Raw genomic sequence first — 72,089 nt, 5'->3', positions numbered from 1 at the left:
CTTTGGTATGATTCTACAAGCTTGGCACACTTGTATTTGGGGAGTATCTCCCATTCTTCTCTGCAGATCCTCTTAAGCTCTGTCAGGTTGTATGGGGAGTGTTGCTGCCCAGCTATTTTCAGGTCTCTCCAGTGATGTTCGATCAGGTTCAAATCCGGGCTCTGGCGGGGCCACTCTAGGACACTCCTGCATTGTCTTGGCTGTGTGCATAGAGTCGTCGTCCTGTTGGAAGGTGAACCTTCGCCCAAGCTGAGGTCCTGAACGCTCTGGAGGAGGTTTTCATCAAAGTCTCTCTGTACTTTGCTCTGTTCATCTTTCTCTAGATCTTGACTAGTCTCCCAGTCCCTGTCGGTGAAAAACGTCAAACCTGGGGCCAGGTTTCCTCCAGATGGGACTCCTGGCATTCAGGCCAAAGAGTGCAATGTTGGTTTCATCAGACCAGAGAATCTTGTTTCTCATGTTCTGAGAGTCCTTTAGGTGCCTTTTGGCAAACTCCAATAGGTCTGTCATGGGCCTTTAACTGAGGAGTGGCCACTCTACCATGAAGGCCTGATTGGTGGAGTGCTGCAGAGATGGTTGTCCTTCTGTAAGGTTCTTCCATCTCCACAGAGTAACTCTGGAGCACTGTCAGACAAATTGAAACAGTGTACCGAAACATTTCTGCAGCAATGAAGGTCCCCAAGAACACAGTGTCCTCCATCATTCCTAAGTTTGGAACCTCCAAATCAAATCAAATGTGTTTATATAGACCTTCGTACATCAGCTGATATCTCAAAGTGCTGTACAGAAACCCAGCCTAAAACCCCAAACAGCAAGCAATGCAGGTGTTGAAGCACGTTGGCCAGGAAAACCTCCCTAGAAAGGCCAAAACCTAGGAATAAACCTAGAGAGGAACCAGGCTATGAGGGGTGGCCAGTCCTCTTCTGGCTGTGCCGGGTGGAGATTATAACAGAACATGGCCAAGATGTTCAAATGTTCATAAATGATCAGCATGGTCAAATAATAGGTCTGGGACAGGTAGCACGTCCGGTGAACAGGTCAGGATTCCATAGCCGCAGGCAGAACAGTTGAAACTGGTGCAGCAGCACGGCCAGGTGGACAGGGGACAGCAGGGAGTCATCATGCCAGGTAGTCCTGAGGCATGGTCCTACGGCTCAGGTCCTCCGAGAGAGAGAAAGAAAGAGAGAAAGAAAGAATTAGAGAGAGCATACTTAAATTCACACAGGACACCGGATAAGACAGGAGAAGTACTCCAGATATAACAAATTGACCCTAGCCCCCCGACACATAAACTACTGCAGCATAAATACTGGAGGCTGAGACAGGAGGGGTCAGGAGACACAGCCCACAAAGATCTCTGCCACGGCACAACCCAAGGGGGGAGCCAACCCAGACAGGAAATTCACATCAGTGACTCAACCCACTCAAGTGACGCACCCCTCCTAGGGATGGCATGAAAGAGCACCAGTAAGCCAGTGACAGCCCCTGTAATAGGGTTAGAGGCAGAGAAGTGGAAAGAGGGGAACCGGCCAGGCAGAGACAACATGGGCGGTTCGTTGCTCCAGAGCCTTTCCGTTGTCCTTCAGACTCCTGGGCCAGACTACACTCAATCATATGACCCACTGAAGAAAATACTTAAAGGTTGAGACCGAGTTTGCGTCTCTCACATGGGTAGGCAGACCATTCCATAAAAATGGAGCTCTATAGGAGAAAGCCCTCTAGACCCTTCGTAGAGCTGGCCAAACTGAGAAAGTGCCTTGGCACATCTCCGATTGCTCCGTTTGGCCAGTTTGCTGCAAAAAAAATTGATACCCTTCCCTAGATCTGTACCTCAACACAATCCTGTCTGTGAGCTCTATGGACATTTCCTTCTACTTCATTGCTTGGTTTTTGCTCTGACATGCACTGTCAACTGTGTGACCTTATATAGACAGGTGTGTCTTTCCAAATCATGTCCAATCAATTTAATTTGCCACAGGTGGTCTCCAATCAAGTTGTAGAAATATCTCAAGCATGATCAATGGAAAGAGGATGGACTTGAGCTCAATTTCGAGACTCATAGCAAAGGATCTGAACACTTATGTAAATACGTTTATTTTAACTTTTTAATTGCCAACATTTCTAAAAACCTGTTTTCCCTTTGTCGTTATGGGGTATTGATTGTGTGGATATTGATGAGGAACATTTTTTATTTAATCCATTTTAGAATATGTCTTTAACGTAACAAAATGTGGAAAAGGTCAAGGGGTCTGAATACTTTCTGAATGCACATTAGTTCATGTCATAGAAAAACGTATAAAAATACTTTGCAGTAGAAATGAAAGCAGGTGTTTCTTATTGAACAAATTGACATGGTACCTCCCCCAATTTATATCCAATGAAACGATCTGCTGCTGCTAAGGGATACTGATATTCCTGAAAAAATTGTCTGACAGTTTGTTGGTCCAGTAGTGTTGGCAAATTCTTTAATGTCCACTGCCTGTGATTATTCCCAAATGTTTGTGTTAGAAAACCTACTAATTCATTAATAGAGGAGCAATAGCAAACCCCATCTATTGAGATGTGCCTTTTGTTCAGAAAAGCAGCTGTAAAACGAGGGGGAAAAGAGACTGGACTTAAAATAATGAATAAATACAGGAGAACACTAATCAGATACTGAAGAAATTGGTTTTATGACACATAAAAACAATTTTTCTTACAAAGTCTGCTGTGTATAGTGTTCAATGTAAAGCTGCCTAACATAAAACTTACAGAATGAATAATTACAAAAGAGCTCTGTAAACAGATGAACAAATATGTTTTATGACAAAACATTTTAATACTTTAATATATTGTAACCTGTCAGTCTTTGAAACATTTTCAAAGTCCACTACTTGTGTATAGAATTAAATTAAATTTAAAGATTGTAACCATTCTTTGCATAACGTTCAGCCCAACCCAATGTTGTCCATTGAAGTTGTTGTCTCTGGCTCTTTTCATATCAGATTCAGAATAACTAATAACAAGGTGTGTGGTAGTTTGAAAGGGTTCTATCCATCATAGGCCAGGAGTGTTTCCAATTCAAATGACCTGACAAGACAACCCCCAGCCGTATAGTCATAGCACAGATGAAAAAGGAAGCCATCTATATTAATAATATTTTGTCATCGCTTACGCTTAGGACCCAGAGTTTTACCTGACCAGGTCATGAAATCAGGAAAAAATCCAGACCCCAGAAAAAGCACATACAAATGTTGCCACACCACTTTGAACCTGTGGTGCCACCTCTGCAAAGGAAATACATTAGAGAGAGAGAGGCAGGGGATAAAAGGAGTTTATTGTTCACAGCCTTTGGAGGATCTGCCAAGAATCGATGTCCTCCATCATCAGTCTGGAAGGGCGACACAGATGGCAAGGCCATGGTACCATATGCCCCGCCAGGCCACGCACCTGGCAGGGAGGGATAGACGGAGGTAGGGAAGGAGGGCACGGCGAGAGAAAGAGAGGATGCTGAGGGAACAGACAGCACAAACTTGGACTGGAGAGGGCAGACATCAGACATTCAGCATTTTACTATACACCAATGACAATCAATGACTTTGTGTGCAATGAATCAATGTCCTATACGAGGACACACGTCTGTGTCTCTGCGTCCTCCCCTCTGACCTGGCCAAAGCTAAGCAAGACACTTAATGCTTTAGAATGAAATCTATCAACTCATGGAGAAATATGGTGCTGATTAAATGTTGAGAATATAGTAAATGCTTTAAGATGGGGGGCCAATGTACTCCGAAAACTCTCTTTCAGAAAGATCCCATCTTATAATATCATTAGGCAGCATGACTCAGTATAATCTGCATCTACAGTCTGTTGCATGACGGATAATGGGGATATGTCATTGTGCATCTGTCATAGATATGTATCCCAGTGCAAGTACAGGATATGACATAAAAATAACTTGTGGTCAGCTTCTGTTAGAGCAGTCGATCGGCGCCGCTAAAACATCCATGAGATTGACGCTCATGGTCAATGTGCGGACCTGGGCTACGTTCCAAATGACACCCTATTCCATAGGTAGTGCACTACGTAGGGAATAGGGTGACATTTGTGATTCACACTGTCATTTAAAGCATTAATAATGCATTAATAATACATCAACATGTTAGGTTCTAAATGAACCTAGTAAAAGTCAGACCAAGCTCAAACCAAGTTTATTCACCCATTAGGTCATACAGCTGCATAAGACAAAGACGTGGTTCCACAAGTGGTAGTATATATACCCCAATTTGGGGTGGAATCTCCTCCATCTCTCTAACCATTACCTCTTTGTTGCTAGGCAGGAAATTGAGTCATGCGGGCAGTAAACTGTTCCTTCTCCCTTAACGTGACCTGACCTGACCTCGGCCCCCTTCCTCACTAAACCACATCTCTCCACCCTTATCAGTTCCTGCCAACATGTGATCGTCTTTCCTTCACTTAGTACATTCCAAGCTTAATTGCCTCCACCATATACATTCCTCCTACAGATATTAATTAACTTCTGGTGTATAAACCAGACTCTGGCGCTCCTCATGTCTCTAGTATAACTGATCATTAACCATATTTAAAGTTTAGAAATCCAAACCCATCAAACATTACATAATAGATGCTAGAGGATTTGAGTCTGACCAAGCCATTGATATAATTATCAACTTAACCCAGCAGTTGAATATCTGTAAATGTTAGTTGGACAATGTCTGAATCAGTCAGCAGGTCTATGGTGTGCTGAGGACATGATGTCATGGAGAAACAAGATGGCGAGTAACAATTCAGTGACAGTCTATGGCAGAGACATCATTGCATTCAGCTCCATAACGACTTGAACAAAGGAGCTGGAAAATTGCCTTCCATTTACAGTCAGGTCCAAAATGATTGTCAGCTTTGATAAAGAAGAGCAAAAAATGTCATATAAAATAAAAAATGTAACAACTTATTTATATTGTATGCTCAACATATATTAATCTATACTAATTGCTCAGAAAAATAGATTTTGTTCAACAAGTAATACTTTTAGTGTGAAAATTATTGGCAACCCTAAAGATTCTAAATCCGCATTGTTTCACTGTGGTATAGAAATGAGGTAACACACATGTAAAATCCCTTTGTTATCCATCACCATGGGAAAGGAAAAGAGCTCATAAACGAAATGAGACAAATTAATGTTGACCTAATCAGGCAATAGGTACAAAAAAATGGCTAAACTTGCCTGGTATTGGACGCAAGTGAATCTTGTTCCCATGCACAGTGAGGGAGATGGTTTGGGAGGCTAAGAAACATTCAAGGGCCAAAGTTGGAGAATGACAGCATTTTGTCGCATCTTCGGGTCACAAAGTCTCCAAATCTACGATTAGACGCCACCTCCATGCCAATGGGCTCTTTGAATTTATTGAGAGCAAACAACACATGCAAATGCCTGGGGTTTGCTAAACGGCATTGGCACTTGAAACGGGTGGTCAGATGACACGAAAATAGAGCTCTTTTGCCACACACACTAGTAGTGGATTTGATGTCATAAAATTATCCATATGTAGAAAAGCTAACTATAAAATACGGTGGCGGATCTTTGATGTTGTGTGGCTGCTTTGCTTCCACTGGTTTTGGGGCCCTTGTTAGGATCACGACGACATCATGAACTCTACCATGTACCAGGACATTTTTGACGAAAACCTGGTTGCCTCTGCCAGGAAGCTGAATCTTGACGTTTGTGGATATGTGAAATGAATGTTGGAGAATATAACACATTATAGCTGGTAAAAGATAATACGAACAAAAAAACATGTTTTCAATTTTCGTTGTTGCATCATCTTTGAAATGCAAGAGAAATGCCAGACAGTGATGTATCATTTTAGGTGTAATTCAGATCTTGTCCACAAGCTTGCAGCAGTATTTTATCAAACATGACGATGCTACATTTTATCTCTGGGACCCTCAGGGTGACAAATCAGAGCAAGATTACTGAATGTAAGTACATTATTTACCTTCATGAGATGAATGAATCAAACCAGTTGCCATAATAAATGTGTTTTGTTGTTGTGCATTATCCTCAAAAACAGCATGTTTTTTTTCTGTCATAGCTACTGTGAATTGGACACCGCAGTTAGATTAACAAGAATTGAAGCTTTCTGCCATTGTAAGACATGTCTATGTCCTGGAAAGTTGCTTGTTGTTTATAACATCATTCTATTCACATTATCGCACATTGAACAACAACTGTCCCGGTTTAGGGACACTGATACCGTAGAGGTTAACTAGTTAAGAGTTACCAGTAGGTGTCTTGATTATAGAAAAATGCAGCTAGTCAGTCGTTTCTACGTCACATGCAATTTATTTTGTGTTGTCAATAAAATGTTTTGATATTTCATCAATCCATAACTAATCTAGACCTACAAGTAACAGTATCTCGTGCACTTTTGACAATTTCACATGGCCTACTTCATATGATATGCCTAAATACCTGTAACCACTAGGCTAATAAACAAACACGTTTTTCTTTAGATTTTTAAATGACCTAGAGCATGTTATTTTAAGTTATCCATTTGGGAAGCAACATCATGTTGTTAAGAAATATCTCAGAATTGGCCTATAAACTGTTGTTGTCTGAGGCGAGCTGTAGAGTTCACAGCTGGCGATGCCTCATCCTCATCAATGAGTGCCATCACTGCCTTTCCTTTGCAGTACCTCAAACTGTCATGATTACCAGCTGAGATAAACTTTTATGAGTTGATTCTACTCCTGGCTCAGAGCTTGTCTGAGCAGTGTCTTAACATCATCCTAAAACCTACTCTGGGAGTGTTTAGGTCTTAAAACAGTTTTTTACAGAATTCCTAGGACCTTTTCTGAGACACATTGTGAATAACAGCCTAGTGTATCTGCTCTTTTCTATAAACAGCAAGGAATACAATATACTGTCTATACTTGGCATGTAGGTTTCTCACTCATTGATGGCACAAATTGCGAAATGGGGGAGGGGAATGGGTTTATTAATGTAGTATTTACCATAGATACACACAGCGAGGCTGGGCTTAACGTGACCACGCCCTCAAGTAAGTCACAGCAGAAGGGTACTCCCATTACTTCTATGTTACATTGCCTACCTTACTTTTTTATCATTATATAAACTTTTTGTATATGCTTGGTAGGTCATTTTAACATACTTCCATGTCGTCTGAATCAACAAACTACATCATACCAACAACAAAAAACATTCTAAATGTAAACATCTTAGCATGAACAGATAGACTGTCAGATGGAATGTACATCACAATTATCAGAGACTATTCCAATGCACCTGCTTAACTAACCCTGCTTTTAAGATTTCCGAAAAGCTGTTGCATACCGTTTTCTCTGAACAATTGTACGAGGAAAAAATACACTAAATTCAGTTTCATCAACTGCCCAAGGACCAGGTTAGAAGAACCCCATGGTTTCAGGCTATTTTGCTGCGATGACGGTGAAAATCTGTGGGCTCCGGTTTCTTGATACATTTATCTGTGTTCGAAGCACTTCATCACCAGTATGTCGCTAACTCTTGTTTGTATCTAACTAGCTTTCATAAAGCTTGCTAGTTAGCTTGTAGTTAGGACTAGTGAGATGTATTCGTCCAAATAACAGCTATAATCTTCTTTTGCATTTGGATATTTATGAAAACCTAAAAGATTCCACCTGTCACACCCTTATCTCTTTCACCTGTCTTTGTGATAGTCTCCACCTCCCTCCAGGTGTCAGCCATCTTCCCCATTATCCCCTGTGTATTGATACCTGTGTTCGATGTTTGTCTGTTGCCGGTTTGTTTTGTTTCGTCAAGCCTACCAGCTTTTGTCCCTCTGTTCCTGTCTCTCTCGATTGTTCCCGTTTTCACATTTTCTGCCTGGCCTGACCAGGAGCCTGCTTGCCGACCTTTACCTTTGACCCACCTATCTGGATTACTGACCTCTGCATACCCTGACCCTGAGCCTGCCTGCCGTCCTGTACCTTTGCCCCACCTATCTGGAATACTGACGCCTCACTTCCCTTGACCTGTCTTTTGTCTACCTACCACTGTTGGATTAATAAACTGTTGTTAATTCGACGTTGTCTGCACCTGGGTCTTACCTGAAACATGATACCACCAAGTAGATGTAGATATTGCCATAGGCTACTTGGGCCACTTGTTAGGGTTGTCTCCCCAGGTGGTCTCTGGCAAGTTGAAAGGACATATAGGCAAGCCAAGAACATTACAGTAGTATTTACCACAGCTTTCTAGTGTGGATAATACTATACTATTTACAATAGTATTCTACAGCAATGTTCCCTGCGGTTCCCCTCGTACTGCCGCGCAGAATAAACATAATACCGCGCAGAGCAGCACGAGATTGAACTTCAATCAACTTTCTATAGTTTTACCCTTTAGTCAAAACTATCAACATGTTGCTCTATGTCACGCTCATCATAATGAGTGGACCAAGATGCAGCGTGGTATGTTTCCATCCTTTTATTTAGAAGAGAAACTTAAAGCACAAAACAATAAAGTGAATAAACAAAACGTGACGCTACATGCAGTGCAGAAAGCAACTACACACAAACATAGTCAAGATCCCACAAATCACAATGGGGAAATGGCTACCTAAATATCAGAGACAACAATAAACAGCTATCTCTGATTGGGAACCATACCAGGCCAACATAAATCACTAATCACCTAGATGACCCACCCTAATCACTATCAACCAACATAGAGAATAAACAGCTCTCTATGGTGAGGGAGTGACACTCCACTGTGGGAATTGTGCTCAAATCAACGCAATATTAGCCACTTTCAATTTAACATGCCAAAATAAAACCAACTATGCAAGACAAAGTATGCTAAATTAACTGCACAATAGATTTAGCCATCTTTGAAAAGCTAGTCAGGTAAAAAGGGCAATGTTGTATTTTGAGACTGTCTTGAATAAGCTAAGTAACCAGTAGGCAGAGAGTAGCATAATGTGTCTGATTCTCTGTAATAATGGTATGGGAAGAATAACAATTGTTATTTTGTTTTTTATTTAAACAGTTTCTTTGTTGCATCAAACAACACATTTTCAGTCACCTCCTTGTTTAAACGACAAGTGGATTTACAGGTTAAAACCTGTTGAGGATATGGCAGACATACGCCCCCTTTGGAGAGATTGGGTACCCCTAGTAAACTGGAAAAAAAATCTGTCAAAAATTGTTAATATATGCAAATAAAAATTATTATTGGATAGAAAACACTCTAAAGATTCTAAAACCGTTGGAATTATGTCTGTAAGTATAGCAGAACTCACAGGGCAGGCATTCTTCCAAACTAGTTTTTGTGGCCATGAAAGTTGGAGCAACTTTGACGTCATGGCCCCCACCCTTCCCAACCAGCTATGATTCTGCGGACACTTTCTATCTCTTCCGCTAGATGTCCTCTTTCATTAGGGCTTCAAACCGTTCAAATCGCGCGAGAATTGACCCTATGGGAGTGAAATTAGTGCGTGCCACGAGAGAATAGGCTGTGCGTATGGGCGCGAATTGGTCACAGCCATTCCTTTGTTTCCAGCACTGAAGAGAAGGGCAGACGATGGCCGATTGAATTGAAGTTTGTTTTGCACGTCTAAAACATCATAAAGCTTGCTTCTGCACTTAGTTTGACCTGTTTAGTCGACATATAATGTGTAATTTTGAAGTTTTGATGCGCAACTTATCCGGACCAGAGGACGTTTTGGGTGCATTTCAGCTGATGTTATTAGCAGTAGCTAATACAAAGACGCAAGACTTGAAACCAAACGATGTATTGGGTAAGTATGAAGCCTTCCAGAACATTCTGAACGAAGACCATCGAAGGTAAGGGAATATTTATGCTTAAATCTGTGTTTCTGTTGACTCCAACATTACGTGGAAATGTAGCTTGGAACTGAGCGCTGTCTCACAATATGGAATAGTGTGCGATTTCTGTAACGTTAAAAATAAATCTAACACAGCGGTTGCATAAAGAAGCAGTGTATCTTTCTAACTATATGTAGAACATGTATATTTAGTCAAAGTTTATGATGTCTATTTACGTTATCTTGCCGCGCTACATAGATTTCCTGCGGGCATTTTTGAGTAATTTCTGAAGGTGAACTCACTGTAAATGGACATTTATGGATATAAATGGCATATTATTGAAAAAAAAAAATATGTACTGTGTAATATGTCATATTACTGTCATCTGATGAAGATTTTCAAAAGGTTAGTGAGCGATTTATTTTTTAATCCTGCGTTTGTTGATTGCATGTTTTGGCTATTGAAATGAGCTGTGTCTGGTGGTGGTTTTACATATATATGTGCTATGTTTTCGCCGTAAAACATTTTAGAAATCTGACTTGCTGGCTAAATGAACAAGATGTTTATCTTTCATTTGAGCTATTGGACTTGTTAATGTGTGGAGGTTAAATATTTTTAAGAATATTTTTGCGTTCCATGCGCCACCGTTTCAGCTGCACGTGGGAGGGTTGATTCCCAATTGGGAACCAGTATCGTAGACAGGTTAATATTTAGCCCTGCATGTTTTCTTTCTTCAACAGTCTCATGGAATGTAACCCTAAATTGAACACCACACATTTGCTGCTACTGTAGGCTGAATGATAGAATAGCTATTTCCATGTTATGGGAAGCATTTTTCTCCATTGTTTTTCATGGTAGGCCACTCTGGTAGGCCTACATTATGATAAAATAGCCACAGTAGACTACTTAGTCACTGTTAAATCTGTAATTTAAAGCGGGTACAGTGTCACTGTCCACAGTAAATGCATGCTGGAAGTTGCACAGAATTTTCACATTCAAGTTTAGTCTCAGCAGATCTGCAATTTGCTCAGTGCTGTATATACTACAACATTCTATAGTAAGTACTACACATTTTTTCAGAGTGTAGGGATAGACCACTTCTTCTTAAAAACCAACATATACTGCAGATTTTATTAATGGATTCAGAGGGTAGAGAGAGAGAGAGCGACAGAGGGACTGAGAAAGAGAGAGTATGTGTGAGAAAGAGAGAGAGAAATCGGGGAAAGAGAGAGAGAGAGAGAGAGAGAGAGAGAGAGAGAGAGAGAGAGAGAGAGAGAGAGAGAGAGAGAAACCCTCTCAGGAGGCCTGGCCACTATTGCAGAGGAGAAATAGAGATGGCAGGAGAGTAGAGGAGAGAGAAGAGTGATGAGAGAGTATGTTTGCTGTGGGGCTAGCCTCTATCTACTGTATGTCTAATTAACACTAGGATGTGGTGTGTAGAGATGGCAGGAAAGTAGAGGAGGAGGAGGAAGAACAAGAGAAGTGTCACGCCCTGACCTTAGTTCCTTTTTTAAATATCTATTTTGGTTTGGTCGGGGCATGAGTTGGGGTGGGCATTCTATGTTGTTTTGCTATGTTTTCTTTTCTGTGTGTTTGGCCTGGTATGGTTCCCAATCAGAGGCAGCTGTCTGTTGTTGTCTCTGATTGAGAACCATACTTAGGTAGCCTTTTCCCACCTGGTGTTTGTGGGTAGTTGTTTCCTGTTTTGTGTTTTCACCTTTCAGGACCGATTTTAATTTCTTACATTCACTTTGTAATTTTGTATTTTTGTGTTCTGGTATAATAAATAATCATGGACACTTACCACGCTGCATTTTGATCCAATCCTTCCTACTCCTCATCCGATGAAGACGAAGATCGTTGCAAGAAGAGGATAGGAGGATGAGGGATCAGAAGAGAAGAGAAGAGAAAAAAGAAGAGGATTGGATATGAGGAGGAGGGAGGAGAAGAGAGGAGAGGAGGTAAAAGAAGAGAAGAGATTAGAGGAGGGGAGAGGAGAGGAGAGTGTAGGAGGAGAAGAGATGTGAGTGGATGGGAGAGGAGAGGAGGAGGAGAAGAAGGAGCAGAGTAGAGGAGAGGAGGCAGGAGAGTAGAGGGGAGCGACGGACGAGTGGGCATAGAACAGGAAGGCAAGCGGATTGTTAACAGTTCTCCACACATGCACAGGCAGCCACTGAGTGGACAGACATCAGAGTAAATCAAATCAAACTTTCTTTATCACATGCGCCAAATACAACAGGTGTAGACTTTACAGTGAAATGCTTACTTTAGAGCCCTTCCCAACGATGCAGAGTTTAGACAATTCTTACAATAAATAACACAAGGAGAATGAAAAACACAAGAATGAAGCTATGAACAGGGAGAACCAGTACCAGATAAGGTGCAGGGGTTCAATGCATTTGAGGTAGATATGTACAGACAGTGCATTTGAGGTAGATATGTACAGACAGTGCATTTGAGGTAGATATGTACAGACAGTGCATTTGAGGTAGATCTGTACAGACAGTGCATTTGGAAAGTTTCGAGACCCCTCCCCTTTTTCCACATTTTGATAAATTACAGCCTTTTTCTAAAATTGATTAAATACATTCTTCCCTCATCAATCTACACACAACACCCCATAATGACAAAGCGAAAACAGTTTTTTTGAAATTCTTGCAAAATGTATTCAAATAAAAAAACAGAAATACTTTATTAAGAAGGGCCTTGGTCAGGGAGGTGACCAAGAACCCATTGGTCACTCTAACAGAGCTCCAGAATTCCTCTGTGGAGATGGGAGAACCTTCCAGAAGGACTACCATCTCTGCAGTACTACACCAATCAGGCCTTTATGATAATGGCCAGACGGAAGCCACTCCTCAGTAAAAGGCAAATGACAGCTTGCTCCAGAGCGCTCAGAATCTGAGACTGGGGCGAAGGTTCACCCTCCAACAGGACAAATACCCTTAGCACACAGCCAAGACAATGCAGGAGCGGCTTTGGGACAAGTCTCTGTATGTCCTTCAGTCGCCCAACCAGAGCCCGGACTTGAACCTCTATCTAACATCACATGAGAGACCTGAATATAGCTGTCCAGCGACGCTCCCCATCCAACCTGACTGAGCTTGAGAGGACCTGCAGAGAAGAACTGAAGAAACTCCCCAAATACAGTTGTACCAAGCTTGTAACGTCATACACCAGATGATTTGAGGCTGTAATCTCTAGCAAAGGTGCGTCAACCAAGTACTGAGTAAAGGGTCTGAACTTACTTATGTAACTGTAATATTTCAGTTTTACATTTTTTATATATTTAATTGTAGGGCCTTCCTCTGACACCACCTGCTATAGAGGTCCTGGATGGTAGGGAGCTCCGCCCCATTGATGTACTGGGCCATTGGCACTACCGTCTGTAGCGCCTTGCGGTCAGATGCCAAGTATTTGCCCTGCCAAGCGGTGATGCAGCCAGTCAAGATGCTCTCAATGGTATTACTGTATAACTTTTTGAAGGCCCATGACACATATTTTCAACCTCCTGATGGGGAAGAAGTGTTGTCGTAGCTTCTTCTCGACTGTGTTAGTGTGTGGACCATGTTAATTTCTTAGTGAAAACCCGCTCATCTACAGCCCCGTCGATGTGGAGGGGGGTGTGCTCAGCCCTCAATATTTTGTAGTCCAAAATCATCTTATTTGTCTTACTGAAATTGAGGGAGAGGTTGCACCACACTGCCAGGGCACTGATCTCCTCCCTATAGGCTGAGGTCAAAACCAAGTTTAGTAACTGTTGATCTGATGTCCAGAAGTGCTAGGCGGTCATATGCGATGATATAATTAACTTTTTGTACAAAAAAAGGAAAGATAACATGAAAAAAGTCACTAAATAGCAATGTAGGTTTGGAGCTGGTAAGATGTCGACTTCCGTCGTATTGTCCAGTGGGCTCAGGTAGCCCAGGCTCGCTGCTCAGGGTCACCAACCTGCTTGTTCTCCCATCAAAAATGCACTATCTACCAAGGGCTAGTACTTGCAAGAAAAAGAGAGAGAGAGAGAGAGAGAGAGTTTGTGCGTGTGCGTATGTGTGTGTCTGTGTGTGTTTTCGTTCAGCATCCCTTGTTCCTGTTATCGCTGACTGTCCTTCTGTGGTTCTGTATAAAATGCAATTTAACTGCTGCAAGCCGGACGGGCCTCTAGTGCTGAAACACAGGGAGGAATGGTCCTTCTGCACAGATACGGCCCAGGAGAGTTGATGCACTGCAGAGGAGATGGAGAGGACAAAATAAGAGTGAGGAAAAAAAGAACTGAGAAAAAAGTAAAGGAATGCTGTTTGCCAAGGCTTCCTACCCACAGTTTGTCAGTAATCTCCAGGGATGGAGATAGGATAGTACCAGGAAAGAGGAGCTGTGTAGTGTGAGAATCGCTGACAGCCTCTCCTCTTCTGCCCCCTACTGCACAGGGGAGGAAGTGTTCGATGGATGACAGGAGAGATGGTACTGGACAGGGTTGGGAAGTAACGGATTACATGTAAAATTAAATAAAATCTGTAACTATAATCCGTTATGTTACCAGCAAAAATACTGTAGTCAGATTTCAGATACTTAAAAAAAACTAGATGATTTGTTATTAAATTCAGAAAGGATGTTTACAATGACCTTCAAATCAGCATTGAAAAAAGGAGCAAGTTTAAGTTATTTTCTTTGCCTGACCAAGTCTGATCACAAGTCAGAGACCCCTATGATGACACACCAAATGCATTTGATGGATCGTGGGAAAAAGAGCAGGAATAGGCTTTTGTAGACTACAGTCCAAGCTATGTCTTCCAATGGAGCCACTGCTGCCGGCATCATGTTTATCCAACTTTAATAAATGCTTGGAGGTAAGAAAATGTGTGGTGTAGCCTACGGGTAATACGGATATCCCTTATTATTAATATCTACCGTAAATAGAAGAAGATTGGAACCACCAAGACTTCCTAGAGCTGGCTGCCCAGGCAAACTGCGCTATTGGGGGAGAAGGGCCTTGGTTAGTGAATGACCAAGAACCTGGTGGTCACTCTGACAGAGCTCTAGAGTTCCTCTGTTGAGATAGGAGAACCTTCCAGAAGGACAACCATCTCAGCAGCACTCCACAAATCAGGCCTTAATGGTAGAGTGGCCAGATGGAAGCATCTGACAGCCCTCTTGAAGTTCGCCAAAAGGCACCTAAAGGACTATCAGACCATGAGAAACAAGATTTTCTGGTCTGATTAAACCAAGATTGAACTCTCTGGCCTAAATGCCGAGCACCATGTCTGGAGGAAACCTGGCACCATCCCTATGATGAAGCATGGTGGTGGCAGCATCATGCTGTGGGGATGTTTTTCAGTGACAGAGACCGGGAGACTAGTCAGGATCGAGGGAAAGATGAATGGAGAAAAGTACTGAGAGATCCTTGAAGAAACCCTGCTCCAGAGCACTCAGGACCTCAGCCTGGGGGAAAGGGGGATACCTAGTCAGCTGTACAACAACTGAATGCCTTCAGCTGAAATGTGTCTTCCACATTTAACCCAACCCCTCTGAAAATTGATGTGCAGCAACGCTCGGCATCCAACCTGACAGAGCTTGAGAAGATCTGCAACGAATGGGAGAAACTCCTCAAATACAGGTGTGCAAAGCTTGTAGCATCATACCCAAGAAGATTCGAGGTTGTAATTGCTGCCAAAGGTGCTTCAACAAAGTATTGAGAAAAGGGTCTGAATACTTATGTAAATGTAATATAAAACTTTTATATTTATTTAATTTGCTTCATCATTATGGGATATTATGTGTAGATTGCAGATATTTTGTTAAATACATTTTAGAATAAGGCTGTAATGTAACAAAATGTGGAAAAAGCCAACGGTCTCGTTACTTTCTGAATGCACTGTATATAGCACAATGATGTCAATAACACTGCTGCATTCTCATTTAGCTATATTCACCTTACAGATTGTGGATGTTGTAGAAGGCTGTTCAGAAATGTACACTATCATGAAAGGCAAATTGATCATTAGAAAACACTTTTGCAATTATGTTGGCACAGTTGAAAAGTGTTGTCCTTATTAAAAAAATCAATTAAACTGGCCTTCTTTAGACTAGTTGAGTATCTGGAGCATCAGCATTTGTGGGTTCGATTACAGGCTCAAAATGGCCACAAACAAATTACTTTCTTCTGAAACTCTTCAGTCTATTCTTGTTCTGAGAAATTAAGGCTATTTCACAAGAGAAATTCCCAAGAAACTGAAGATCTGGTGCAACTCTGTGTAATACTACCTTCACAGAACAGCTCAAACTGGCCCTAACCAGAATAGAAAGAGGAGTGGGAGGCCCCGGTGCACAATTGAGCAAGAGGACAAGTACATCAGAGTGTCTAGTTTGAGAAACAGATGCCTCACAAGTCACAAGACAACTGGCAGCTTCAATAAATAGTACCCACAAAACACCAGTCTCAACGTCAACAGTGAAGAGGCGACTCCGGGATGCTGGCCTTCTGTCCAGTGTCTGTGTTCTTTTGCCCATCTTATTCTTTTCTTTGGCCAGTCAAGATTTGGCTTTTTCTTTGCACTCTACCTAGAAGGCCAGCATCCCAGAGTCGCCTCTTCACGGTTGACGTTGAGACTGGTGTTATGTGTGTACTATTTAATGAAGCTGCCAGTTGAGGACTTTCTATTCTGGTTAGAGCCAGTTCGCTCTGTTCTGTGAAGGGAGTAGTACACAGCATAGTAAAATATCTTCAGTTTTTTAGCAATTTCTCGCATAGAAAAGCCTTCATTTCTCAGAAAAAGAATAGACTGAAGAGTTTCAGAAAAAGTACTTTGTATGATGCCATTTGAGCCTGTAATCAAACCCACAAATGCTGATGCTCCAGACACTCAACCAGTCTAAAGAAGGCCAGTTTTATTGCTTCTTTAATCAGAACAGTTTAAGCTGTGCTAGCATACGTGCAAAAGGTTTTTCTAATGATTAATTAGCCTTTTAAAATTATCAACTTTGATTAGCTAACACAACGTGCCATTGGAACACTGGAGTGAGGGTTGCTGATAATGGGCCTCTGTACGCATATGTAGATATTCCATAAAAAAATCATCCATTTCCCGCTACAGTAGTCATTTACAACATCAACAATGTCTACACTGTATTTCTGGTCAATTTCATGTTCTTTTAATGGACAAAAAATGACCTTTTCTTTCAAAAACAAGGACATTTCTAAGTGATCCCAAACTTTTGAACGGTAGTGTATATCTGTATTTTATTTTGAATAAACTTCATTTGTTTAAGCTGCTTATCACTCGTTGTTTTTGAGACCAGTGGACAGCCTGTGAAAATGTGCTCTTGCAACAGCTGGACTGTGGATCCCAGGCCTGGGAATAAAAGCTTGAGGGAATTCCTCCCTACTAAACTCCTCTGTCGTAGAAGACCACGAGTGTGGTTTTTATTGCTCTATCTAATTTGTGTTGGTTCCATACAAACGTCCATCTACCTGTCAGACACATGCTCCAACTCTCAAACTTTTGATAGACTTTAACAGCTGCAAACTTGCAGCTTAAACAAATTATTAAACAAATGATTGAGATATCAAAGTGTCACCCCATAAATATTAAGCAAAAGGCCTATAGCAAATGCAGCATATTGCATACATTTTTTCAAATGAAAATAGCACTTTTCAGTACAGCTCAAAGTATGCCACTCCATGAGAGCAGCATTTATTTTTCAACTTCAGCAATAAGTGTAAGGGTTTTCCTGTGGTGAAGGAGAAGCGGACCAAAATGCAGCGTGGTGGTTGTTCTTTAATAAAGGAACTAGACATGAAATAACTAACAAAACAATAAATGTGCGAAAACCTAAACAGTCCTATCTGGTGCAAAACACAGAGACATGAACAATCACCCACAAACACACAGTGAAACCCAGGCTACCTAAGTATGATTCTCAATCAGAGACAACTAATGACACCTGCCTCTGATTGAGAACCATACTAGGCCGAAACATAGAAATAACCCAAAACATAGAAAAACAAACATAGACTGCCCACCCAACTCACGCCCTGACCATACTAAATAAATACAAAACAAAGGAAATAAAGGTCAGAACGTGACAATAAGCCTAATCAATCCGCCATGACAACAAAATCATAGACAACAGATTAGGCAAATAAGTACTTTGTTTTTAGCTTATGGTCAGGTAAAACAATTTTTTTTGTCAATATTACCATATTTCCAAGTCCTATTCTTGAAAACCTAACATACTTTGATTTGTAATGTAAAGATATAGACTAATCACATTATTATCTGTAGTAGAAAATGGGTAAGAAGAAGCTTACATAACCAACCCATAAAGTAAAATGTAACATCCGTTTAGGGCTAGCTACAGTATGTAAAATCCTACAATAGATGTTGTTAAATTAGCTATATAAATTGTCTTTCTGATTACTTTCAGACTTTCTAACTGAAAGTAATCAGATTATGTTACAGAGTTTGGGTAATCCAAAACGTTGCTGATTACAATTTTGATTACAATTTTGGACAGGTACAGTGCCTTGAAAAAGTATTCATCCCCTCTGCGTTTTTCCTATTTTGTAGCATTACAAGCTGTAATTTAAATAGATTTTTATTTGGATTTCATGTAATGGACATACACAAAATAGTCCAAATTGGTGAAGTGAAGTGAAAAAAATGACTTGTTTAAAAAAATGACAAAAAAATAAAAAAGGAAAAGTGGCGTGTGCGTATTTATTCACCCCCTTTGCTATGAAGCCCCTAAATGAGATCTAGTGCAACCAATTACCTTCAGAAGTCACATAATTAGTTAAATGAAGTCCACCTGTGTGCAATCATGTCACATGATCTGTCACATGATCTCAGTATATTTACACTTCTTCTGAAATGCCCCAGAGTCTGCAACTCCACTGAGCAAGTGGCACAACCAAGTAAGCGGCACCATGAAGATAAAGGAACTCTCCAAACAAGTCAGGGACAAAGTTGTGGAGAAGTACAGATCAGGGATGGGTTATATGGCACCACAACAAACCTGCCAAGCGAGGTTCAGTCCACCAAAACTCACGGACCAGGCAAGGAGGGCATTAATTAGAGAGGCAACAAAGAGACCAAAGATAACCCTGAAGGAGCTGCAAAGCTACACAGCAGAGATTGGAGAAACTGTAAATTAGACCACTTTAAGCCGTACACTCCAGAGAGCTGGGCTTTATGGAAGAGTGGCCAGAAAAAAAGCCATTGCTTAAAGTAAAAAAAAGCAAACATGTTTGATGTTCACTAAAAGGCATATGGGAGACTCCCCAAACATATGGAAGATGGTACTCTGGTCAGATGAGACGAAAATTTATATTTTTGGCCATCAAGGACAAAGCTATGTCTGGAGCAAACTCAACACTTCTCATCACCCCGGGAACCACATCCCCACAGTGAAGCATGGTGGTGACAGCATCATGCAATGGGGATGTTTTTCATCTGCAGGGACTGGGAAACTAGTCAGAAATGAAGGAATGATGGATGGCACTAAATAAAAGGAAACTATTGAGGGAAACCTGTTTCAGTTTTCCAGAGATTTGAGACTGGGACAGAGGTTCACCTTCCAGCAGGACAATGACCCTAAGCATACTGCTAAAGCAACACTCGAGTGGTATAAGGGGTAACATTTAAATGGAATCGCCTAGTCAAAGCCCAGACCTCAATCCAATTAAGAATATGTTGTGTGACTTAAAGATTGCTGTACATCCAACTTGAAGGAGCTGGAGCAGTTTTGTCTTGAAGAATGGGCAAACATCCCAGTGGCTAGATGTGCCAAGCTTATAGAGACATACCTCAAGAGACTTGCAGCTGTAATTGCTGCAAAAGGTGATTCTACAAAGTATTGACTTTGGGAGGGCGAATAGTTATGCACGCTCAAATTTGAAGTCTTTTTGTCTTATTTCTTGTTTGTCTCACAATAAAAAAATATTTTGCATCTTCAAAGTGGTAGGCATCTTGTGTAAATCATATGATACAACCCCCCCAAAAATACATTTTAATTCCAAGTTGTGAGGCAACAAAATAGGAAAAATGCCAAGGGGGGTGAATACCTTCGCAAGCCACTGTAACTAGGAACAGTAACGGATTACATTTAGAAAGTAACCTACCCAACCCTGTTACTGGTAGACATGGTCATCCGAACACAATGTACATGTTTTGTAGAAGTTATGTTTTTTGTCGCACTTTCTGTGAATTTGCCATCAAAATGCTTACATAACCTTGGTAGAGCATGGATGGAGTAGGCATTGTCATGCTTGTGAATTTCCTTTATTTTTGGGCTTCATACCAGTGCCTACATTTAACTTCAAATATGTTTTTAATTTCCATGGTTTTTACACCCGAAGGGGAGTTTCTGTTAATAAAGATGCATTTTGCAACATTTCCACATGCAAAGACAGATTTTTTTTGCAACCAAAATTACTGTCATTGGCAGTAACATTGTAAAGAGGCTTCTGACAAAAGGTCTGGGCCCAGTTTCACAAAAGCATCTTAAGGCTAAGTTCATCATTAGAACCTTTGTAGGCGCATCATTAAATCGCCGAGCTGTTTCCCAAAACCATCGTTATTCACGTTGCACTTGAAAACTCTTGTAATCGAATGGCAGCCTCAGAGGACGTGTAGAACAGCTAAGTGCGTTGTTATATGCATTTTTTCTCCTTCCTTTATACACAGAAGATCTCCGCTAAACATAGAATGCTATTGTTAATCCATCTCTCTGTGACCAAGATAACGTCACAACAAAGTTGAATACAAATACAAAGGTGCCAATGTCTTTACAATTGATACAAACATGCAATGTATAAAAGATGCTTCAAATGAAAACCGAGATGACTGCATTAAAATCTAAAAGGTAGGCTATATGCCTATTTCAATCATATTCAAATCTAAACGGTAGGCTATAGGCCTATTTCAATCAAATTGAAATGCATTTAATGTTCAATAAATGTAGTTTTATATTGCTACTTGCACACTACAGTCTGTAATTTGTCTCAATATATTGTCACGTTCTGACCTTTATTTCCTTTGTTTTGTCATTATTTAGTATGGTCAGGGCGTGAGTTGGGTTGGGCAGTCTGTTTGTTTTTCTATGACTTGGGTATTTCCATGTTTCGGCCTAGTATGGTTCTCAATCAGAGGCAGGTGTCATTAGTTGTCTCTGATTGAGAATCATACTTAGGTAGCCTGGGTTTCACTGTGTGTTTGTGGGTGTTTGTTTCCGTGTCTGTGTTTTTCACCACACGGTACTGTTTTGGGTTTCGTTCATTCCACGGTTATTGTTTTTGAATTCAGTTGTTCATGTGTACATTTTCGTATTGAAAGAACCATGGACACTTACCACGCCGCATATTGGTCCTCTGATCCTTTTCGCCTCTCCTCTTCTTCCGAAGAGGAGGAAATCCCTTATATACATTTCATTATATGTCACCTAACGTGCACAATGATGTGCTAAATCATTGATTTAGTGCTTTTTTATTGGGTAAGCATTAAAATAAGCAGCCTCAATATTTGCAGCCGTAGGTGGTAGGCCTAATATTTCTCTAGGAGCTGATCTGATCAGTATTGTGAAATGGAGAATTCTGAAGCGAGAGCAGCGCTCCCTTTCTTTCAATCCTATCAGTATCAAAACATGCTCCAATGACACACTTACCTGCTGACCACACCGCTTTTATTACATGAGCAAGTGGTGCAAAATAGATTTACACATGCATGTTATTCAATGATTTCATCCAAACTGTTTGCGTGCGTCAAGAACATCTGCGTAGCTAGGTGCTAAAATAAAACGTTATATTTTTAATGCTTGACGCACTGCAAGCGTCCTGCCTCTCCCATCTCCTCATTGGTTTTTAGGAGCATTTTTAGGAGCATATACCCAAGTGGGTCATTTATAGATGATATGAGGTCCACACGCCAGTTGGTTGCCAACTGCCATATAAAGTCCGAAGAAGAAGATGACTGAAGGAGGAGAGAGTACTAGAATTGACTAGGTTTACCCTTTTATCTGTGGATTAATTGTCAGAGTAAAGGGTATTGTGTATTTCAGATAAAATAACAACCCAATGTTTATATCCCTGGACAAATTAGCTAGCAACAGCAAGCTATCTAGCTAAATTGTCATGAATGTTTCATACATTTCGAACTGTCCCAAATTAACATAATTGGTTCAGAGTTCATTTTGATATTTCAACCTGCATTTTCTGGTCGCGTCTGGTGTGGATGGACAAAATTAGCATACGTGTGATGGTGCGGTCTAGTCAGCATGTTAGCGACTGTTCTCTCTTACATCTTCGGCCGTTGTAGGAAAGATGCATCGTTAAAACACTTGTAAGCCTAAATTCCATTATTATCGGGAAACCAGGCCCTGGACCTTAATGGCACAGGTGGTGTGCTTGCATAACTGCAAGGGTTGCTGGTTTAAACCCTGGTCTGCTGGCTGTTGCCTTCTAAAATCAGTTTTTGTCAAATATGGCTTCCCATTCAAAGCAATGTTTTAACTCAAAGCTAAACTGTTTTATGATTGACTTTTGAAGGTCTTAGCTTAGTCTCTGAATTTCCTAGAGACTTGTTTCTAGCCTGAACCCTTGCTGAGTTATGCATCATTACATACATTGGTTATCAGGGTTTGGGAGGGTGGTTGTCCACCGCTGCAACAACAAAAAACTAGGAGAAACACTGCAAATAGAGTTAGCTAGTACACATGGGCTAGCTGTCAAGTAGCCAGCTTGGAACTGTTAAGTACAATCAACTAACATGGCCAGAGACCTTGGGATTAAATGTACATTTAAGAAATGTTTTGAAACAGAATCGGTGTATTGAATACACCCCTGGTATAACGTTATGTTGCTTAGCTAGCTAGCTACCTAGCGAATCAAAACAAATCCAGATTAATTGGTTTATCAAATCTGAAACAGCTCACTAATAGCAACCGACCCATTGTTCCAAGTTGGACAACTATCTATATGCGTCCATTGATTAACCTCAGCTTGAATAATTATAGCTATCTACAGTAGCCTAGGTTTGATGTCATCCACTTCTTATGACTGCCTGGCTTCCTGATGAACACACCCAGCTGTGTTGTTGAGTTGCTGAGAAACCATGCTGCTGGACCCGCATTTGGAATGAGCATTGTCAGAAATTCTACAAAAAGGTACCACATCATTGGTTCTCTATTGGCACGTCAGAGTGAACAATTACACATTTAATCAAAACTGTTGCACCTACAAACTTGTTCAGTACAAAAGGTGCCAAGTCTAATGGTCACTTTATGGACTCTCTAGTCTTGTTCTTATCCAACTCTTAGATCTTGAGCTTTGTTGGGGCAAGAAATTGTATTTTTTCTTATTGCTAACAATTCTGTTAAAAATCTGGTGTGTTCTCGGTGACTGCTGAACTGATCATGGCGAGAGACTGTATTCTGTACCTCCAATCAAGTTAATTTGCAAAGTTTTATTGACATTTGTGTCATATTGGCTTAGATGTGATGGTAACATTGAGCATCAACCGGAGTATATTTTCAGCCCGACTACAATACTTGATGCGATCATACAACAGATTGCAACACATGCAATGAAGATTTATGACAAAATTTGAGCAAGGTTCAAATAATTTGTCTCTAACTGTCTATAACGATTCTCGTCCTCCTCTTCTGAGGAGGAGTAGAAAGATGGATCGGAGGGCCAATGTGCTGCGTGGTACGTGTTCATTACATTTATTTATAACTCAGAACACAAAATACTAAAACAACAAAGAGAACGAAATGAAACCGAAACAGTCCTGTTCGGTGCATAAATAAAATAACCCCCAAGGAGCGGACTCCGGCCGAAAACATAAACCTATAGGGGAGGGTCTGGGTGGGTGTCTTTCCATGGTGGCGGCTCTGGCGAGGGACGTGGACCCCACTCCACCATAGTCCTTCTCCGTCTCTTTACCCGCCTCCGTGGCTTCTTTAACGCGCCAAACCTCGCCGCCAACCTCGGACTGGGGACCCAAGCCACGGGTCCCGATTGGACGGGAGATTACGGCAGCACCAGACGGACGGGAGATTCCGGCAGCACCGGACAGGCGGGAGACTCCGGCAGCTCCGGAGTGAAGGGCGATTCCGGCAGTTCCTGGCTGACGGACGGCTCCGGCAGCTCCTGGCTGACGGACGGCTCCGGCAGCTCCTGGCTGACGGACGGCTCCGGCAGCTCCTGGCTGACGGACGGCTCCGGCAGCTCCTGGCTGACGGACGGCTCCGGCAGCTCCTGGCTGACGGACGGCTCCGGCAGCTCCTGGCTGACTGACGGCTCCGGCAGCTCCTGGCTGACTGACGAGTCGGGCAGCTCAGGACAGACGGGCGACTCGGGCAGCTCAGGACAGACGGGCGACTCTGGCAGCTCAGGACAGACGGGCGACTCTGGCAGCTCAGGACAGACGGGCGACTCTGGCCGCTCAGGACAGACGGGCGACTCTGGCAGCTCAGGACAGACGGGCGACTCTGGCAGCTCAGGACAGACGGGCGACTCTGGCAGCTCAGGACAGACGGGCGACTCTGGCAGTTCAGGACAGACGGGCGACTCTGGCAGCTCAGGACAGACGGGCGACTCTGGCAGCTCAGGACAGACGGGCGACTCTGGCAGCTCAGGACAGACGGGGGACTCTGGCAGCTCAGGACAGACGGGGGACTCTGGCAGCTCAGGACAGACGGGGGACTCTGGCAGCTCAGGACAGACGGGGGACTCTGGCAGCTCAGGACAGACGGGGGACTCTGGCAGCTCAGGACAGACGGGCGACTCTGGCTGCTCAGGACAGACGGGCGACTCGGGCAGCTCAGGACAGACGGGCGACTCGGGCAGCTCAGGACAGACGAGCTTCTCGGGCAGCTCAGGACATACGGGCGACTCGGGCAGCTCAGGACAGACGGGCGACTCGGGCAGCTCAGGACAGACGGGCGACTCGGGCAGCTCAGGACAGACGGGCGACTCGGGCAGCTCAGGACAGACGGGCGACTCGGGCAGCTCAGGACAGACGGGAGACTCGGGCAGCTCAGGACAGACGGGCGACTCGGGCAGCTCAGGACAGACGGGAGACTCTGGCAGCTCAGGACAGACAGGAGACTCTGGCAGCTCAGAACAGATGGGAGACTCTGGCAGTGCTGGGCATGAGGAAGATTCTGGAAGCACTGGACAGACAGGAGCACCTGTAGGGAGGAGACGAAGAGACAGCCTGTTGCGGGGGGCTGCCACCGGAGGGCTGGTGCGTGGAGGCGGCACTGGATAAACCGAACCGTGGAGGCGCACAGCAGGTCTCGAGCACCGAGCCTGCCCAACCCTACCTGGCTGAATGCTCCCCAAAGCCAGGCCAGTGTGGCGAGGTGGAATAGCCCGCACTGGGCTGTGCTGGCGAACCGTGGACACCATGCGTAGGGCTGGTACCCCGGCCCGAGGAGAAGCACTGGAGACCAGATGTGCTGAGCCGGATTCATGGCACCTGGCTCGATGCCCACTCTAGACCGACCGATACGAGGCGTTGTTATGTATCGCACCGGGCTATGCCTGCGCACCGGGGACACGGTGCGCCTCACGGCATAACATGGTGCCTGCCCGGTCCCTCTCTCTCCACGATAAGCACGGGGAGTTGGCTCAGGTCTCCTACCTGACTTAGCCACACTCCCCGTGTGACCCCCCAATACATTTTTGGGGCTGCCTCTCGGGCTTCCAGCCGCGCTGCCGTGCTGCCTCCTCATAAGGAGCCGCCTCTCGGCTTTCGCTGCTTTCAGCTCTGCCTTGGGGCGGCGATATTCTCCCGGCTGTACCCAGGGTCCCTTGCCAGCCAAGATCTCCTCCCAAGTCCAGGAGTCTTGATCCCGCTGCTCCTGGGTACCAGACTGCTTGGTCCGGTTGTGGTGGGTGTTTCTGTAACGATTCTCGCTCTCCTCTTCTGAGGAGGAGTAGTAAGAAGGATCGGAGGACCAATGCGCAGCGTGGTAAGTGTTCATTATATTTATTTATAACTCAGAAAACTAAATAATAAAACAACAAAGAGAACGAAATGAAACCGAAACAGTCCTTTTCGGTGCATACATAAAACACAGAACAGAAAACAAACACCCACGAAACACAGGTGGAAAAAGGCTACCTAAGTATGATTCTCAATCAGAGACAACTAATGACACCTGCCTCTGATTGAGAACCATACCAGGCCAAACTCAAAACACAACATAGAAAAACGAACATAGACAACCCACCCAACTCACATCCTGACCATACTAAAACAAAGACATAAATAAAAGAACTAAGGTCAGAACGTGACACTGTCATTAGATGTAATGTCAAGATCAGTCAACAGAATATAAAAAGATTTTTGTTAGATATTTTTGTTAGATATTTTGTTAGATATTATGAATATTCGGTATCAACATAATTTTTATTGATTATTTTCAGCATGGCCTCTCATCACATTAACTCAAACATAATCTGAAATACCACTTATATTTGCCTTTCAATTAGCATGTAATAATTGTGATGTTCACCCATATGGTACCTTTACAAATGCTAATCCCGGCTACGCCTTTCATCTCACACAATGTATGCATAATCATGCATTCAGACCCTATGAAATACATATGTGTGAATTATACCAGCCTTCACTTGCTGAGTCAGGCTATGCAGCCAACCCACGCATGGTTACTTTTCAGTGCACACATCAACATTAGTCACTGGGGCTTTGTGAATGTGAAAGACTGTTCATTTCTCTTTCTTGCATTTTAGTTATTTAGCAGAATCTCTTTTCCAGAGCGACTTACAGGAACAAAATATCTTGCTCAAGGGCACATCGACAGACTTTTCACCTTGTTGGCTCGGGATTGGAAATGGCAACATTTCTGCTACCTGCCGTTCCTTCTCCCTCACTTATTACTTCTTAGGTAACCTCGGTCAATGTGGTCCATGAAATTAAAACTGGGGTCCCTCTTTGCAATCGCACCATACAGAAACCTCCAGAATATTGGCTGTCAAGTAACAGACAGGCAATCAATCATGCACAAAGTCAGTGAGCTACAGTGAAGGATACTGAGGGTCCCTCCCGACCCCCATTTCTCCTTTAGGCATCATCTGGCTGGCTGCATGGCTGACAAGTGAGCAGCTAATGCATAACGTCCTAGCTAACATGGCTCTAGCAGCTTCTGCTCCGGTCCAATGGGAGAGAGGCAGCTAGCAGAGCAAAGAGAAGAGAAGCCAGAGATGAATAGATGACTAAGTATGTGTACTTTAAAGCCATGAGATGAAAAATCAGTGTCCTCCTGTTGGGGGGAAAACAGATTTCAAGTTACCGGAGGAAGGATGCAGTCTGTGACAGAGAGCCCTGATCAGTGGCCGGGTAAACAAGGGAGATTACTGTGGAGATGGCAGCGGTGGGATGGGACGCTGTTATGACCGGTTTAGCAGCAGGCTTATTCAGACAGTTGGTTGGCACGCTGAATTTTACTCATCCAACCCCCTTCTCTCACCAATCAATCAATCAAAATGTATTTATAAGGCCCTTTTTACATGAGCCGATGTCACAAAGTGCTTTACAGAAACCCTGCCTAAAACCCACAAAAGCATTCAATGCAGATATAGAAGCACGGTGGATAGGAAAAACTCCCTAGAAAGGCCAGAACATAGGAAGAAGCTGAGAGAGGAACCAGGCTCTGAAGGGTCCTTTTCTGGCTGTGCAAGATGGAGATTATAACAGAACATGGCCAAGATGTTCAAACGGTAATACATGACCAGCAGGGTCAGATAATAATAACCACAGTGGTTGTAGAGGGTGCAACAGGTCAGCACCTCAGGAGTAAATGCTTCTACACCTGCATTGCTTGCTGTTTGGGGTTTTAGGCTTGGTTTCTGTACAGCACTTTGTGACATCAGCTGATGTAAGAAGGGTTTTATAAATACATTTGATTGATTGAGTAAATGTCAGTTAGCTTTCCATAGCCGATCATTCAGAGTTAGAGACAGCAGGTGCGGTAGAGAGAGCGTCCAAAACAGCAGGTCCGGGACAAGGTAACCCGTCCAGTGAACAGTTCAGGGTTCCATAGCCGCAGGCAGAACAGTTGAAACTGGAGCAGCAGCATGAACAGGTGGACTTGGGACAGCAAGGAGTCATCAGGCCAGGTTGTCCTGAGGCATGGTACTAGGGCTCAGGTCCTCAGAGAGAAGACAGAGAGAAAGAGAGAGAGAGAGAAAGAGAGAGAAGAAAGAGAGAGAAAAAACAGAGAGAAAAAGAGAAGAGAGAATTAGAGAGAGCATACTTCAATTCACACAGGACACTGGATGAGACAGGAGAAATACTCCAGATGTAACAGACTGACTCTAGCCCCCCGACATATTGCAGCATAACTACTGAAGGCTGAGACAGGCGGGGTCGGGAGCCACTGTGGACTTGTCCGACAATACACACGGACAGGGACAAACAGGCAGGATGTAACCCCACGCATTTTGACAAAGCACAGCCCCCACACCACTAGAGGGAAATTTCCAACCACCAACCTACTACCCTGAGACAAGACCGAGTATAGCTGCTGCTTGCTGCTGGTGAGTCTCTGATCCACCTCTACGCAGACGACACCATTCTGTATACTTCTGGCCCTTCTTTGGACACTGTGTTAACGACCCTCCAGATGAGCTTCAATGCCAAACAACTCTCCTTCAGTGGCCTCCAACTGCTCTAAGTAAAACTAAATGCATGCTCTTCAACCGATCGCTGCCTGCACCTGCCCACCCATCCAGCATCATTACTCTGGACGGTTCTGACTTAGTTAAAATATGTGGACAACTACAAACACCTAGGTGTCTGGTTAGACTGTAAACTCTCCTTCCAGACTCACATCAAAAAACTCCAATCCAAAGTTAAATCTTGAATTGGCTTCCCATTTCACAACAAAGCATCCTTCACTCATGCTGCCAAACATAGCCTTGTAAAACTGACCATCCTACCGATCCTCGACTTCGGTGATGTCATTTAGTAGTATATCTCTTGACACAATGATGAAAATAATCATGGCCTCTAAACCTTCAAGCTGCATACTGGACCACTATTCCAACTAAACTACTGAAAGAGCTGCTTCCTGTGCTTGGCCCTCCTATGTTGAACATAATAAACGGCTCTCTATGCACCGGATTTGTACCAAACTCACTAAAAGTGGCAGTAATAAAGCATCTCTTTGAAAAGCCAAACCTTGACCCAGAAAATATAAAAAAACTATCGGCCTATATCGAATCTTCCATTCCTCTCAACATTTTTTGAAAAGGCTGTTGCGCAGCAACTCACTGCCTTCCTGAAGACAAACAATGTATACAAAATGCTTCAGTCTGGTTTTAGACCCCATCACAGCTGAGACTGCACTTGTCAAGGTGGTAAATTCCCTTTTAACTTTTATGGCTGCAGGGGCAGTATTGAGTAGCTTGGATGAAAAGGTGCCCATTGTAAACGGCCAGCTCCTCAGTCTCAGTTGCTAATATATGCATGTTATTATTACTATTTGATAGAAAACACTCTGAAGTTTCTAAAACTGTTTGAATTATGTATGTGAGTATAACATAACTCATATTGCAGGTAAAAACCTGAGAAATTCCACTTCCTGTTTGTATTTTTTCTGGAGGTGGCAGATTTTCAACCTAGCTCTCTTGAAATTACAGCGAGATATGGATGAGTTTTCACTTCCTACGCCTTCCACTAGATGTCAACAGTCAATAGAACTTTGTCTGATGACTCTAATGTGAAGGGGGGTCGAATGAGACAGGAAATAGTCACCACTGCCACGAGTTGACCATGCTTTCACTAGGCGAGTTCACAGGGGAAGGACCCTCCACCGCTCATTTGAAGTCATTCTAATTCTCCGGTTGGAACGTTATTCAAGATATATGTAAACAACATTCTAAAGATTGATTCAGTTCATCGTTTGACATGTTTCTACTGACTGTTACGGAACTTTTGTACATTTTGTCACGTTATAGTGGAAGCGCTTTGTGACTTTGGAATTGTTTACCAAACGCGCTAACCAAAGTAGCTAATTGGACAAAAATAACGGACATTATTGAACAAATCAAGCATTTATTGTGGACCTGGGATTCCTAGGAATACATTTCGATGAAGTTCATCAGGTGAGGAAACATTTATCATGTATTTTCTGGTTTCTATTGACTCCAATATGGAGACTAATTGTTCTATTGTTCTGAGCGCCTTCTCAGATTATTGCATGTGTTTCTTTTTCCGTAAAGTTTAAAAAAAATCTGACACAGCGGTTGCATTAAGGAGAGGTATATCGATAATTCCATGTGTGTAACTTGTATTATCATCTACATTTATGATGAGTATTTCTGTTGAATGATGTGGCTATGCAAAATCACTGGATGTTTTTGGAACTAGTGAATGGAATGCTCCAATGTAAACTCAGATTTTCTTATATAAATGTTAACTTTATCAAACAAAACATGCATGTAATGTGTAACATGAAGTCCTATGAGTGTCATCTGAAGAAGATTATCGAAGGTTAGTGATTAATTTAGTCTCTATATGTGCTTTTTCTCTCTCTCTCTTTGGCTGGTAAAATTGGCTGTGTATTTTAGTGAGTTGTTGGTGAGCTAACATAATCGTTTGTGGTGCTTTCCCCGTGAATCCTATTTGAAATCGGACACTGTGGTGGGATTAACAACAAGACTACTTTGAAAATGATATAAGATACATGTATGTTTGAGGAATTTTAATTATCAGATTTCTCCTCTTTTGATTATGGCGCCCTGTACTATCACTGGTTGTTCTTATATCGCTCCCGGTAACGGGATCTCAGCCATAAGAAGTTAATGGCATCAGACCGCGGCTCTGCATCTGTCCTCGTGCTCCTAGACCTTAGTGCTGCTTTTGATACCATCGATCACTACATTCTTTTGGAGAGATTGGAAACCCAAATTGGTCTACACGGACAAGTTCTGGCCTGGTTTAGATCTTATCTGTTGGAAAGATATCAGTTTGTCTCTGTGAATGGTTTGTCCTCTGACAAATCAACTGTACATTTCGGTGTTCCTCAAGGTTCCGTTTTAGGACCACTATTGTTTTTACTATATATTTTACCTCTTGGGGATGTCATTCGAAAACATAATGTTAACTTTCACTGCTATGCGGATGACACACAGCTGTACATTTCAACGAAACTTGGTGAAGCCCCAAAATTGCCCTCGCTAGAAGTCTGTGTTTCAGACATAAGGAAGTGGATGGCGGCAAACGTTCTACTTTTAAAATCGGACAAAACAGAGATGCTTGTTCTAGGTCCAAACAAACAAAGAGATATTCTGTTGAATCTGATAATTAATCTTAATGGTTGTACAGTCGTCTCAAATAAAACTGTGAAGGACCTCGGCATTACTCTGGACCCTGATCTCTCTTTTAACGAACAAATCAAGACTGTTTCAAGGACAGCTTTTTTCCATCTACGTAGCATTGCAAAAATCAGAAACTTTCTGTCCAAAAATGATGCAGAAAAATTAATCCATGCTTTTGTTACTTCTAGGTTAGACTACTGCAATGCTCTACTTTCCAGCTACCCGGATATAGCACTAAATAAACTTCAGTTATCGACTAGAACCAAAAAATTGCATCATATTACTCGAGTGCTAGCCTCCCTACACTGGTTTCATGTTAAGGCAAGGGCTGATTTCAAGGTTTTACTGCTAACCTACAAACCATGACATGGGCTTGCTCCTACCTATCTCTCTGATTTGGTCCTGCCGTACATACCTACACATACGCTATGGTCAAAAATAATGGGCTGCAAAGGAGCAAAATATATTAATAAATAAATACAGTAGGGGAAGAGGTAGTTGTTTGTGCTAAATTATAGATGGGCTATGTACAGGTGCAGTAATCTGTGAGCTGCTCTGACAGCTGGTGCTTAAAGCTAGTGAGGGAGATAAGTGCTTCCAGTTTCAGAGATTTTTTGTAGTTCGTTCCAGTCATTGGCAGCAGAGAACTGGAAGGAGAGGCGGCCAAAAGAAGAATTGGTTTTGGCCGTGACCAGAGAGATATACCTGCTGAAGCGAGTGCTACAGGTGCGTGCTGCTATGGTGACCAGGAATCTGAGATGGGGGACTTTACCTAGCAGGGTCTTGTAGATGACCTGGAGTCAGTGGGTCTTACGACGAGTATAAAGCGAGGGCCAGCCAACAAGAGAGTACAGGTCGCAGTGGTGGGTAGTATATGGGGCTTTGGTGACAAAACGGATGGCACTGTGATAGACTGCATCCAATTTATTGAGTAGGGTATTGGAGGCTATTTTGTAAATCAAATCAAATGTATTTATATAGCCCTTCGTACATCAGCTGATATCTCAAAGTGCTGTACAGAAACCCAGCATAAAACCCCAAACAGCAAGCAAAGCAGGTGTAGAAGCACGGTGGCTTGGAAAAACTCCCTAGAAAGGCCAAAACCTAGGAAGAAACCTAGAGAGGAACCAGGCTATGAGGGGTGGCCAGTCCTCTTCTGGCTGTGCCGGGTGGAGATTATAACAGAACATGGCCAAGCTGTTCAAATGTTCATAAATGACCAGCATGGTCAATTACTAATAATCACTGAACAGTTGAAACTGGAGCAGCAGCACGGCCAGGTGGACTGGGGACAGCAAGGAGTACTCATCCTAGGGCTCAGGTCCTCCGAGAGAGAGAAAGAAAGAGAGAAAGAGAGAATTAGAGAGAGCATACTTAAATTCACACAGGACACCGGATAAGACAGGAGAAGTACTCCAGATATAACAAACTGACCCTAGCCCCCGACACATAAACTACTGCAGCGTAAATACTGGAGGCTGAGACAGGAGGGGTCAGGAGACACAGTAACCCCATCCGATGATACCCCCGGAAAGGGCCAAACACACGCCCGGAAAGGGCCCACCCACTTTGTCAAAGCACAGCCCCCACACCACTAGAGGGTTATCTTCAACCACCAACTTACCATCCTGAGACAAGGCCAAGTATAGCCCACAAAGATCTCTGCCACGGCACAACCCAAGGGGGGGGTGGGGGGGTGCCAACCCATACAGGAAGATCACATCAGTAACTCAACCCACTCAAGTGACGCACCCCTCCTAGGAACGGCATGAAAGAGCTTCAGTAAGCCAGTGACTCAGTCCCCGTAATAGGTTTAGAGGCAGAGAATCCCAGTGGAGATGGGGGAACCAACCAGGCAGAGACAACAAGGGTGGTTTGTCACTCCAGTGCCTTTCTGTTCACCTTCACACCCCTGGGCCAGACTACACTCAATCATAGGACCTACTGAAGAGATGAGTCTTCAATAAAGACTTAAAGGTCAAGACCAAGTCTGCGTCTCTCACATGGATTGGCAGACCATTCCATAAAAAACGGAACCTTGAGGAACACCAAAATTTACAGTTGATTTGTCAGAAGACAAACCATCCACAGAGACAAAATGATATCTTTCCGACAGATAAGATCTAAACCAAGCCAGAACTTGTCCGTGTAGACCAATTTGGTTTTCCAATTTCCGAAAAGAATGTGGTGATCGATGGTATCAAAAGCAGCACTACGGTCTAGGAGCACGAGGACAGATACAGAGCCTTGGTCTGACGCCATTAAAAGGTAATTTACCACATTCACACATGCAGTCTCAGTGCTACGATGAGGTCTAAAACCAGACTGAAGCATTTCATATACATTGTTTGTCCTCAGGAAGGCAGTGTGTTGCCAACAACTTTTTTACAAATTTTGAGAGGAATGGGAGATTCGATATTGGCCAATAGTTTTTAGAATATTTTCTGGGTTCAAGGTTTGGCTTTTTCAAGAGAGGCTTTATACTGCCAATTTTAGTGAGTTTGGTACATATCTGGTGGATAAGGGAGCCGTTTATTATATTCAACATAGGAGGACCAGACACAGGAAGCAGCTCTTTCAGTAGTTTGGTATGAATAGGGTCCAGTATGCAGCTTGAAGTTTTAGAGGCCATGACTATTTTCAGCAATGTTCAGCAGAGATCTACAGCTGAGGTGGGAGACTCTGTCCATAGGACAACAATCAGTCGTATATTGCACAAATCTGGCCTTTATGGAAGAGTGGCAAGAAGAAAGCCATTTCTTAAAGATATCCATAAAAAGTGTCGTTTAAAGTTTGCCACAAGCCACCTGGGAGACACACCAAACATGTGGAAGAAGGTGCTCTGGTCAGATGAAACCAAAATTGAACTTTTTGGCAACAATGCAAAACGTTATATTTGGCGTAAAAGCAACAAAGCTGAACACACCATCCCCACTGTCAAACATGGTGGTGTCAGCATCATGGTTTGGCCCTGCTTTTCTTCAGCAGGGACAGGGAAGATGGTTAAAATTGATGGGAAGATGGATGCAGCCAAATACAGGACCATTCTGGAAGAAAACCTGATGGAGTCTGCAAAAGACCTGAGACTGGGACGGAGATTTGTCTTCCAACAAGACAATGATCCAAAACATAAAGCAAAATCTACAATGGAATGGTTCAAAAATAAACATATCCAGGTGTTAGAATGGCCAAGTCAAAGTCCAGACCTGAATCCAATCGAGAATCTGTGGAAAGAACTGAAAACTGCTGTTCACAAATGCTCTCCATCCAACCTCACTGAGCTCGAGCTGTTTTGCAAGGAGGAATGGGAAAAAATATCAGTCTCTCGATGTGCAAAACTGATAGAGACATACCTCAAGCGACTTACAGCTGTAATCACAGCAAAAGGTGGCGCTACAAAGTATTAACTTAAGGGGGCTGAATAATTTTGCACGCCCAATTTTTCAGTTTTTGATTTGTTAAAAAAGTTTGAAATATCCAATAAATGTCGTTCCACTTCATGATTGTGTCCCACTTGTTGTTGATTCTTCACAAAAAAATACAGTTTTATATCTTTATGTTTGAAGCCTGAACTGTGGCAAAAGGTCCCAAAGTTCAAGGGGGCCGAATACTTTGGCAAGGCACTGTAACTTGACTGGAGTCTCTGACAATTGTATGGGCAATCCTCTGACACCGCCTATTATATAGGTCCTGGATGGTAGGAAGCTAGGCCCCAGTGATGTACTGGGCTGTTCGCACTACCCTCTGTAGTGCTTTACGGTCAGATGCCGAGCAGTTGCCAACACCAGGCGGTGATGCAACCAGTCAGGATGCTGTCAATGGTGAAGCTGTAGAACCCTTTGAGAATCTGGGGGCCCATGCCATATCTTTTCAATCTCCAGAGGGGGAAAGGGTTTGTCATGCCTCTTCACAACTGTCTTGGTATGTTTGGATCATGACAGTTCGGTGGTGATTTGCCCCCTGGTAAACAGTGTATGATCGCTGGATGATTCTTTTTAAGTCTAATATTTAGGGTAATGAGTTGCCAATGACTAGGATGTTCAATTTTTGAGAGATAATGTTGGGAGGCTTCGGCGTCTCAGACCCCGTAATGGGTGGAAGAGAGACCTGACTCCGACTCATTGCTTAATGGGGAGAACTGGTTGAAAGTTTCTGTTGGCTGAATGTGCGACACCTGTTGAGCATTCCTACAGCATTTCCCACCAGAAGCCGTGAGAAAATTGTCCAGCTGCGGGGACTGTGCGAGGAGATTTTTACTACTATCTGTACTTATTGGTGGCAGAAACGCTGTTTCATCCTGTCCTACTCTTAAATTACCTTTGACTAATGATTGCGTCTGAAGCTAAGGCTTGCAGCACAGCTATCCTCACCATAAGGCGGTCGTTCTCCTATATATTATGAGACAGCGACTGCAATTAGAAGGCATAATGTTAATGTTACTACTTAGCTTCGCCTGGTGAAGGTCCTGTAGAACCATGTCCAGATAAAGCGTCCGGGGTGAAAAAGTTAAATGAAAAAAGTCGAGCGAGGGAAAAATAAAAAATATAAAACAGTAATTAAAAAGTAAAAACCGTAAAGTTGGCAAGTAGCAAATAAATGTTAGCGACAAACCGCACAGCAGTACGTAAACAAGTCTACAAGTCTACCACCTCTGCAACCCAACCTGTTCCACCCAAAGGAGTTGGCAGTGTCCAAAGTATACGACATGAAATATGCTGTTTGTTTGTCGCTTGTGGATTCTTTTGGTGTTCGTGTTTATCGTTGAGTGGGAGTCTAAAAACTCAAAGTTCTCACCCCTTCTTTGTACTTCATTTTTTCTCTACTAACTTTGTAGGGGCTAAAGAATCTCCCATTGGAAATTCTCTTGCATTTCTAAGAAAAAGAGCAGACCCTTGAAGTGAGACTTTTAAAAGCTCTTAGTAGCCTGCTGGCTGTCTGGAAAAGCCAGTCACTTGAAGCAGCAATCTTTCCTTTGGGACATTGCACTACCGAGAACAATAGCTAATTCCCAGAGGTGTTGGTACTCTGGTGGTGGTCCAAAGCATCAGCTGTGACACCATCTCAAGACAAGACAATACACTGTGTGTGTGTGTGTGTGTGTGTGTGTGTGTGTGTGTGTGTGTGTGTGTGTGTGTGTGTGTGTGTGTGTGTGTGTGTGTGTGTGTGTGTGTGTGAATGCATGGGCGGACTCTGGGTTTGTCCCACAAAATTATCATTATATGGCTAATAGTGAGGGCCTCAAGGGAAAAAAACGGTGTGTTAGAAATGCCAGAGCCGATTTCTGGTCCCTGTCTGTCTATGTGTGTGTGTGTGTGTGTGCGTTGCCTGACTGAATGGGAGATCACATTTAGTTTAGAGTCCGAATCAAACATTTATAAATGGACAATTTCTCACATTTATAGCTAACGTTAACATTCAATACAGAACATGGATAATATGAGGGACTAACTCTATGATGATTGCCATTTTGCAGAGGATTAAAAATGCACCAGGTCTTTGCTTTGATCCTGAACAGGAGAAGCAATAGATAGCTCTGGATTTGGAAGCAAACTGACATATTATGGGATTCATCAAGACATTGCAAGCTGTTCTCTGCAAACATGGCCATGGTTCAAACCACATTGCTGCAGTTTGTTTTCAGCGCTTACAAAGAAATAACACATATTTGCCAAATCCCTGGACGTTATCAGTTGGCACATCTTATGTATTGGTACTGTGGAAGGACCACCAGAGGGCAGGCTGGGCTCACGGATAGTAGCCCAACAAGGCATGGGAGACAAGGTAACCAGAGGCAATTAAGCACAGCTGACGGTACTAATGACATAGTCTCCTTCCCCTATAAGAGAGAGTATGGAACCAGCAGAGAAGGGGGGAAAACTATCTCTGGAAGATGGCCACCGAGACAGAGGAGCTATCCATGAAGAACCACTAAGACGGTGACAATCCTGTGACTTTTGTTGTAGTTTAAAGACAATCCTATTGTGTTCCTGTTTCATCTGGAGAAGATGTATGTTTTTCCTTGGAAGATTTTCATTGATTATGTTGGAGTGTTTGTGTTGACCAAATGCCCTCAATAGAGAACTGTGTTCAATCAAGAAAACCTACACCTGACTCGTTTATTCCACCTTCCCGCTTTAGAGTGACGCCCAATTAGTTGGTCCGCTCACATTGCGGGCATTAGATGGACGAGTGACACAAGGATAAGTGAGTAAATCAAGATTCTTCCAGTAGACCCGGAGGAACCATTCAAGAACGATGTATAACGCCCTACTACAACAATTGATCACAGCACAGCAGACAACCATAGAACTCCTGCTACAACAGCTGAGCCGGCGAGAATAACCCAGAGTTAAGCCAAGAGCGGCTGCTCACGCCATCTTACCTCGTCTCTCCAAGGAGGATGATATTGAGGCCTTCCTCATGACCTTGGAAGAGTGGCCACCCACAGAATGGGCGAGCGCATTAGCCCCTCTTTTGACCAGGGTGGCTCAGGAAGCCTATTTTGACCTGGATTCCCACGAAGCTGCGGACTATGGGTGACTAAAAACCGAGATCCTGTCCCGGTACCAGCTGACTGCCAGAGATAGGGTCGTAAAGTTCCATCAATGGACCTACACAGCTGATCAACCCGTCCGAGCCCAGATCTTTGCATTAATACGACTGACTAAACAGTGGCTAGAACCTGGAAAGGTAGTAGGACATGTGATAGAGACCCTCGTAGTGGACAAGATATTGAGGGAATTACCCAGTGACTTAAAAAGGTTTGTGGGGCAAGCCAACCCGTTGTCAGCCGATGACATAGCCCAGGCGGTGGAAACATATCGGTGTACAGGGGAGTTGTTAAAAATGGAAGGAGGAACGGAAGGATTCTTCCAATCCCGTACCACGACTCACCCCGGCGCTTCCGCCACCGACACGTCCAAACCCCCTCCGGAGGTGGGAGAAGTCAGCCACCACACAGCAGGGTTGGTGTTATAAATGTCAGTCTCCCGACCATTATGCCCCACAATGTCCTAGCAAGGACGAGCCCATGGTCACGGAGTCATCACTGCCTACCCCCACACATCCAGTTTTGAAGGGACCGGATCAACACTGTTGGTTAGCAGAGATAGGCCCAGCCCCAGAGATTGGGGTTCGAGTCAAAAGACAAGATGTGGTAGCCATTCTCGACTCGGGAAGTATGGTTACATTAGTAGAGGAGTGGATGGTGACCTCCGCAACACTGCTACCAGACAAAGTAGCCGTATCCTGTGTCCATGGAGACACACACTATTAACCCACTGTGAATCTGCCTATTCTCACTCCAAAGGAAGGTGTACAGTCAGGGAAAGTGCCCCAGCTGATGGTGCCATTATTGATCGGGAGAGACTGTCCCCTATATAAGGAGCTTCGGCAGATGACGTTATGCACGGGAAGAAGGGGGACAGAAAAGAGAAAATCCAAGCCCGAGGTAGTAGTCCTCCAAGGAGACGTAGCCGCGTCCTCGTCCTCTACAGCAGAGGAAGAAATAGCGACCCAACATTTACAGATATTCCAGGAAACCACCGATGAAGACACCTGTGAAGGGTTATACACAACGCAGGAAGGAAGGAGCAACCAGGCGCTAAGGGATATATTTGAAGCTCCATCCGAGGAGGGAACCTGGAAGGGATTCTCCTCGGTCACCCCTGATGGGGATGGGGAACAACCTCCACATCCCTCTACCGAGGTCGACCTGCCCCAGGAATTAAAGGGACAGTTCGGCACCTCGCAGCATAGAGACCCAGACCTAAGGGAGGCTATGAGGAAGGTGAAGGTGATCGACGGGAGGAACATCGACGGATCAGGTGAGCCCCTTCTTCCTTACTATGCAATCAGGCGGGGTCTCTTATACTGGGTCGAACGACAAAGGGGGGAAAACCAGGAATTACTAATGGTGCCTAGACCATACAGGGATACAGTTCTACAGTTAGCCCATTCCCACGTCCTAGGAAGACACCTGGCACTAGACAAGACTATTGACAGAATCATGCAGAGATTCTATTGGCCCCGGGTCACCCGGATGTGGCCAGGTATTGTAGGACGTGTGATCAATGTCAATGTACAGCTCCACGGCCACACCTACGTAACCCTTTGATTCCTCTCCCCATCATAGAGACTCCCTTTGAACGCATAGCTATGGACCTCGTAGGACCCCTCCCAAAATCCGCCAGAGGACACGTGTACATCCTAGTGGTTATAGATTACGCTACCAAGTTCCTGGAGGCCATACCCCTGCATAACATGTTGTCAAAGGGAATTGCCAAGGAGTTATTCATGATGTTCTCTCGTGTGGGCCTCCCCAAGACGATCTTAACCAATCCGGGAACCCCGTTCATGTCTCGGTTGATAGACTTGTGTCGGTTATATCAGGTTCAACAGATACGTACAAGCATATTCCACCCTCAAACAGACGGGTTGTGTGAACGCTTGAACAAAACTATTAAAAGCATGTTGAGAAGAGTGGTGTCCCGAGACGGGAAAAACTGGGACATGCTTCTCCCACACTTAATGTTTGCCCTGCGAGAAGTACCCCAGGCATCCACTGGATTCTCTCCGTTTGAAGAAACTGGTCAAACTAAGTGCAGAATCAATCTTCAGGATGTTATAATCATATATATCCAATTACGTTCCAACCGGATCATTCGTTTTCATCTGGGGCTGATTGGAACAGCCGTAGCACTCACAGAGAAATGCGCCACAGCAAAATGGCATTCTCTTGCGACACCGACTATTTTCCCTCCCATTAGGTCAAAGTTCACAGCAAATGCTCAATTACACTTTCAACTGAATGAGGACATCTAGTGGAAGGCGTAGGAAGTGTTTCCAGAGTTTCCAGGGAGGGGGTGATGACGTCAAAGTTGCCCCAACTTTCAGAATTTCAAAACTTGTTTGGAAGATTGCCTGCCCTATGAGTTCTGTTATACTCACAGACATAATTCAAACAGTTTTAGAAACTTCAGAGTGTTTTCTATCCAATAGTAATAATAATTATATGCATATATTAGCAATTTAGGACAGAGTTTGATGCAGTTCACTATGGGCACGCAATTTATCCAAAGTGAAAATACTGCCCCCTATCTCCAACAGGTTTTAATTAACTGACTTGCCTAGATAAATAAAGGTAATAAAAACACTTAAATAAAAAGTCTCTAATTCAACCACCACTCTTTGTTACTCATTGGTTGGAGTAAATGGATGCCATGTGTCACGACTTGTGCCGAAGTTGGTCCCTCTCCTTGTTTGGGCGGCGTTCGGCGGTCGACGTCACCGGCTTTCTAGTCACCACTGATCCATGTTTCATTTTCGTTTTGTTTTGTCTTATTCATACACACCTGGTTTCCATTCTATTAATTAATGTTCCTTATTTAACCCTCTGGCTTGCCTCCCTGTTTTGTGTGTTATTGTTTGTCATGTGGGTTCGTTCTTTTGTGCTCTGGAATATTGTGTTTTTCCTTGTTGGAACATTACTTATATTTTGAGTAAATTCGGATTATTACTCATATCTGTGTCCTGCGCCTGTCTCCGCATTTTTTCATTCACCAACAACCTCGCACCATGTTTGCTCTGTACAGTGTTATTGTCTTCATCTATCTGTGGGATCAATCTAGTCTTGTCCACCAGCGTGCTCTCTCTTGTCTAAACTGGGGATATGGTTAGGATCAATCCTACATGACGGGAGAGGTGACCAACTATACTCTGACCCACATGGCTAATGGTTCACTGTGGCAGGGAGAGTTTATCATTACTGATAAAATGCCTCCCTGAATATCTCCATAAAGAGGATGTAGCAGAGTGAACTCTGTTCCTTCTGAGACATCTTCTTCAGTTTCAAGTTGAGTACAGATCCTCCCATTTCCATTAGTTCTAGTAATCAGCACACAAAACTTGACATTCTCTTTTTCAGTTGAAGGATCTTTCCTATCTCATCACTGAGTAGTCAAAAGCACTTTGATTGAATCCCAATTTTTGTCACTTGCTTCGCAGACAACAGGTGTAGACTAACATTGAAATGCTTACTTACGGGTCCTTTTCCAACAATGCAGAGTTAAAGATAAAGATCAAAATAATACAAAAAATAGAAAGTGACACAAATAATAAATATACAGTGAAGAACTAATAACAATAATGGCATGGCTCTATACAGGAAGTAATAAATAGCATGGCTATAAACAGGAAGTAGAAAATAACATGGCTATATAGAGGGAGTACCAGGTAAAAACATGGCTATATACAGGAAGTACCAGTGCCGAGACGTGGGGTACAAGGTAATTGAGGTAGCTATGTACATATACTGTAGGTAGGGGTAAAGTGACTAGGCAACAGGATAGATAATAGACTGAGCTGTAGCAGCAATGTTTGTGGAACAGTAGCAGCAGTGTATGAGGTGAGTGTGAGTGTGTGTGTGTGTGTGCGTGCGTGCGTGTGTGCATGTGAATGTGTGCATGTGTGTGCGTGCGTGCGTGTGTGTGTTAGGGTGTCACTATAAGTGTTTGTGGCTAGAGTCCAGTGTGTGTTCATAGAGTCAGAAAGGCTGTTAAATGATTTAATTATGAATTCTATTATAATTGGGATATGTTTCTGAGAGGTGCCTTGGAGCCTCTGAATGACTGCGGGGAAGTGATTGATGTGTATGGGTGGCATTTACCATCGCTGACCTGGGTCCAGATTACCATCTCATTAGCTACTGTTATGTAGACCCTACTGAGACACAAAGGAAAATAATTCAAGGTCCAACACAAAATATGGGTAACCAGCCTGGGGGAATTCCTAGCGACAAAATACGTTGTAGCTCTTTCAAAGAATTCTGTAGCTCTGGGACACGGAAACGGTACTGTCTTCAAATCAGTCTTAAAAAATACTCAATGTCAAAATGTGAGTCTGCAGCCCCGGCCAAACTCCCATTACATTGATGTAAACAGTAGGAGAGCAGTGGTCTGCTGTTGCTCTTAGTATTGCATAGGCATTACCCACATCATGTACAGTAGCTTCTTGTAAAAAAAGGCTTCATGGAAACAATTGATCAACATTTTGTCTTCTTTAATTGTAGAATCAAATGCATCCTAATACAAGGTTCACACACTCCCCCACTAGGTACCATCAGCCCCATTAGCTATGTCTTATGGATTAATGGCTCCCTTGTGAGGGAGCAACATACGAAGGAAAAACATTTGCCATGAAGATCGCTTAAGTGGTTTTAGTGGTTGTGTGAGAGCGATGAGTCACTAAAAACATGCACATTTAAAAAAATGTTTGGATGATAAGCTGTATATCTATGGATTTTACAATATTTTGGTTTTGGTAATACCGGTACCTCATTTGAATGGAAAAACATGGAGAAGTGAATATGTTTGAAAACTTCAGAAGAATATAAGAATACAGACAAACAAAATAGTCAACAGACATGCAATTGACTAGTTACTGTGTAGAGTTTCTAGAGCATCTACAGATGGACTATCCAAATAAAGTGTATATGGCCTTCGACTGGTCTTTGTTCTATTCTCCTGCAACATTAATATGTATATATATTTTTTGAGACACCATCTTACTTTTGAAGAGGAGCTGCAGGCCATACAATGTCCTACTTCTCTGTAACTCTCTGTTATCCCCTCTGGTAGTGTAGACGTTGGAAGACCAGCGATTCTTCCCAAACGGCATGTGTAAGTGCAATGTGTGCATGTATGTGTGAACGTGTGTGTGTTTCCATAAGTTTGTGTGTGTGAGTGTGTGTGTGTGTACGCATGAGCACACGTGTGAGAAAGAGACGAAAGAAAGAACAAAAGAGTGAAAGAAAGAGACAGAAAGAGCAAGGGACTGTAGAAACAGAGAATATGGAGTTCCCTGTTATTATTCTGTCCACCTGTCTCCTGCCTCTCCCTGATCAATGGTCACTGTCACTCAATGCAGGCTCATACACTTCATGTTTAGAACTACAGAAGTAGCTAACGCCCGCCCGCCCTGACCGCTTTGTGAAGAACTGTATTATTCATGCAGACCAAGTACATGACTAGGAAAACTGGATGAGCGCCTCAAAAGCTGGACTTGCTGTCGTGCCTGTCAACACTGTGCTGAAGAAACAAGTAACTGTCTGTAGGACAAAATGAGCTAAGGTGTCTTTGTAGTCAAGATAGAATTCTGATATCTCCAGTGTCGTCCTTTGTCAGGGTTACCATTTCAATACAAAGCACACCTCAAAAGACAACGGCAAGTTCACAGATATACAGAAACTATGCTCTCTGATGTCTATATGAGTGGCAAGCCTTCTCAACAGCACAATATCTGTGTTGTTCAAATGCCACAGGATCTGTGAACAGGGGTATTGAAGTCCATTAGCCAGCTCTTTTCAAACATGAGGTTGATGACATTTAACTTTATGAATGTGCTCAATGTCACAACAACAACATTTTTTTTGACATTGCTCTAAACAAATCAACAAATCTGCCCAATTAGCTTTCCATACAGCCGTTGACACGGACACTAAGCAGCTACTCATGACTCACAGACACACACCCCTCCTCCCAGTAAGTACGACTAACTGCAGCTCAATTTTTCAGGTAGGATAGCAGCTTACAGAAGAAATAACTAATATTGATAACCATCTGTAGATAGTCACGTTGATACATACACATGCAGTCTTCTCAATGGGGGGCATGAACGGCAACTTCGGGACACAGTGAGCTTCGCTCCCGTTTGACAAGCACTACTGTCCAGCAACGGCATGGTATGTAGCTACCTAGTATGAGTGTGAAAGTCAAAGTAAGCACACACATACAATGCATGAAGCAACAGTACACCCATCATCAGTACTTTTAAGCAAAAATAAACAATCAGCAGTTTTATAACTGAAAAAGTAAGATTATTTATGTAAAACTAACAGTGAAATAAGTCTCAGACTCATCCTCGGGCTTCAAAACATTAGCCCAATCTCTCATGGTATGGTAGCTCAATGTAATATATGGTAGTTGTGTGGTAAAAAAACACAGCTCAATCAAAATTGTCTAACCTATAGCAGAGCGCTTTCAACACACCCACTCCGTTCCACACGCCCACTACATTCCTTTCGACAAACCTAATCTTTTCCACACGCCCACTACATTCCTTTCGACAAACCTAATCTTTTCCACACGCCCACTACATTCCTTTCGACAAACCTAATCTTTTTCACACGCCCACTACAATCCTTTGGACACACCCACTCCTTTCCACACGCCCACTACATTCCTTTGGACACACCCACTCCTTTCCACACGCCCACTACATTCCTTTGGACACACCCACTCCTTTCCACATGCCCACTACATTCCTTTCGACAAACCTAATCTTTTCCACACGCCCACTACAATCCTTTCGACAAACCAAATATTTTCCACACGCCCACTACATTCCTTTCGACAAACCTAATCTTTTCCACACGCCCACTACAATCCTTTCGACAAACCTAATCTTTTCCACACACACACTACATTCCTTTGGACACACCCACTCCTTTCCACACGCCCACTACATTCCTTTCGACAAACCTAATCTTTTTCACACACCCACTACATTCCTTTCGACAGCCTAATCTTTTCCACACACCCACTACATTCTTTCGACAAACCTAATCTTTTTCACACACCTACTACATTCCTTTCGACAAACCTAATCTTTTCCGCAAACCTACTACATTCCTTTCGACAAACCTAATCTTTTCCACACGTCCACTACATTACTTCCGACCCACCCACACGCCCATAACCTACTCTGGTTGCCATATTGAGCTGCAGCTACCCCATTCTCCCTCCCAGACCCACCGACACATGAGCCAGCCAGTGCTGTATCATATCACCGAATCTTCGACCTGACTGAGGTCGAAGTTTAAACTTGATGTAAACTAAATGTCGATGCCAAGTTCCAGTTCCAACTGGTCATTTTCTTATTTTTTTAAATTTAATTTAACCTTTATTTAACAAGGCAAGTCAGTTAACTTTTTATGGCTGCAGGGGCAGTATTGAGTAGCTTGGATGAAAAGGTGTCCATTGTAAACGGCCAGCTCCTCACTATCAGTTGCTAATATATGCATATTATTATTAGTATTGGATAGAAAACACTCTGAAGTTTCTAAAACTGTTTGTGAGTATAACAGAACTCATATAGCAGGCAAAAACCTGAGAAATTCCACTTCCTGTCTGTATTTTCTAGGGGTGGCAGATCTTCAACCAAGCTTTCATTGAAATTACAGAGAGATATGGATGAGTTTTCACTTCCTACGCCACTAGATGTCAACAGTCAATAGAACTTTGTCTGATGACTCTAATGTGAAGGGGGGTCGAATGAGACAGGAAATAGTCACCACTGCCACGAGTTGACCATGCATTCACTATGCGCGTTCACAGGGGAAGGACCTGCGTTCCACCGGTCATCTGAAGTCATTCTCTCGTTATTCAAGATATATGTAAAAAACATTCTAAAGATTGATTCAGTTCATCGTTTGACATGTTTCTACTGACTGTTACGGAAGATTTGGACGTTTCGTCACGTTATAGTGGACGTGCTTTGTGACTTTGGAATTGCTTACCAAACGCGCTAACCAAAGTAGCTAATTGGACATAAATAACAGACATTTTCAAACAAATCAAGCATTTATTGTGGACCTGTGATTCCTAGGACTGCATTCTGATGAAGTTCATCAAAGGTAAGGAAACATTTATCATGTATTTTCTGGTTTCTGTTGACTCCAACATGGCGGCTAATTTGGCTTCTGTTCTGAGCGCCGATTATTGCATGTGTTGCTTTTTCCGTAAACTTTTTTTGAAATCTGACACAGCGGTTGCATTAAGGAGAGGTATATCTATAATTCCATGTGTATAACTTGTATTATCATCTACATTTATGATGAGTCTTTCTGTTGAAACGATGTGGCTATGCAAAATCACTTGATGTTTTTGGAACTAGTGAATCTAAATAGCCAATGTTAACTCAGATTTTTTTATATAAATATGAACTTTATCAAACAAATCATGCATGCAGTGTGTAACATGAAGTCCTATGAGTGTCATCTGATGAATATAATTCATGGTTAGTGATTAATTTTGTCTTTATCTTTGCTATATTTCGCTGGAAAATGGCTGTGCTTATTGTGGTTTGGTGGAGACCTAACATAAATGTTTGTAGTGCTTTCGCTGAAAAGCCTATTTGAAATTGGACACTTTGGTGGGATTAACAACGAGAATAGCTTTAAATGACATAAAACACGTATGTTTTAGGAATTCTAATTATGAGATTTCTGTGGTTTGAATTTGGCGCCCTCTATTTTCACTGGTAGTTGTCATATCGATCCCGTTACCGGGATTGCATCCATAACAAGTTTTAAGAACAAATTCTTATTTACAAAGACAGCCTACCAAAAGGCAAAAGGCCTCCTAAGGGAGCGGGGGTTGGGATAAAAAATAAAAATAGATACAAAAATTGTAGGACATAACACACATCACAACAAGAGTGACAACACAACACTACATAAAGAGAGACCTAAGACAATAACATAGCATGACAGAAACACATGACAACACAACATGGTAGCAACACAACATGGCAGCAGCACAACATGGTCGAAGCACAAAACATGTACAAACATTATTGGGCACAGACAACAGCACAAAGGGCAAGAAGGTAGAGACAACAATACATCACGCAAAGTAGCCACAACTGTCAGTAAGAGTGTCCATGATTGAGTCTTTGACTGAAGAGATTGAGATAAAACTGTCCAGTTTGAGTGTTTGTTGCCGCTCGTTCCAGTCGCTAGCTGCAGCGAACTGAAAAGACGAGCAACCAAAGGATGTATGTTCTTTGGGGACCTTTAACAGAATGTGACTGGCAGAACTGGTGTTGTATGTGAAGGATGACGGCTGCAGTAGATATCTCAGATAGAGGAAGTCCTAAGAGGGTTTTATAAATACGCATCAACCAGTGGGTCTTGCGACGGGTCATTGCTGTACAGAAAACGTCATCTTGGTTGTCAAAAAGTTATCAGATAAAAGGATTCACATGCTGGTGTCCTAGAGTCCTGCTAAGGGACTCTAGGACACACACCACACGCAAGTATAAATGAGTTGACAGTTGAGTCCTATGCTGTACTTTATTAAATTACAGCCTGATGCACTCACATCAGTGAATTGAATGTACACTGAACAGAAATAAATGCAACATGCAACAATTTCAACGATTTTACTGAGTTACAGTTCACATAAGGAAATCAGTCAATTGAAATAAATTCATTATGCCCTAATCTATGGATTTCGCATAACTGGGAATACAGGTATGAATCTGTTGGTCACAGATACCTTGAAAAAAAGGTAGTGTAGTGGATCAGAGAACCAGTCAGTATCTGGTTTAACCATTAGCCTCATGCAGCACGACACATCTCCTTCACATTGTCACGCCCTGACCATAGAGAGCCCTTGGTTCTCTATAGTTTAGTAGGTCAGGGCATGACTAGGGGGTGTTCTAGCTCACTATTTATATGTTGGTGTTTTGTATGGTTCCCAATTGAATGCAGCTTGTAATCGTTGCCTCTAATTGGGGATCATATTTAGGTGGCCATTTTTCCCACCTGTGTTTGTGGGATATTGTTTTGTGTTTGTGCATTTGTACCACTACTTTCACGTTTTGTTATTGGTTTATTGTTTTTGTTTAAAGTTTCACCGTAATAAAGATATGGAACTTCAATCTCGCTGCGCCTTGGGTCAGCTCATCGTGACAGAATATCCCACCAAGCAAGGACCAAGCAGCATGTGACGGAGGTAATGGAGTTTTGGACCTGGGAAGAAATGATGGGAGGTTGTGAAACCCTTCCTTGGAAAGAGACACCAAGGAAGGTGGAAGGAAAGCGACGACATTGGGGACCGCGGCCACAGAAACACCAAGATTTTTTTTTTTGGGGGGGGGGTGATCGGCGGAGCAGTTGGAAGAGCGGGTCATCAGTCGTGACACACATAGGTGTTGATCAGGCTGTTGATTGTGGGCTGTGGAATGTTGTCCCACTCCTCTTCAATAGCTGTTGGTAGATATTTGTGGGAACTGAAACACACAGTCATACATGTCGATTCAGAGCATCCCAAACATGCTCAATGGGTGACATGTCTGGTGACTATGCAGGCCATGGAAGAACTGGGTCATTTTCAGATTCAGATTTTCAGATGCTGAAACATGAGGTGATGGCGGCGGATAAACAGCACGACAACAGTATCTCTGTGCACTCAAAATGCCATGGATAAAATGCAAATATGTTCGTTGTTCATAGCTTATGCTGCCCATACCATAACCTCACCACGACCATGGGGCACTCTGTTCACAATGTTGGAATCAGCAAACCGCTCTCCCACAAGATGTCATACACAGTGTCTGGCATCTGCTGTTGTGAGTCTGGTTGGACGTACTGCCAAATTCTATAAAATGATGTTGGTGGTGGCTTATGGTAGAGAAATTAACATTCAATTATCTGGCAACTGCTCTGGTGGACATTCCTTGTGTCAGCATTGCATGCTCCCTTGAGACATCTGTGGTGTTGTTGTTTGACAAAATTGCACATTTTAGAGTGGCTTTTTATTGTCCCCAGCACAAGGTGCACCTGTGTAATGACCATGCTGTTTAATCAGCTTCTTGGTATGCCATACCTGTCAGGTGGATGGACTATCTTGGCAAAGGAGAAATGCTCACTAACAGGGATGTAAACAAATTTGTGCACAACATTTGAGAGAAATAAGCTTTTTGTTCATGTAACATTTCTGGGATCTACTATTTCAGCTCATGAAACATGAGACCAACTCTTTACATGTTGAGTATGTATTTTTGTTCAGTATAAATTGCGCTGTAAATTGGGCTGCTTTTGTGTATCCCGTATATTGCGTGCAGTGGAGGGAAAGTGAACAGACACATGCCACAGTCCTAGGCTACTAAAATGTTGCAGTCTGGCTTCTGTTTTTAAAGAATATCCCAAAAACTAAACCTGATACAAAAATGATACGCAAAGGAGAAACATGTAGTCCTAATACAGCAATAGGCATTAGCATGTAAATCATGTTAAGTTCAAATGTTACAACAACAGAAAGTTTACAATGGATATTACAAGTTTAGAGATCCACTAGGTGTCTCCTTGACACAAACATTCCTGTTCCACCTGAACCCCATCTGTTGGAGGAGGGTAGTATGGTTGAGAGGAGGGGTGTTGGGTTCACTACCTTACAAGAGTGGCCCCAGCTCTTTCCCATACCTCCAGAGCACCCTAGAACACCGTAATAGACATTAGAGGGACAGATGAGATCGTGCACTCATTGGAGAAAACAGGAAATGACACAACACAGTAACAGTCTACTCTAGGAGAAGAGAGAGGAAGGTAACAGCTGCACTGGTACCCAACACTCTAAACCCCAATCTATTATTCAACAGAGGTATAATAAGATAAATTTACCTTTTTGTCACTCGCTGTAAGTATGATGAAACTCAGCGACACGAGAGGGCTGGATCTGCAATAGTAATAAAGATTTTTTTTTGCAATCGGAAGGGGGAAAAAGGCAGGGTCCTTGATTAAACATCGACTTACAATCTTCTGTGTCTCTTGCCTTCTGTGTGATCAATAATTCATAGGAGGTAAAAGTGACTGTAAGAATTACCAGACACATACGTGTATGTGTTTTAGATTAAATGTGTTAATTGTTTTTATTTGTTTTTGCTGAATGTGGTGGAATGTAATCTTTGTGCGGTCTACCTATCTCCACAGAGTGGTGAGGAGGAGTCTTCAGTGTCTAGAAGAGAATTCACCAGTCATTTTCTGCATTCAGGGTTCATTCAAAAATCTTTTTTTAAGCTCTGTTTTATTATTGACAGTTACAGCTGATTGTACATCGACTTTCTTTCCTTAAATATAAGTCATCTGATTTATTTTCTTCAGCTTCTAACTTTTTGCCGCCAACTCCTGATATCAGAGCATAAAAACTACAATTAGTCTCCTGAATTTACCCAGCTAGCCCTCTAGGCCTGAGCTCATTTTCCCTGGTTTTCCCTGGCTAAACTAGCTGGCTAGCTGAACAATGCTAGTTTTCGTCCTCATTGCCAAACTTCATTAATACTGTGCCTTCAAATGCAAAACTCCTTTGCTAGTTAAACAATCATGTAACTAAGACATTTGCTGTATAGAAACTTTAACATTTGGTATCGTTTTGTTGTTTTGTTGATTAGTCATGACTGGTTTGATGTATTTTCACATTTACATTTTAGCCATTTAGCAGACACTCTTAGCCAGAGCGACTTACAGTTAGTGCATTCATCATAAGATAGCTAGGTGGGAAAACAACATATCACAGGCATATTAAGTACACTTTTCCTCTATAAAGTAGCTATCAGCAAAGTCAGAGCTAAAAAGGTGGACTGGGGTTTGAGGTCAGGAGGGGGATTATTTAAGATACTCTTTGAAGAGGTAGAGTTTCAAATGCTTCCGGAAGATGGGCAGGGACTCTGATGTCCCCTAGCTTCAGGGGGTAGCCGGTTCCACCATTGGGGTGCCAGGACAGAGAAGAGCTTGAACTGGGCTCAGTGGGAGCTGCCCTCCCATTGGGGTTGGAGGGCCAAGAGACCAGAGGTGGCGAAGGATATCATTGCTACTTAACGTGGATCCAAGTTCAGTTTTGAGATCCACTGGCGTCATTGACATAGGGTTAACTGGTCATTTCTGACTGGTCTTGGAACTGTGACAACAGGCAGCCTCTAAACCAACATGGCTCAATGGGATATGTGGTGATTTTGCCAACACAGCCAGACATGTACACAGTCTTGTCATTTTTTCAACTGACTATCGTATTTGTTGAATAAATCAAACTTTATTAATATAATGTGTAATCCATGAATGTCACAAGTTAATTGACAGGAAAATGAAAAAAACGTACCACTCTATAGAGTTGGTGTCACAACTGCTCATTCAACGCTTTTTCCGCAGTAATTTCAATGGCATGATGAATTTACTCAAGAATCAGATTTTAACAAGTCAAATTCTACACACTGGTTGAGAGCAATACCAAAATGTTCTTGATTTTGCATTCATTTCTAATGAAGGCCCTTCAAATATCATTAAGAAGAAGCCTACAATTTCATCGGAAACTAATATTGGCATGCCATGGTGCCTTTCTGTGTAGAACTCAACATCCAATCAATGCCTACTGATTGTGTCAATGACAATTAATACACAATGACAATATCAATGTCAATTTGCACAGATGTGGAAGGCAGCATCATGAGATTTGAATAATAATGGAGGTATCTCCAAGCCATTAAACTAACCATGGACGTTCTCTTGATTCTCATACGACTGACAGCTTGTTATGGACAAAGTGACGAGTGGGATTGGACTGTTGGCTCCTGACCACTTTGCTGGATAATCTAAATGTACAGCTATTGAGAAGCACAGGACAGATGTATTATTTAGTCATCCATTTGCCACTTAGGGGTATAGATCATCTGCAGCACGGTTTCCTGTTGCGCCAGCCTGAGAACTACCAGCCAAATGCATTTTTGATGAAGGTGTATAAATGGCCTGATGATGATGAAACTCCCTAAAACCTGGTTCATAGTGATGAGGGAGGCCGCTCCCTAAAGCCTGGTTCATAGTGATGAGGGAGGACACTCCTTAAAGCCTGGTTCATAGGGATGAGGGAGGACGCTCCCTAAAGCCTGGTTCATAGTGATGAGGGAGGACGCTCCCCAAAGCCTGGTTCATAGTGATGAGGGAGGACGCTCCCTAAAGCCTGGTTCATAGTGATGAGGGAGGACGCTCCCTAAAGCCTGGTTCATAGTGATGAGGGAGGACACTCCTTAAAGCCTGGTTCATAGTGATGAGGGAGGACACTCCCTAAAGCCTGGTTCATAGTGATGAGGGAGGACACTCCTTAAAGCCTGGTTCATAGTGATGAGGGAGGACACTCCCTAAAGCCTGGTTCATAGTGATGAGGGAGGACGCTCCCTAAAGCCTGGTTCATAGTGATGAGGGAGGACACTCCTTAAAGCCTGGTTCATAGTGATGAGGGAGGACGCTCCCTAAAGCCTGGTTCATAGTGATGAGGGAGGACGCTCCCTAAAGCCTGGTTCATAGTGATGAGGGAGGACACTCCTTAAAGCCTGGTTCATAGTGATGAGGGAGGACGCTCCCTAAAGCCTGGTTCATAGTGATGAGGGAGGCCGCTCCCTAAAGCCTGGTTCATAGTGATGAGGGAGGACGCTCCCTAAAGCCTGGTTCATAGTGATGAGGGAGGACGCTCCCTAAAGCCTGGTTCATAGTGATGAGGGAGGACACTCCTTAAAACCTGGTTCATAGTGATGAGGGAGGCCGCTCCCTAAAGCCTGGTTCATAGTGATGAGGGAGGACGCTCCCTAAAGCCTGGTTCATAGTGATGAGGGAGGACACTCCTTAAAGCCTGGTTCATAGTGATGAGGGAGGACGCTCCCTAAAGCCTGGTTCATAGTGATGAGGGAGGACGCTCCCTAAAGCCTGGTTCATAGTGATGAGGGAGGACACTCCTTAAAGCCTGGTTCATAGTGATGAGGGAGGACGCTCCCTAAAGCCTGGTTCATAGTGATGAGGGAGGACGCTCCCTAAAGCCTGATTCATAGTGATGAGGGAGGACGCTCCCTAAAGCCTGATTCATAGTGATGAGGGAGGACGCTCCGTAAAGCCTGATTCATAGTGATGAGGGAGGACGCTCCCTAAAGCCTGGTTCATAGTGATGAGGGAGGACACTCCCTAAAGCCTGGTTCATAGTGATGAGGGAGGACGCTCCCTAAAGCCTGGTTCATAGTGATGAGGGAGGACGCTCCCTAAAGCCTGGTTCATAGTGATGAGGGAGGACACTCCTTAAAGCCTGGTTCATAGTGATGAGGGAGGACGCTCCCTAAAGCCTGGTTCATAGTGATGAGGGAGGACACTCCTTAAAGCCCGGTTCATAGTGATGAGGGAGGCCGCTCCATAAAGCCTGGTTCATAGTGAGGAGGGAGGATGCTCCCTAGATCCTGCTTCACAGTGAGGAGGGAGGATGCTCCCTAAATCCTGCTTCATAGTGAGGAGGGAGGATGCACCCTTAATCCTGCTTCATAGTGAGGAGGGAGGACACTCCATAAATCCTGCTTCATAGTGAGGAGGGAGGATGCCCCCTTAATCCTGCTTCATAGTGAGGAGGGAGGATGCCCCCTTAATCCTGCTTCATAGTGAGGAGGGAGGATGCTCCCTAAATCCTGGTTCATAGTGATGAGGGAGGACGCTCCATAAATCCTGGTTCATAGTGATGAGGGAGGACGCTCCATAAAGCCTTGTTCATAATGCACTCCCCTCTCCCAATAGCCTGGAATAATGATCAATATGTTGCTCCCAGAATAGGCCATTTCCAAACCACACAAGGCTAACTCCCTATAGCCTTGAATAGTCATCATTATGTTGCTCCCAGGGTTGGTCTACTCAAACCACACAGAGCCCAGGCCTTATTAAGAAGGGTCACCCAGGGGAGAATATCATAAAGGCCAACTGAATGGTGCATGTACGATGTCATCCACATCACTTATGCTCTATTCTGCTGTCTCTCCATTCGGCTGTTGAGAAAGAACACAAAGTGGAGTAATATGTCTACATTAACACCTGAAAAGTTCCATCCCCATTGAACACATTCAAGGTGAATAAAGTTGGTATATAGTTTCACCTCTAGATATGATTAATGCCAAAGAAAGTTCCTGAAAGATACCCCCTTCAGAACCTACAGTATTTTTCAAGCCCTGGCATATCCTATTTCTCCGATTTCATTGCTCCCCGATGACGTTCATCTGTCAGATATTTGTACATTTTAATAGCATATGTCAAAAACACATCCCTGGAGAGGACCTCGCAGGGCTGAAGCACAATAGCCGTCCTAGACACTGGCTGCCTACCCTTAACATCCTTTCTGACAGCCTGGCTTATTCTCTACTTTGCTCTGATGTCAAGCCCTATTTCTAGATGCCCCCTGCCTCATAGATACTGGATTTTTCAGACATCTCCTTATTGACACCTATGGATTGTTGTTATGTGGGTCAGCGTGACTTTAAGACCACCAGAGGAGTTATGAAACTAAATATAGTAGAACAGAAAAAAGCAGATAATACTGGTTTTGTGCTTTATAATGTTTTTCCTCTTAACAACGGAAGTGATATCAGGGGTAATATGCTGAGACTGACAAAATAATGGTGTATTTATGTTGATGGTGTATTTTGTTCCTTTAAAGACTCTGATTGAATTGTTTTTAGCACACAAGAGGATGACGGCAATGGTGTAGATAGAGGGGATTTAGTTTCCGTTTTACAAATTCCAACAACAGCTTCCACTTATCTCTCAGAGCAAGATGTCCTCCGTGCCTGAAAATAAGTAAAGCTGCACCATCCATGCTTGAAGTTAATTCTCTCCCCATTTTGCTAAATTCGCACAGCTACAGAGAGGATTTAGAAGTATTTTTGAAAGGCTTCCCTTGAGATGTTTTTTTCTCTCTCCCTCATCTGATGTATCTGTAGTCCATAGCAGGCAGCAGCTTTGAGCTTGTTTTTTTCATGCCACTGTCATTAACCCAAAACCTCACACATGCCTCACACCACTAAAGGACATACCTCACACAAATAAAGGACATGACACAATAAGGACACACCTCATACTAATAAAGGACATACCTCACACTAATAAAGGACATACCTCACACTAATAAAGGACATTCATCAAACTAAGAAAGGACGTGCCATATTGAAACTGGAGCACATGGATAAGAAGTGAACATGTCGGTCTCTCTTCTTGTTCGGGTGGCATTTGGCGGTCGACGTCACCGGCCTTCTAGCCATCGCCAATCCACTTTTCATTTTCCATTTGTTTTGTCTTTGTTTTACACCTGGTTTCATTTCCCCAATTACGTGTTCATTATTTAACCCTCTGTTTTCCCCATGGTTTTTGTGCGTGATTGTTTTATTGTAAGTTCGGTCTGATGTTTGTGGGCTTGGTATTACTTCATGTATTTGGACATTTTGAGTAAAGTTCCAAATATATACCCAGATCCTTACAGAACATCTGGCCATAAGATGCATTTTAACCCATTACACTTGTGGGAATTGGCCTATGTGAACAGGGCTAAATATAAATGTTTATACAGAAGTAATATGAAATGCATAACCATGGTAGCTGTTAAAAGGAAACGTTTGGAGATTATGGGAAAAGTACTAGACTAAAGTTGCAAACTAAACAGTTCATCTGACAAAAGACAGAATCCAAACAATACACTGTTGATTTTTGATTGTTGACTTTTTGCTACATTTGTTGATAACGAAATACATCTGAAAATACTCATGATATATTCAGAAACATGATAAGAATGTTCATGGAAAAGTTGGGGTAGGTGCAACATAAGACAAAACAATGACGAGGGTTTGAGTGAGAGGTCTAACTAGTGTCTTCAAGTGGACACACACCTCTCCAAACGGTGCACAGTTCCCAAGTAATTTCAATGCACTTACTGTTGTTGTTTTTGCATTCCAGAAACGGTCCATTACAAATCATAATCTGGTCAGTTGGGCATAATTTGTTAATTTATTACAGCGTTTCGGCTTTCACAAGGCAGTTCAGAGACGCAGACCGTGATTTTGGTGTGCATTCAGATACGTGTTCCAATACAACAAACATAGTCTCCTTATGATCAGCACAACCGAGAGTATGATGCCAAGTCATCTTGTAACTACAACAAACATAGTCTCCTTATGATCAGCACAACCAAGAGTATGATGCCAAGTCATCTTCAACATAGTGATCATAATTGTTGACACCATATATTACATGAATTTCAAAAGTCTCCCAATTAGTAGGAGGGATGGCTGTCAGTCTAAACCCATGCTGCTTTGTAAAGCGGAGACCTTGAGCTCTGATGTGATGGACAGCATGTGACTGTACAGCCACCAAATTCCAATTTAGCCACTTTTCAGTGTGCGAATTTCATCCTCATCGGAGAGCTGGTGAGCCAACCATACAGACAGTGCGGCAGCCACATCCCATCATATTGGTCTCAGGGTATGCAGCAAGGTGTGTGGTCCACTTGCAAAACAAGATTTCACCCCATTGAAACCCTGCATGCAGAGTTCTGTAAGATTCGTTTACATGTACAGAGGAAAACTACAAACAATGCATGCATAAAAACAAAAAAAAGAGCAATTCAGTTTTGGAAACATGTAAAATACAGTGACCCTCTCTCATATCATTACCAAGCCATGCAAAGCCAAGAGCTGAGCAAAGAAAAGAGTCCCCTCATCCAGCTGGTCCTGGGGCTGAGTTCACAAACCTGTTCTACTAACACACTGAAGCCTCAGGACCAGAACATCAAATGAATCAGAATAAACAATTAACAACACAATTAAAACAAAATGACATTGCTGATTAGGAAACACAGGCACAAGCACAAAGTAAAATGTAGTGCTATCTGGCCCGAAATCGACAGAACACCATGGCAAACTATTTGACCATGGTTACTGATCAAAACCTTAGAAAAACCTTGACAAAGTACAGGCTCAGTGAGCACAGCCTTGCCATTGAGAAAGGTAGACACAGGAAAACCTGGCTCCCTGTAGAGGAAAGACTGTGCAACCACTGCACCACAGCAGAACCTGAGACCGAGCTGCATTTCCTGACAAAATGTAAAAAATATAAAACAATGATAAAGAGTGTCATTTCCCCAAATTTGAAACCCTTATTCAAGGTTTCAAAGACCTCCCTGATGAGAATAGGCTACCCATCCTGTTGGGGGAGGACACAGAGAGCTTTGGGTTGTTAGCGCATTACATTGCTGCCTGCCACAAGGTGAGGGACAGTGTCTGACAGACCAATCAATCTGCACATATCCTCTACTGTATGCTTATTGTTGCTGTTTAATGTATGGTTATTTTGACCCTTGGTTACAGCCTGAAGCGAACCACAAGTAACAAAACACACGGGTAAAACACATACCTGGAGTAAACCAGCCTGAAGCGAACCACACGTAACAAAACACACGGGTAAAACACATACCTGGAGTAAACCAGCCTGAAGCGAACCACACGTAACAAACAAACAATTCCACACACAGACATGGCGGGAACAGAGGGTAATATACATATAGTCAGATGAGGGAATGTGAACCAGGTGTGCGGAAAACCAAGATAAAACAAATGGAAAATGAAAGGTGGAGCGGCGATGGCTAGAAGACCGGTGACGTCGACCGCCGAACACCGCCCTAACAAGGAGAGGGAGCGACGTTGGCAGAAGTCATGACAGAGCGAGAGGGAGAGAAGGCGGAGACAGAGCGCAGAGAGAGAGAAAGAGAGAGAGAGAGAGAGAGAGAGAGAGAGAGAGAGAGAGAGAGAGAGAGGTAGAGAGGGAGAGAGAGAGAGAGAGAGAGAGAGAGAGAGAGAGAGAGAGAGAGAGCGAGAGAGAGAGAGGAGAAAGAAAGAGAGAGAGAGAGAGACAAAAGAGAGAGAGCGGATTAGAAGAGAAGGCGGAGTTAGAGAGAGCGGCGAGAGAAAGAAAGAGAGAGAGAGTGTGAGAGAGAGATAAAGAAAGGAAGAGAGAGAGAGAGAGAGAAAAAGAAGGAAAGAGAGGAAAAACTCCCTAGAAAGGCCAAAACCTAGGAAGAAACCTAGAGAGGAACCAGGCTATGAAGGGTGGCCAGTCCTCTTCTGGCTGTGCCGGGTGGAGATTATAACAGAACATGGCCAAGATGTTCAAATGTTCATAAATGACCAGCATGGTCAAATAATAATAATCACAGTAGTTGTCGAGGGTGCAGCAAGTCAGCACCTCAGGTGCTGAACAGGCTCAGGTCCTCAGAGAGAGAGAAAGAAAGAGAGAATTAGAGAGAGCATACTTAAATTCACACAGGACAAAAGATAAGACAGGAGAAGTACTCCAAATATATCAAACTGACCCTAGCCCCCCGACCCATAAACTACTGCAGCATAAATATTGCAGGCTGAGACAGGAGGGGTCAGGAGACACTGTGGCCGCATCCGATGATATCCCCGGACAGGGCCAAACAGGAAGGATATAACCCCACCCACTTTGCCAAAGCACAGCCCCCACACCACTAGAGGGATATCTTCAACCACCAACTTACCATCCTGAGACAAGGACGAGTATAGCCCACAAAGATCTCCACCACGGCACAACCCAAGGGGGGGGGAAGCCAACCCAGACAGTAAAATCACATCAGTGACTCAACCCACTCAAGTGACACATCCCTCCTAGGGACGGCATATGCATGATATGCATTATGCATAGCTCACAAGGCATCATTAATGTGCATATAATGAAGCAGGTATTCAACAGAAGGTGTTACCGATTTTGTTACTGTAACTACTGTATGTGGTACTTCCTGAAAGTGATAAAATATCTGTGTTCTTATTCGCTTGTTTCGTATTTTTTGCTCTATAGACCAATTCATTATGAGAAAAGACTTGCGATCTTATGAGATGTTTAAATAAATACATAATGAACATCCCTTTTGGGGGGTTTTGGTTGGTTATAATGCTTTTAAATTATCATATGTCTCTCCCAAGGCCTAATTAAAATTAGAAGACTGCTCTGCTATTCTGTTTCAGCCCAATATCAGTGTATAAGCGTCAGTTTTCTAGGAAACTGGTTCCAAAACATTGGTTTGTGAACACCATTGATTCTTCTCTGGTACGTTATTTTCTCAGTATAATTCATGGATGAAACATGGCTGCTCCTGTTTCCATATCTCCAGTAATTCTCATTATCTACAGTACAGCTTGGTGGCTCTATTTGTATTCTCACATATGCTAGGCTTATAACATTCCACAGCCATTTTCCCTGGAACTGTCACTGTTTAGCAACTGATGAAGAACTTATTTTCAGATGCTTTTGTATTTTTTATCAGCTAATAGACTACAGTGATGGAGCTGGAGCAGAATGAAATAGGCCTAGGTGTGTGTGTGTGTGTGTGTGTGTGTGTGTGTGTGTGTGTGTGTGTGTGTGTGTGTGTGTGTGTCAGCGCGCGTGCGTGCTTACGTACGTATGTTTGTGTGCCCAGCTACGTGCATGAACGTTTGTGTCTTCTTCTCAAATGGACAACATGGCAGTGAGAGGAGGAGAGATACATAATTGACAGTGCTGTCATGTGCATCATCTAGGATAGTGCTTCCTGTCAGCATGGGTAAAGATTACAGACACACTGAGGTTGAAGGGAGACACTGAACAGGTCTACTGTGCAATCTCAATGAAGTCAAACGATGCCATCTTGTTTCAGCAAACTTGCATTTTTCTTTTATACAACATTTAAAAGTGAATAGTATTGAGGACTTATTTTTTATGTTATTTTGGGCTGTCAAGCTGTTTATGAATATTGCATCTGTCACACATGTAACCTGAGAAAATGTTTGCTGAGAACTTTTGGGTCCAACTTTAGGGTGTACTTCTCTAAAACCCTCATGCCCTCATATTTCAACATTTTAGGGAAGTTTTCCCAGGCACAGAATAAGCCTAGGCCTGGACACAGATTTAGCCTAGTCCTGGATACAGATTAAGCCTAGTCCTGGATACAGATTAAGCCTAGTTCTGGACACAGATCAAGCCTAGTCCTGGACACAGATTAAGTTTAGTCCTGGACACAGATTAAACCTGATTGGGTTGATTGGGTTAAACCATCATAAAAACTCTGCATCCCTGCACAGCCTGGCAAGAGTGGCCAAAAGGGTGTTTAGCATCCCCAGTGGATCTGCAAGTGTGGAAAATAAATGCTCTGCTACTGGCCTGCTCTCCAGGCACCATCGCATGAGCCTGAAGCCACATACTCTGACCAAACTGTGTTTCTGAAACGAATACAAAGGCACTGTAGACTGAGCCTAATAAGGCATTTTTCATTTCATTTGTATTTCATTTTGTGTCAGTCATAGCCTATACGTGCAATTTATAAACTAAAATAATTTAATACGACGAAATGTTGTTTAAATGCTGAGTGCTTAATGTCCCTGCCTCCCTACCAGCCTAGTGTGTCGCACTCGCAAATGATTCACAATCTATTTATTTCTAGGCTATAGCCTTGAAATAATTGAAATAATATAGCCTAAATAATTCATTTTCTTTCCTTCTTAGGCTCCCTGTCTGGCTCTTGACCTATTTAGAGTGTTGACATGCTGTTTAATATGACATGTAGCCTATTTGAAATGTTGTGCGCGTCTTACCTTTTCATGTTTATTCAAATACTTTTCATTCAAACCATATGGTTTGGTATCAATACTTCAAAACCAAACGGAAGGTCCAGGTAGTCACACAAATTGATTGGTGTGGTTCAATGGTGATTTTATTAATGAATGGATCGAATTTGGAGGGCAGTTTTTTTCCTGTGAGAGGAGAGCGCTTTTTAGTGGTTGGAAAGGAATTGAAGCGTCGGAGCAGTGCGCAACCTCAATGAGCGATGCACATACTCTGATAGGGATGTCCCAAGGATCGCAGATAGCACTAACCTTTTTGACAGTTGGATTTTACATTTCAATGTTGAATTCAAAACAGTTAGGTATTAATAAACACTTTAGATGAATGGGAAACGGCCATACTATCTGTTGCTCATGGCTATCTATTATCACATTGACGTCTATTTAAAAATGTCATCCAATGTAGCTATTTAATGGGTTTCTTTTACAATTGGGTCAACCAGCGCTGAAGAACCGCAAAAGTGTTTGGCGGAAGCAGAAGCTCATGGCGGATTTATTTCTCAATCTCTCTTCTGGTTGAATCTCTATTTAGTATCAGACCTCTGCTAGAATGTTTATCAAACAAAGGCTGGGGAGGCTGAGAGCCGAAGTTCCCAAAAGACACAACCCAAGATTATAGCAATGATTTTACAAACAACTTGTTCATGATCCTGAAGGGCACGATCGTCTCCTTATTTTTTTCTTTGAAAGTTTATCCTGTCAATAAAACTCAAATTGAAATAAGTTTTGTGGGGGGGTTAGATTGAGAATTTCAGAATGACAAATGTGACCCAATTTCTAATCACTTTGAAGTAAGTGCTCACTGCTTATAGCCTGTTGGGAATTGAGTCTGATGATGAAAAATACTTATTCTGCCCATCCATATTGCATTTTATGATTATGGCACCCACAATTGATACACCCACAATTATTTTTAACATTTTATTTTGAAGGAACCAACCACTATCATTAAACTACTATCAATCATCGATATGAGACCCAAGACACTCCAGCTGCAGTTTAGTATCCATTTGCCGTTTAGTATCCATTTTTATCATTATATCACCAGCAGTTATAAGATATATTGCTTACTCATTCAATTAATCTCAAATGTGGGCTTTCCTAATGGCAATGACATAATCCATTACTATGGCTCAATAACATGTCATAATATCGTTTTAACAGATTAGTACTATTGGTCGAAGGCAGAAAGCTCCTGTACATTTCTAAATATTTGAAATGTTTTTTAATTGTACATGTTTTTTTATAGCATTTTTAATAAAGTTTTGTTTTTCATAACTTCTTAAATGTTTCTGAGTTAAAATATCTGGTGGTCTTGACCCACGGAGTTGCTGGACTAATGGCAAGTTAGTTAGCTTGACCTGGCTAGCTAGCTAGCTGGCTACGATGCATCAATAACCTACTGCACCAGGAGGCTTCTAAAAAAGCTTTTCCTTTCACCTGCCCCAATCTCTGGAAGGATGTGGAGGTGTGAGAGGACACAGAGGTCTGAGGGGGTGTAGCTTGCCTCGTAGGGAGACTGTACCAGACTATGGCCGTTGTTTGGTGGTCTTTCTGGCACTTAGCTTAGTCTACCTACAGCCTCTGAAGCATCACCCAGGTGGGTGCCTCAGTTTCAACAGTTCATGATTCAGCCCACCTCTGGAAGATGAGGGAGTGGCGAGGTCCCGATGAAGAGCTCTGGGCCTGTCCGTCTGACTGATGCTTCTCACTCCCTGTACAGTCGATGGCCTCCACTACTACTACCTTGCTGAACTGCCTCAATACTATCAGCTATTACTAGCAACACTATCAGCTGTCACTATCAACACCATCAGCTATCACTATTGACACTATCAGCTGTCACTATCAACACTATCAGCAGTCACTATCAACACCATCAGCTATCACTATTGACACTATCAACAATATCAGTTATCTATATTGACACTATCAGCTATCTCTATCAACACTATCAGTGTTCAACACCATCAGCTATCATTTGAAAATCTTGGCCATGTTCTGTTATAATCTCCACCCGGCACAGCCAGAAGAGGACTGGCCACCCCACATGTGCTCTCTCTAATTCTCTCTTTCTCTCTTTTTTTCTCTCTCTCGGAGGACCTGAGCCCTAGGACCATGCCCCAGGACTACCTGACATGATGACTCCTTGCTGTCCCCAGTCCACCTGGCTGTGCTGCTGCTCCAGTTTCAACTGTTCTGCCTTATTATTATTCGACCATGCTGGTCATTTATGAACATTTGAACATCTTGGCCATGTTCTGTTATAATCTCCACCCGGCACAGCCAGAAGAGGACTGGCCACCCCACATAGCCTGGTTCCTCTCTAGGTTTCTTCCTAGGTTTTGGCCTTTCTAGGGAGTTTTTCCTAGCCACCGTGCTTCTACACCTGCATTGCTTGCTGTTTGGGGTTTTAGGCTGGGTTTCTGTACAGCACTTTGAGATATCAGCTGATGTACGAAGGGCTATATAAATACATTTACACTATCCTTTCTCCCTTTCGTTACTATTCATTATCATTATCAACACCATCAGCCTTGGAGACCATCGCCAACTCAAAACCTGCCACCGCCAGAACCCACATTTTTTGTTTGTTTGTTTCTGTTTTGTTTTTAAAATGTCTGATATTCTCTTTGTAATGAAACAAATAATTCTTATTATTATTACTCTCTTATTAACAATGTATCATCATTGTATCATTATTTTCCAAGCTTCCTTCATTAGCAGCTGCAATCAGAGTGGAGTAACACCCCATTAATGACAACACTACATTAGGCGTTTCTTTTAATTTGATTTTCACTTGCTCCTTCCTTAGCAAAAGATATCAGAGAAAGACCCCGACCAAGGTCATGAATATGTCTCCACCTCCTTCACCAGATAAAGGTAGTGAAGGAAATGGAAGGAATTTGTGAGGTTAGCATGTGCTTCAGAAATGAACAGTGGAAATATCTAACATCAAAGAGTGAATGTAAATAGGAAATATGACATTGTCATTGTGCACACATTAATTGAATACCACAGAAAGCAATCACATATATATTATTTATTTGCCCTCAGTATTTTATTAATTATTCAAGCTCAAATATCCAAGGTGCCTTTGCTGAAACATCTATAGGCATACATCTGCATACCAAAGCTTTACATTATTATCATGATCTTATGTACGTCAATAGGCTTCTTGACACACAGCCCAGCTTAGCAGTTTATTCTGCTCCAATGTACTTTTGTCTGGATGCAAAAACACATCCACGCAAGTAAAAAAAATTCAAACCAGTTGTACTGGACATAGTTTGGATATTTCATACTTGCAATGAAAATTACTAGCATTCCTTTTTGCGTTGCTTTCATTTGAGGAGTCCGACAAATATTCACACTGTCACCATTAGAGCTAGCTTTACAGCATGAGCTGTTTACGTAGAAAGCCGTTGCATTCAGTAATTCTGTGCGTAAGGAGTGCATAACTGTTGGCAGGGAAGTCAGACGCAGGAGAGCAGAACAGGGAAATAACCGGAGCAGTTTAATTATCAAAACCAACGGCATCCAGAATAACAAATATGGGTACAAAACCCGTCGCGCACCAGTCACAATGTGCACAAGCACTTACAACAAACAATTTCACACACAGACATGGGGGGAACAGAGGGTTAAATACATGACAAGTAATGAGGGAAATGTGAACCAGGTGTGTGGGAAAACAAGACAAAACAAATGGAAAATGAAAGGTGGATCTGCAATGGCTAGAAGACCGGTGACGTCGACCGCCGAACGCCACCCGAACGCCACCCGAACAAGGAGAGGAACCGACTTCGGCGGAAGTCGTGACACTGTGAGACAAACTTTGCTTTAGATGTCATGGTAGGTAGGGTACGTGTACTTACAAGAAGACCTTCCTTTAATCCATTCAACATTTATAAACTGTACATCACTTGAACAAAATAAAGTAGCAATCCTTTGATTAAATCTATGCAGCTCCAGCAACCAGATGCAATCGCACACAGGAAATTACTCTTACCTATTCTTTAATATGAGCAGCGAACCACCAGTGTTAATTTCATCAACAAAAATAGGGACTGAAATATTCATCAAGTACCTATTTTTCAGTGGCAATTGACAAGACTTTAACTGACTAAAATTATTTTTTGTTTCAGTTCACTAAAATGAGATGAGATGAAACAATCTCTCTGACAAACAACTGACAACTAAGTGAATGGACAAGAGTTTTTGAAGAGATTGAATGCTTTTCAGTGATAAGCTCAATGAATATAAGCAGCACAGATGCGCAGCAAAGTTATTTTGAGCAGTGAGAAGGAGTGGCAAACACCTGGCAAACACAACCTACTTCAGCTGGTGAGCTGCCACTGGGCACACACTAGTTGAATAATTTAAATAAAATTACGTTGAACCAACATGGAATTGAAGTTGAATTGATGTCTGTGCCCAGTGAGTCTAGCTTCGCCATAGCTAACCAGTCACCACCAGCCTTCTAGTTATCTACCCTTTGCCTGGTTAAGAAACACAAGCTATAATAAGAAGTTAAAAACAATAGCAGTAGTTTAACAGTAAAACAATCTAGCTATGTTTTTCTCTCCCTTGAGTATGGCAAAGTAGTCCATCTGTGAATTTGTAGTAACGCTCAACCCTCCCACTTTCCCCAATGCATTTTATAGCCAGGTTCTGTAGCCAAGTCTCCCTCTTTTCCTCAGAGAAAACAGCCTAAAAGATTACCGTTCAAAAGATATGACCCAAAATAATACTGGCACTACGTTTTTGAACTTCTATCGTGCATTGGAGGGCCGAATTTTACATTCATAAAGCATGTCGTGGCTAGCGGACATGCGGTGCATTCGGCAGGACGCAACGTTTTGGAATGTTCAGATAGAAATATGCTCTCTAGAAGAAAGAAGCCTGATTTTTCTCTCTCTCTCTCTCTGTCTCTGTCTCTCTCTCTCTCTCTCTCTCTGTCTCTGTCTCTGTCTCTGTCTCTGTCTCTCTCTCCTTGTGTTTGTCTGGCTGTTTTGTAAGTAATGTGTAATATCTATGTAGGCTGAATTTTACATGGCCAGTTATTTCTTATATGTTTGTCATATTTTTGCTTTTGCAAAGAGAATAAATAGGATGCTATGCAAAAAAATATGTTGGCAGGACAAGGCAATGTATGTTAGTGAACATGGAAGTCAGTGATTTATGTTTACTAAAGGTTAATGAGGCAATACAAATGTGACGTGACTAAAATGAAAGTGCATTTAGTCGACAGAAATTGACAAAAAAAATATTCAAACAACAAAAATATAACTATGACCTAATGATATTTTAGTGAAATTGACTAAGACTCGACTAAATGTAAAATAAAATGTCAGGCCATCATAATACCGTGGAAAAGGGCTTCAGATGTACACATAGTTTCACTCTACAACCCTGTTGCATGTCTGTCTGGTATCCATCTTCTATATTACACCTACAGATCATCACAAAGCTGTGAAAGCAACATTTGTTAAGGTCAAGGTTGATAAAGAAATAGAGGCATATGGGGCCACGACCAAATGAGGGCCACTTGACTTGGTTTATCGCTTCAGGCATTTACGTCATTAAAAAAAAGTTTCAATACAAAACCCTCAGACAGACACTTCCTGGTATGTGCATTGTTGTTGGTCCTTCATATGTTCGTCTCTCGGTATAACACCAATAGCAGTGTCAATGCCAATGCTCGACTGTACCCAATCTATTTCATGAATCTGCCAAATTCCCATCACAACACTGACACTGTCCCGACCCACACCACCCAAGACAGCCATTGGCAAAAACTTGCCTAGCAAGTGCAACTCCACCATGTTTCAGCCAGAGGAGGCTGTTGTGAGGAGCTATAGGAGGATGAGCTCATTGTAAAGAATGGAGTAAATGGAACGGTATCAAACTCATCAAACATATGGAAACCACATTCCGTTAATTCCATTCACGCCATTACAATAAGCCCATCCTCCTTTAGCGTCTCCCACCAGCCTCCTCTGATTTCAGCCTAATTCTCAGTATAATTCTGCACGTTATGTTCCCAGATATAGACTATCAATTACTCTCCAGCTTTATATCCCCTCACAAAAATCCCCCCTGCATCAAAGGAGATGATGACTGATGGTGGGAGACTTTTTAATGGCCCCAAAGAGAAACCTCATCGTAAAAGCTTAAAGCATATGACATAATTCAAACAGCAGACTTCTTATCGGCTTTATCAGGGACATCAGCTTAGAAGATTTTTACTGGCGATTACTTAATGCCTTAGAGATGAGAATGTTACGCAAGAAATATCATAATCTCAAGCGCAAAGCGTTGGAACGTCACAACAAGATGTCGTCTGCCTACCAAATGGCACTCTAATCCCTTCATAGTTCAGTACTTTAGTGCACAATATAGGGAATTTAGGAAAGCAACCATAGTGGTAGTGTGGCCTTTCATCCCTCAATATCAGTTAGCGCGACCATCTTTCTAAATTGCAGCAGCCGTCCTGTACGTCTGGTTTAGGCGTGTCTGTTGACTATAAGTAGATGACAAATTAATGCACGCATCTGGAGCAACACAACACTGAGGACACTGTCTGTCACGTTAGAATGCAGTATGAAGTTTGCTTCATGAATAAATGGTGAGAAGGCTGGCTACAATATGAGACCATCGAAAGGGGAATTTGTGGCAGTAGATGTATTGCATTGAGTTGTCGCCTTCTGGCCCCAACATAGCTGTGATGGGATATTTAGAGGTTTGAAGGAACTAGTGTGGCATATGCAGTGCATTTGGAAAGTATTCAGACCCCTTCCCTTTTCCCACATTATGTTACGTTAAAGCCTTATTCTAAAATGGATTATATCAACAATCTACACACAATAACCTATAATGATGAAGCGAAAACAGATTTACATAAGTATTCAGACCCCTTCCCTTTTCCCACATTATGTTACGTTAAAGCCTTATTCTAAAATGGATTATATCAACAATCTACACACAATAACCTATAATGATAAAGCGAAAACAGATTTACATAAGTATTCAGACCCTTTGCGATCAGACTCGAAATTGAGCTCAGGTGCATCCTGTTTCCGTTGATCATCCTTGAGGTGTTTCTACAACTTGATTGGAGTACACCAATCAATTGATTGAACATGATTTGGAAAGTCACACACCTATCTATTTAAGGTCCCATAGTTGACAGTGCATGTCAGAGCAAAAACCAAGCCACGAGGTCGAAGGAATTGTTCGTAGAGCTCCAAGACAGGATTGTGTTAATGCACAGACCTGGGGAAGGGTTATGAAGATCTTTAGCTGCATTGAACGTCTCCAAGAATACAGTGGCCTCCATCATTCTTATATGGAAGAAGTTTGGACCCACTAAGACTCTTCCTAGAGTTGGCCGCCTGGCCAAACTGAGCAATCGTGGGAGAAGGGCCTTGGTCAGGTAGGTGACCAAGAACCCGATGGTTCCAGAGTTCCTCTGTGTAGATGGGAGAACATTCCAGAAGGACAAGTATCTCTGTTGCACTCCACCTATTAGGCCGTTATGGTAGAGTGGCCAGACAAAGCCACTCCTTAATAAAAGGCACATGACAGCCCGCTTGGATTTTGCCAGTACGCACCTAAATGACTCTCAGACCATGAGAAACAAGATTCTCTGGTCTGATGAAATCAAGATTGAACCCTTTGGCCTGAATGCCAAGCTTCACATCTGGAGGAAACCTGGCACCATCCCTACTGTGAAGCATGGTGGTGGCAGCATCATAATGTGGGGATGTTTATCAGCGGCAGGTACTGGGAGACTAGTCAGTATCGAGGGAATGATGAACGGAGCAAAGTACAGAGAGATCCTGCTCCAGAGACCTCAGGACCTCAGACTGGGGTGAAGGTTCACCTTCCAACAGGACAACAACACTAAGCACACAGCCAAGACAATGCAGGAGTGGCTTCGGGACAAGTCTTTTAATGTCCTTAAGTGGCCCAGCCAGACCCCGGTCTTGAACCCAATCAATCATCTCTGGAGAGACCTGAAAATAACTGTGCAGCTTCGCTTCCCATCCAACCTGACAGAGCTTGAGAGGATCTGCAGAGAGGAACGGGAGAAACCCCCAAAATACAGGTGTGCCAAGCTTGTAGCATCGTACCCAAGAAGACTCAAGGCTGTAATCACTCCCAAAGGTATCTCAACAAAGTATTGAATAAAGGGTCTGACTCCTATGTAAATGTGATATTTCCGTTATTTCATTTTTTTAATACATTTGTAAAAACATAAAAAATCTATTTTTGTTTCGTCATTATGGGGTATTGTGTGTAGATTTATGGGGGGGGGGGGTTAATCCATTTTAGAATAAGGCTGTAATGTAACAAAGTAAGGCCAGTATTTCATAGCTAGTATTGTTATGAAATGTTGAACTGAAACCATTATATAATGTGTTAACAATCTAGTTGTCTTAATTATAGTTCTAACAGCTTATTGTTGTTTACCTTCCTTAAATTAATTTAACCAACAACAACAAAAAATCCTAATTGTATTGCTAATAACATCCTCAAGTCAAGCTGCAGAACATCATCAAGATTACCTCATTAACAATTACACGGGACCAACATCACCACCATCTGAAAGCTGAGTCTATCCACTAGGGAGAGAAATAGATAGACCAGGAAGTGGTTGAGCAGTGATCCAGGTCAAGGCGTCTGTGTTTGGGCACATCGAGGCCAGACCGTCTGCCTGTCTGAGCCACACTCTGGTCTCAACAGCCGCAGCTGAATATATTAGCCTAATGAAATAGCACAACGTTCTCTGGCACAAGCTGTAAATTCACCCGCAGGGCTATATGGTGATGAAGTAGCTTAGCGCCCGCTGAACGAGGGGCACGTAAAAGTTGGATCAGAGCATGTAATCAACATCGTACATCCAGCCTTACACTCCTAGGACACGGGCCTTCAGTTACGTTGTAGAGGCATTCTGTTTCTGCCTTCTCAACATAAGCTGAAAGATAATGACGACTGCACTTATGTACCAAGCCAGATTCACTTATTATTAACCATTTTACTAATGGCAGGAGATACCCCAAGGCCCTTAGGTGAAATGGGGAGAACATCATGTTAAGTGCTCTAATACGGGTGCAATTTTGCCATGTGAAGAAACCAGTGGAAGAATGGATCATAGTCGACTTCCGTCATTGAAATGTGCCTTTACAGTTTGTCGGTAGTACAGGGATGTTAAAGCACCAGATCAGGAAAAAGCCACTGCATCTGAGTCACAGAAAATGCTTCGTAATATATAATTGTCAGTACCAAATGTTTCTGTTGGTGCCTAGAGTGTGTGGGTGGTGCATTGTTGTTATATGTCGCCAGTTCAGGAAAAAGCCACTGTATCTAAACCATATACAATGCAATGTGCAATACCTCAGTAAATTCCATTGTAAAAGGAACTCATTATTCAATCATTCCGACCTTGATCCCTTTGTCCACATTTTACAGAGTGTATTTGTTGCGCCAAAGTGGGTGTTGTTTCCTCTTCTGTGACCAAAAAGTCCATATTTTCCTTGCTTCTTCTCCCTCCTGGCCACTAAGGTAGACTCTTAGAGAGAGAGAGAGATATATATAGAGAGAAAGAGACAGAGACAGAGAAATAGAGAGGGGGGGGGGGGAACGAGGAGACTGCTTTTGAATGTCATAGTTGATTCAATCTGCTTTCTTCCAGAGCCTTCCATAGGTACCCTGCATACAACTAATTTCTTTTGGAGGCTAATCTTCCAAGTGACCAGCACAGCAACAACACATTGAACCAACTAAACTAAGCTCAGACTATGGCAGCATAGCAGCTGCAATCTCTTATAAAACACCTAGCCTTGGTGTCAAAGCATCGAAACAAGTGTCTTTATTAAGTCATCTGCTGAGACTGTTCCACACGGTCGTGGTGGTAATGCTAGCTAAGGCTTTAATTAAAGGATAGCCACAAAGAAGAGGAATGGTTAGGGATCAATAGCTGAACAGTTTAATGTGGTTAACACAATGTTCCTTAGTACTGGTTAATTGGCTTAATGGAAGTCTGAATTAGAGAAGCACATCATGTAATTAAGAGCTTATCAGGAAGGAAGAATAGCTTGATCAGGCCTCTTAAATTCCAGCCTGTACATAATAGGCCTATTGTAGTGTATGATTATTCAGTTTGATATATGGATAATTAAGATGTAATTGAATGGATCGGCATGTAATATATATTCGTGAGGTGCTGAAGCTGTGACCTCAGAAGAAGAAGGATTATAGACCTATGAGAAGGTCAGAGACATTTCAGTGAACAATGGAATCAGTTTTATGATGCAACTGTCCTGCCTGGTCATGTGACACTCCAATCAGGACCTAAGATGGCCGTTTTGAACCGTGATGGAGGAGAGATGCCCATCAACAATGTCTTAGCGGGTTGGTTTTATTCCACTGGAGATCCCTGGTTTTGGTTGTGGGATTTCTCTTATTCAGTAGGGAGCTTTTCCTTTCCTTCACCAGTCTAGCATCAGCCCGGCGTCAGCATCGCTTTGTGCACATGTTCCTAATGATCTCCCAGAGGATGTAGCCAGTCATACTACTCATGATAAAACATATCAAGCTTCCTCTCTCTTCTCCTACATCTCTCCTCCTCTCACACCTTATATATAACAGTGTATCCTCTCTCCTCTCCTCCTCTTTCCTCCTATTTTCTTACAGACATCCTCTCCTTTATTTTGTGCATTGTTAAGGTCTACTCATTTGGTTGTTTTTGAACCATATTTGAACCACTATTCTCTGTACTTCCTGAGAAATGCATTTCCTGTGACCATGTGTTTTTTTTACTAACCATGTACAAATCACAAATAGTGAAATTATAGTTTTTAATAGCTGTGCAACTTCAGATTTTTTGAAGTGGAATGGAGTGGAGTGGCTCTATTATTTTGATGTATTTGTGTATCTTTTTTTTTTTTTTTTAATTTTTACCCCTTTTTCTCCCCAATTTTTTTGTGGTATCCAATTGTTGTAGTAGCTACTATCTTGTCTCATCGCTACAACTCCCGTATGGGCTCGGGAGAAACGAAGGTTGAAAGTCATGCGTCCTCCGATACACAACGCAACCAGCCGCACTGCTTCTTAACACAGCGCGCATCCAACCCGGAAGCCAGCAGCACCAATGTGTCGGAGGAAACACCGTGCACCTGGCAACCTTGGTTAGCGCGCACTGCACCCGGCCCACCACAGGAGTCGCTGGTGCGCGATGAGACAAGGACATCCCTACCGACCAAGCCCTCCCTAACCCGGACGACGCTAGGCCAATTGTGCGTTGCAACGTAAAAGAAGGGGTTGGGGTGGGGGGCACACAATGCAAATAGTCCGGGTGGCCATTTGATTACCTGTTCAGGAGTCTTATGGCTTGGGGGTAAAAACAGTTGAGGAGCCTTTTTGTCCTAGACTTGGCACTCCGGTACCGCTTGCCATGCGGTAGTAGAGAGAACAGTCTATGACTGGGGTGGCTGGGGTCTTTGACCATTTTTTGGGCCTTCCTCTGACACCGCCTGGTGTAGAGGTCCTGGATGGCAGGCAGCTTAGCCCCAGTGATGTACTGGGCCGTACGCACCACAATCTGTAGTGCCTTGCG

General features: G+C 42.8%; 1 long non-coding RNA gene across 1 annotated transcript; it reads left to right on the top strand.

Annotated features, from left to right (window-relative positions):
• Positions 1-29,344: 29,344 nt before the first annotated feature.
• Positions 29,345-63,123, top strand: LOC149979867 (uncharacterized). The gene is made up of 2 exons (XR_016484698.1): positions 29,345-29,962; positions 62,567-63,123. It is a non-coding gene; the product is annotated as an uncharacterized LOC149979867 (long non-coding RNA).
• Positions 63,124-72,089: the final 8,966 nt, after the last annotated feature.

The sequence above is a fragment of the Oncorhynchus mykiss genome, chromosome 11 (assembly GCF_057628025.1).
Source record: "Oncorhynchus mykiss isolate SJ-2025 chromosome 11, ASM5762802v1, whole genome shotgun sequence".
In the NCBI taxonomy this organism is placed as follows: domain Eukaryota; kingdom Metazoa; phylum Chordata; class Actinopteri; order Salmoniformes; family Salmonidae; genus Oncorhynchus; species Oncorhynchus mykiss.
Note: the sequence above shows the minus strand (reverse complement) of the source record. Positions and strands in the feature narration are given on the sequence as shown.